We start from the raw sequence: 72089 nt of genomic DNA on the forward strand, positions 1-72089 counted from the left end.
CTCGGTGAAAGACATAGTGAGGAATGCACGAGCAGAGTAGTGAGAAACCACATGCAATTTAAATCATTATCAAGACTCAAACAGAATAAGAAGAAGGGATTAACACCTGAGTGTCAATAGCGACAATCATATCAAGTATCCCTCGAATGTCATTATAGATCATATCAAAAGAGCCTTAGGAACCATAGACATATGTCAATATAGTATGAAACAGCTTATCGAAGTCAAGGACATCCGTTATCGTAGAGTTTCTAGAGATAGGAGCTTATATATATCGACAATTATCCAACGTATAGAAAACTGAAGAGGGAGGCTCAATCACTTGAGAGTTTTAACATCAAGAAGTGAATAAGAATTATAATTCACATTCGGAACTTATGAATAGAGTTACCCCAAAGTTCATATCATTCATCACTTAGATCTAAGACATGCCAAAAGAAAGAAGGGACAGCTTCACATACCTGTTAGCGACTATTCGTGAATCATTTCGCCTCGTCGCTCTTTTAGCCTATTTATATAAGAGTAACGTTATCGTTAGTACTATATTTTCTAGTTCACAAATCTATAGCCCATTTCTTATAGAACCTATATTTCGGCTTATATATTCTCGTTTAGGGTTTTCTATTATCTAAAGACTTAAGGAAAATCGGACAGCACTTCCCCTATATATTCGCCTATCCCGAATTTCCAATTGCCCTCCTGTTGACATAGAAATACCAACAAAAACATATGGACATAATCATATCTTCAATTCAACAAGAATAACAACATGTTCATATCAACACAACTTCAATCTTAACTTTCTAATTCTTTCAATTACTTCACCATTTAATCCATGACAACAACAACAACTATAATGCAACTTAAAATTAATTTACCACGCCTAATTAGAACATCCCCCTACACGGCTCAATTTACATTTCAACACCGATATCTACAACTTCATATATTCATCACATATCTACCAATTTATACAGGTTTAAATTGTCTCCAAAATGTGTATAAAAAGAGATCAAACATTACCTTAATCAACATGGCTTCTTAACCTTGCTAATCACTTGGATTCTACAACAATTTCACACCTCAAATTCTTTTTTTCTTCAACCTCCCCCTCGGCTAGAAATCTCCCATGGCCGAGAGAGCTTTTTTTTTTTCTTTTCTTTTGCTTTGTTCTTGCTTCAACAATATGAATGATGTTTAGCAAATCATTTGATGGTGTATATATGATGCTCTCCAGCCCTACACGTGCCCCCCTTATGTGGCATGTTTTTTTCCTTTTTTTTTAATTTTTAAAAATTGAGTGGGGCTGACTTCATTAATTAATCTTAATTAATTTAATTATTTACAATTCCTACTTAATAACCTAATCACAATTAATTAATTCCTAATCACCAATAATAATATTTTTACACTAAATAAAATTTATAAACAATTAGTTCTAATTTAGAAATTAAAAATTAAGGGTTTCTATTCCGTATCCGAGAAGGGTCCCGTCTTTAACTCGCGTCGATCGTTTTGCGAATAACTCGACATATAAAAATACGGGGTATAACACAGGCGACACTGTCCAGTATGTAACTTACCATACTAAGTACATCATGGTAAAGGTGGCCTCATCTGTCCTGACACATCACTATACCGAGAACCTGAGCCTCGGGAATCCTGACAAGGTCCTGAATAAGTAGATCGATCAAATCTCTGACCTGCGGACTACGGAGGTGCACTAGCCGCTGAATAGGATCAATGCCTAGGATACAACTTCCTTTGACCATATATAAACTCATTAACAGCACCTGAAGATCTTGTTTACTTACTATGACCCCTATCATGCTCATGCTCAACCCTCCGCTGCTGCTTACGCTTCTTTAAGTTCTGAGTGTGGGCCTAAATGCTAGAAATATCCATACCTATCTGAAGTGAGCCCGTCATGCAGTCATCAATCAAGTATGGTCCCAATCCATTCACAAATTGATAAACACGATCTATCATCTCAGCTACAACAGCTGGAGCATATCTAGCCAAAGAATTAAAATGAAGATTGTATTCCCGTACACTCATGATCCCCTGTCTAAGGCTCAAGAACCTATCAACTCGGGCCTGTCGAATCTTTAGCAGCAAATAATGCTGAAGAGAAGCATCTGTGAACTTCTGCCACACAGGTGGTGTGCATTAATCCCTCTAGATGACACCCAAGTCTCATACCAGTGAACGACAACATCCTGTAACCTATAGGAAGCCAACTCTACTGACTCAGTGTCCGAAGCATGCATCACCCACAACATCCTCAACATCCCTTCTATAAAATTCTGAGGGTCCTCATCTGGTTTTGATCTAAAGAATTCTTGAGGGTCTAAATTAATAAAATCTCGAACCCTAGCATTAACAACCCTGTCTCCACAACCCGTACCCTGACGCTGGGCCTGAGCTGCTACCAACTGAGTCAATAACCAAATACCCTCCTGTATCTCCTGGCCTGAGGTATCAGATGGAGAAAATGGGGGTGCAGGAGCTGGAGCAGGGCTGGAGCTCCTCTGAAGCTGGCGGAGTATGAGAGGTCTGGGATGGAACCTTATTCTGGGACTCGCCCTCCTCAACCTCTATTGGCGGTACCGGTACCTGACCAGTTCTCCTACCAGCCACTGACTTGCCCTTCTGGACCATTGAAGCTTTCCTCGTCACAGGCATTACTGAAATCACAATACAAGGTCAGGAAAAGAAAATCCTCATAACACGGCTGATCTTAGATGAGAAAGAAAGGTAAACTTCTTACAAGTCCTGCAGCCTCCTATTTATAAGTGTGGTGCACTGCACATCCATAAACAAGAATCAACTGGACACGGCTCGTAGACAGTCCTAGGACGAACTGCTCTGATACCACTTTTCTCATGACCCAACAGGAGGGCCATGACGGGCACCCGGATCTAACCTACCGAGCACCATAAGATATACATACATCACATTATCATACCTGAGTGGGTCATAATACTAACTAATAGATATCATAAGATGTAAGGCACACAAGCCCAATAGATATATATATTCGTCATCAAGCTAAACCCAAGTATACAAGCCGACAAGGCTATCGAAATAATGATGCAACAAAGTGTAGTCCGAGATTGCCATAGAACATCTAACTGTGCATATATGTCTACGAGCCTCAACTGGAGTGCATAACATAATAAGGACGGGACAGGACCCAACCATTCCCAAATGTATACAAAAGAATCATACCAAGCTGAACTGTAACTCCGGAACAAATGGAGCGCTCCTATACAATTGCTGATGAAGCTGCCTAAGGGTCTGGTCCGTCTCCCTGTCTACCTGCGGGCATGAATGCAACATCCAAAAATAAAAGGACGTCAGTACAAATAATATACCGAGTATATAAGGCATGAAGGACAACATAATAAAAATATGAAAGTAACATGAGATAAGAGAGAACAGCCTGTACATCTTGATGCCTCTTTAGGTGGATGACATTTTTTAAGAAAAATATTTTCACACATCTTTATAAATCATAATACCATACCCGGCCATAATATGGCTCGGTGTTATCCGTACATGACTATAATAGGCTCGGTGTTATCCGTACCCAACTGTAGTGGTGTGCACAATAAGTGTCGTACCTGGCCGACTATAGCGCGGCTCGGTGTCGTAAAATAGATACATATATATAGAGCATGCATGAGAGCTCAAAGAAACATTAGAACTCTATCAGAGTGACTTAAGGTCGGTAAACCTCCAATTACCATTATGGAACTATCATCGTCGGCATTTCTCACCTTGAAGGAATCAATGACCATAAGATGAGATCAACAACAATAAACAAGATCAATAACCATAAGACAAGATCAATAATCATGAAACAAAGATCAATAATATCATAACAACATCGAGAAACAAAAGCTTCTAGTATTTCAAAGAATAGGGTCACTATGGATATCATTTGTGTAAGTTTGTATCAATGTGATCATGCCATAAGAAAGAAAAGGACAACCTTAACATGCCTCATGGCTTACTTAACCACTCAATGTCTATCTCCCTGAGCTTGAAAATCTATATTCAAGATGATTCACACTAAGGTTAAGTAGTTGAAACACTTATAAGGTCAAACTAAATTATAAGGTGAGGTAACGAAATTTGGGAAACATTTCCCTTATATTACCTACTTCCACCAAACTTCAAAACAACTCCCAAACATCAATAACAACATGAACAATACCATAGCCAAAAGATTACATTCAAATTAGGCTCAAATGGTTCCAAAACTTACTTTCGAATTCAATCCATAACCAGTACTTCAACTTAATACCATATGACTTCTCTACCATGATTCTCTTCACTTTTAAGACTTGTTAAACCTCCAAATCAACTCAACTTACGAAATAGGATGAAAAATATATCTTATACTTGAAAAAATTCAACTCACATAACTTTCTTCAGTACTAAATACACCACAGCTCCAAGTAGAAGCACGGACAGTCACCTTCTATAAACTAGTTGCAGATTTAGAGCTTGATCTTCTCTTGTAATGGTTTGGAATGATTTGGGATGATTGAGAGAGCTTAAAGGGTCAATATGGATCTGTTTTTGGTGAAAATTTGAGCTCCATGTCATGCCCCTTTTATTTATAACAAAAGGGAAAGGTTTCCACCGGCTCAATTTCATGAGTTGTGAAACTTTTCCAGTGCCTCCTCCCCACTACCACTAATTCACTGTGGTTGCTGCCCTCTTTTCACGGCCATGGAATATTCCATGGACTGTGAAACCAACCGTGGAACTACCCTCTTTCGATTTTCTAACGAAACGTATTCTTTCCGATTTGTTTACCTTCTAACCTTTCTACTCTTTTCCAAACATGTTTGTGGACTTATATAACCCCGAGATAACCCATAGTCCTCATACATAATTCCACAATTGACTCCTAATACAAGCCTACGACAACCAACCTAAGACGAAACTTTAACGTATGCGAAAGTCGAAGTGTAACAATCTTATTCTTGAAGCGATTTGATTGGCTGATTTAAAGAGACAGACGTATCTCAAGTTAAAGGCCTCAGATTTAAGTGATTCAAAAACTATGTGAAAGATGATGACTTGAACTTTGAAAATAACTATTGAATCGTTTGAAACTAGCAACTATTGAGGGTGGACGATGGAAAGAAAGATAATGTTATGGGTATGAACTAGAATGAATTTTAAATCAAGAAACGTGTTCTTGAATGATCAATAACCTATAGAGTTCCTAAGTCAGCACTTGAAATCAATAAAAGTGATAAAGAAACAAAACACACAATTGAAAACAAGATAAAGACTATCACCACCTTGCTTGGAACCAAAAACAAGGATGAAGAAGAAGAAATAAAGAAAATAACTCTATTGCAGGTTATGCTTATTCTCAAAACATGGATTGTATCTAACAAAGCATAATAACCCCAAAAATGCAAATTATGCTTATTCTAAAAAACGTGGATTGTATCTAACAAAGCATAATAACCCTTTATATAGGCCTAGGGCCTCTTCTTTGATGACTACTAATCCCTATTCTACTTTAGAAAAGAAATAGCTAAAAACAAGGAAAGTAAAATCCATATTCTACAAGGAAAAGAAGAAAGTAAACTACTAGAAAGAGGAATACAACTAATACTAATTTTAGAAGTAAATAGTTTTAACTTGGCTTCTTGGGCTTGAAATCATCTTTGGGGTTCTTGAATTTGCCGAAAAGTCCACACACCAATTCTTGGGTTCAAAAGAGCTTGTTCTTAACGGCCTAAATAATAAAAGACTAATATAACCTCTCGATTTTCATCATTCTCCCTTGGTTGAAAATGACTCGTCCTCAATTCTAAAGGCTCTATAAATGGTGTAAGATAAGCTACATTAAATATTGGGGATACCCCATACGCTTCTGGTATCTCCATCAGCTCTTGCTTGCAACTTTTGATACTTTTAGTTAGGAAACCATTCCTTCCCCATGTATACCGAAACTAAGTCTCCCACTTCAAAGAGTTGTTTCTTTCTATTCTTATCAGCTTGTTTTTTGTATGTCTTTGTTTGCCTCTCAATATCTTGTAAAACTTTCTCATCAATCATCTTTAACTCTTTAACTCTCTCATGAATATCTCCACCAAAAAAATGGTTTTGAAGAAGAGGAGATAATTCTAAGGGACCAAGATGATTCTTACCATATACCACTTCAAAGGGACTTTTCCGGGTTGTTCGATTCACGGACTTGTTGAAAGAAAATTCATCATGTGGTTGCTACGACTCCTACTCGTTTATGTTATATTTAATCAAACTTCTTAACAAAGAACCCAAACTTCGATTGACTACCTCCATTTGCCCATCCGTTTGAAGGTGATAAGACGAACTATACTTCAACTATTTACCAAGCTTAGCCCATAAAGTACGCCAAAAGTGACGTAGAAACTTAGTGTCATGATCTGAAACAATGCTTCTAAGAATACCTTGAAACTTGGCAATATTGTTAAAGAACAAAACAGCCACATATGTTGCATCACTTGTCTTTTTGCATGAGATAAAGTGTGCCATCGTAGATAACGTATTTACCACGACGAAGATAGCATCCTTACCTCCTCGAGTTCTTAGTAATCCGAGCACAAAGTCCATGCTGATATGTTCCCAAGGTGCTATAGGATTGGTAAAGGCTAATATAATCCGTCATTACTACCATGCATCTTTGCCTTTTTACAAGTTTCACAATTTTCAATCAACCTCAATGCATCTTGACTCAACTTGGGCTAATAGAAGTTTTCCTAAATCATCTTCGATGTCTTAAGTCACCAGTTAATCCACCCTCATGTGCTTCTCTAACAATGGACTCCCTTAAAGGGCTTGTGGTATGCAAAGTTGTTTGCCATAGTAATGAAAGCCATCTCTTATCAAGAACATTCTTTGTATGGACCTTCCAAGCACCACTTCCAAATGACTACAAAGTCTTGATCAGCCTCATAAAGTTCCTTGATGTGGTCGAATCCGAATATATTAGTTTGGATAATGGAAAACTGTCACGACCCAAAACACTGATCATGCTGGCACCGACCCAATTCCATATGGTAGGAGAACCCTTTCCAAAACACAACTCAATTAAACCCAAATAAGAACAATATTAAAAATATCATAGTTATTTACCAAAAAACATTTCAGAAGAAATAAATAATAAGAGTACATAATCAGTACCATATTCAAAAATTGGGTCTACTCTAGTACAGGATCTTCTAAGATTTACAACTTAGATTGTATTACTACACAACTCAAATACAACCTTTGTTCTAGAATGAAATTTAACAGAAGTCTTCGGAATGGACACCGAGAGATCTTCGGAACCTAATGGAATCTCGAACATATCCTATAACAACTCTCACCCCAAATAGGGTGTAGGAAGAGTAGAATCAGTACAACATTCGTACTGGTAAGCATCATAGTCTGACAACGATTAGGAAAACATAATAAACAATAGGGATCGAACAAGTAAGATTGATAGCAACCAACTCAGTAGCTAAGCAAGATCAGGTAAGGTTCACAAAAATAGATATATCCACAAAACATTATTATAGATCTCAGCCTAGATGTAAATTCCTAATCCTCATTCCATTAAATTCCTAATCCTCATTCCATTAGCTGTATAAATACATACTCATACACGTAAAACTTGTTTTAACTCATCAATTAGAAATAGTCTTACTATATTTGTTTCACGTTCAAAGTTGCACATCTAATCCCTACCTTTTGACTTTCTTACAAAGGAAAACTCTACTACATTACTAGACAATCTTTAAATGACCAAACCACAACTAAAGTATAGACAATAAGAAAATCACAAAGATATAAATGCAATGCTCATACATGAAAATGTATGCAATGCAATGTCCAATACCACCAATCGTACACACATGCTATGGACGGATATCCTCCACGCCTCGATAGTCATGACCCATGGGGGACCCGAGAAGTCCATGTAATAGTCACTCTGTACACAACCTAGAGATGTCTTCCATAACACTAGCCACTTCGCACACCTTCTAGAGGTGGCTTCTATATCAGTAGCCATTCCGCACACAGCCCAAAGATAGCTACTATATCAGGTCTGTCCAAGTCTCGGATGTTTCCTTCTCACTTATCATCATCAGTACTAATCACAATTCATATCATAGTATTATGAAAATGAGTATGAACAGAATGGATTATAACACTCTCAAGTGTAATCATACCAACTCTCAATCGTGCATCTATATGGACACAAATCACAAATCAATACTGAATCAAGTTCTTGCCTTTAACTATGATAATGTCAAGCTAAGTGAGAGGCACCTATATCATAACTAAAATATGGAAACTAAGTAACAAGTCCAATACACCACACATGGCATCGACAGACCCATAGAATCAACAACAATACTAACCTAAGTAATCCATTTGGCATGCCCCAAAACCGACCCTAGACATGACCGCATCCGACGTCATGAACAACATCCGAAGAACCTAAACAGTGCAATAATGACACTTGAACCCACCATGTTCAATATTCGTCTCCAATAGTTTTTATAAATTAAGTGTAACAAATCATGAATATATGAATTAAATTATCGAAAGTCTTTATTCATCCAATACTTAGTCAAACGTAATAACGTGCCCAAGAGTTAATCAATAACTCAACAACTACCCACAAGAACGTATACTATGGAGCTTCTAAGATAAAGGAATAATAGTTTGACTCATCGGGACGCAACCCGAAAAACTAATATAAACAACTAAATAGGGTGTCCCACGAATGAATGTGTCGGCTTACCAAATCAGCAGCAACAACAAGTCCTTCCTAAGCGCCTGAAGTGTTAATAACGTGCTCTTCTTTGTTACCTAACATACCATAAAAAACAACAATGGTATGCCTGAGTACTTCGTACTCAGTGAGTGCCTCGGGGACAATAGGTAATATGAAAATAAAATATAATAATACATAAAGAAATCAGTTATGAAAAGATAGTATAAAAACAGTTATTCCACTTTGTGATTCTTAATATCATTTGTTAAACAGTTTACAAAGCTATTTCAAAATCCCAGTTTTAATTATGCTTTACATCAGTCAGGCATAAATACCAGTTCCATAATAAAGATGGATATCACAATCGCCCATATAGGCCCAACTCAATATTAACAACACTGCGCAACACCAGAACATGAATTCACGGTGGCTACTCTTCCTCCCGAATAGCAAGGCAATTAATACACCCCAGGTAGTGAACCCAGAAGTGGCCACTCTTCCCCCCAAATGGCAAGGCAATTAATACACTAGGATCCATAGTGGCTCATCTTCCCCCCGAATAGCAAGGCAAACACAACAACAAAGTCTATGGCATAGAAACCGATTCACAATTTATCTCAAAGTAGTCATACCATCAATAACATTAAAGTTCATTGCTCCATATCGAAAGAATAAGTCATTCCAATCAATGTTTTGAAAACGTATAACTCCTTTACAAAAGATTTTCATGCCTCAATTCATCAATAAGAATGTCATTACCAACTCTTAACCATCATTATTAAGCATCTTCCATAGAGGAAACCATTCATGATATCTTATACATATATAGTGTGTGTTACAATCTAGGTTTAATGTGGGTCTGTCCCCTCACACACATTAACCAACATTTAGACATGAATTAGGGTTCAAGAAACATGAAAAGATTACCTTTCCTTTCAGTCATTAAAGAATCTTGAATAAAATTTATACTTCAAACAATAGTTTCAAAAAGTGATTTTCATTCAACATAAGTTTTTAAAAGAGAGACATACAACTTACCTTTATAGTCAAAAATGATTTTTAAAAGAGTCATACAAATCACAACCAAAGAGTTCATAACAACCGATCGAAAGAGTATGTTCAAAAGAGACATATAAATTATCTTTATATTCAAAAAGGATTTTATTTTTAAAGAGACATACATCCAAAATAAGGTTTTTAAAAGGGAGTCGTACAAATCACCTACATAGTCAACAATGATTTTAAAAGAGACATACCTTAATATGTTAAACAAAGTTTAACAATTCAGTTTTCTAATGAAGAACACCCAAACCCTAGCTTGAATCACTTTGTGAAGAATTATGTTGCAAACCTTAGGTTTTGGTCACAAGAATCATGTTAAGAATGATGGGTTTGATGTTAGAATGAATTGGTCATGTTAGGGATGTCCTTACCTTTGATATGGAGACTTGGAGGAATAATTTTCGTCCTTAGGGTTATTCAGAAAGTGGAGGAATAAACAAAACAAGTGTCTTATTTATACTTTTCTGGTGAAAACGGGCCAAAGGACTCCCCCGAAGGATGGACCGTTCTTTGGACCGTCCTTTAGTGGAAATTTCCAGAGAGTTCAGCTGATTTTTGAGGCGTTACAGTTCTATGTTACGGCTCGTAGCACGTGTTACCATTCGTAACGTCTCACCGTAACACAGGCCAAATTTTCAGCGAAGACAGGCTTCAGTAAAACGGGCATAACTATTTGTACGTAACATTTATTGGGCTGGGTGACCTACCGTTGGAAAGCTATTTCAAAGATCTACTACTTTTATCAAGGAAGTGTTTCCAAATTCGCGACGCGTTTTCATGAAAATCGCCCAGAAGACAGACCTACCAAAACTTTAGGCGAATTTAAGAGCCCTTAAGAACTTCAATTGTTGGTTCGACTTCAAAACGACCATCTTCCACCCGAATTAATCATGAATGGATTCATATAGATAAAATATCTGTCACACCCTAACCTTACTAGGGTGTGATGGGCACCCAACCCTTACTTAGGGCCGAGCGAACCCTCTGACCCTTAGTACACACATAATCTTGTCAAACTCTTAAATCAAATAAGGATGAAATACATAGTAAATGTTATATCCCGTATTTTCGTGTATTCGGGAAAATTCGGAATAATTATGATTTGTAAGGAATGAGGCCATATGTTGATTTGGATTAATGTATGTGTGTGTTGTTCATGAAAAATATTGGTGTGGAAACACGGAGGAAGGCCAAGGGAAAAAATTGGAATTTTGAAAATTAGTTTCGGGAATTTCAAAACGAGAATTATAAGTTATTGGGCTAAAAAAAAATGGATGAAAAATCAAGCCCAATACCAAAGGGGTGGCCGGCCATGTGCATGGCCCAACCCATGAATTTAATTAATTTTCCATGTTCTATAATTAATGTATATATTGGTCCTTATCTCATAGAAGCTTCATGAATTAAAGAAAAGAAAAACAAGCACAAAGAAGAGCAAGACTCAAGGGCACATTCGGCCCTTGCTCTTCACTTCCACCTCTCAAGAATTTTCCTCCAAAAATATTTTTCTTGTGGTATTCCTACTATATTAAGGGTCCTCTACAACATGGTGCAATTGTTTGGGAAGAAAGAGCACTTATTTCATCAAAGTGACCATATACTCAAGTGAAGAAGATTAGAGAATAAGGTAAGAATCCATCCCTTTTATTTATGTTATGAAGGTTTGTTTGAGTTGTAGTATATAGAAATGAGTTGAAAGTATGGAAAAATGGAAGATTTCAAAGTGGGTATGGAATGTAGTAGGTGGCCGTGAGTGTATATATGTGGTATACATATATGAGTTGAATTTTATGTTATATTCTAATTGTGTGGATGATGGTATTCACATTGGAAATGAAAGTTGAATGAATTTAGTTGGGGTTAGTAATGTGGTGTTTGGCCGTGTGGTATGAAGTTGGTGGAATGGAAATGAATTAATTTTGTTTAATGTGTTAGTTGTGTTGTTGTGATGCTTGCAATGTATATGGAGATAAAATGATATAAGTTTGTATTGAAATGGAATGTAGAAGCTTATGTCGTTTTAGTACGATTTTATGACATTATGAAAAATGAAGTTGTTAGGTTGCAAATTATGATGATCATTGATAGATTTGGAAGATGGAAACATGTTATGAATATGTATGCCAAAGATTAAAAGCTTTGGATGAATTATGACTTTGGTGGAAAGTTGTATATTTTGTATATCGTATGAATATTTGGTGGAAATGATATGAAATGCTTCTAAATTGTATTGTAATGATCTTGAGTAGTGATGAATATGAAAATGTTGAGCTTAGTTTGGAAGTGTGAAGTCGGAATGAAAGTTATCGTAGTATGTCGGAAAGAAGAATAGTGGTGTCATATTGTGTTTTGTGGTTATTATGGTTGTTCCTAGTATTGCTCTTGGGTTGTTGTTGATTATTTTGGCCGAGTTGAATTCTCGGGGATGCTATATGTATAGGGGAAATGCTGCCCAAATTTCTGTAGAAAAGTGTTGACTTTAGATTTAAGCCTAAAGCTTTATGGTTAACATTTGGTAAATGTGACCATTTGCAGATTTTGGACGAAACGGAAAGTGAACTTGGAAAGGCGTAAAGTGCGTAAAAGGTATGTAAAGCTACCCCGATTCTTCTTTTGGCATGTCCTAGATGTACTAGGATCGGATTCACGCCTCGGAGAATATTCTGCTCATCGGAATCCGCGTCTGAAATTGTCACATTTTCGTTCAATAGAATTGAACCCCTTTAGTATGCTTTATTGAAAAATTATGCAAAACTTCTCCAAACTGCCTAGAAAGTTATGGAACATCCCTAAGACCTCTGTAGGTGACCCCATAAGTTTGAAATACGCAAATTGAGCCCGCCGCCTTGTTTGTCCCGAGGCGGGCCCACTATTTCCGATTTTACCCTTATGACGATTTGTAACTTGATTTCAAGCGATTTTTAAGAAAACGTCTTAACTACTTTTCCAACTACTAATGATACTTATTCTGGATACTATATTGAGTCTCCGTAAAGGTACGATATTTTGTATTACGTTTAGCTCCACTATTCCCGCTTTGCTCTCTTATCATACTATTGCCTTATTTTCGAACAATATAAAATAAAATGTTTTAACTATCCTTTCAACTACTAAGGAAAATCATTTACTGACTCCCTCGAGTTTGGTAAGCCATTTTGGAATATGAAAAAGATTTCAGGAGGACTATTCTTCCGTAACTCATTATGACATATGACATACACTTGCTATGATTCCGTCCGACTTCATTGATTTGATTCGTCATTCGATATGCCTCATTGAGTCTCTGGAAATCTATGATATGTTTATTGCATTTAGTCTCTCACTACTCCATTCGTGGATGCCTCAATGTTTCCCACACTGAGCCCGGGCCAGGATATGTTGTCAAGCGTAGTCCATTGCATTGTTCGCCGTGCCTCGAAGTGAGGGGGCAGGTATATATGTACATGGGTTTTGGAGTATGCTGTGCCATGTACACACATTTTGATATAATATGATCTGATATGGTCATCTGATATGATATGATATGTTATGTTACGGGGTTATCCCCTACTCTGTTCCTTATGTATGGTGGCACCAGCGTCGGGGGGGTGGCCACGTTCTGTTTCGCCGAACCCTTGGCAGGGGCCGGACATGATATGGTATATGTTTCTGCACACACTCCTCATGTTGTGAAAATATGCATTTGCTACTTCGGAGGTCACACTCACTTCTCTGTAAGTCCTGTTTCGGTTATGATCTTGTTCCGTATTGGGACCAGGTACGACATGTGTTTTCAACAAATACTATTTATGCTTTATGATCAATATTTTGCTAATCTGGATATTCTGTCCATTTTCTGTACCTTCTGTTCTGATTATGACTTTGTTTACTACGTTCTGTGCTTTACATACTCAGTACATATTTCGTACTGACCCCCTTTCTTCGGGGGCTGCATTTTCATGCCGCGCAGGTACAGAAGACAGATTTGCTGACCGCCTGCCTAGGACATCTATTCTGCTATGATGGGAACGCTCTTTTGTCCAGAGCCTATATGTTGGTATAGTCCGTCGCTATTATATATATGTATGCTATTCAGGGGTATGACGGGGCCCTGTCCCGTCTTATGATCTTGTTATGATCTGTAGAGGTCTGTAGACATACTTGTGTGGGTTCTGTATATGTTTGGGTATGATATGATCTGTGACAGCCTCATCGGCTTCCATGTACGGTGTCGGTTCATTTATGGTTATTATTAACGCTAAGACACTTCTATATTTGAAAATATTCTGTCGTTTGCTAATTTGGGTTATTGGGTACGTTTGAGTGTCCAGCACGGACACTAGTCGCGGCCTACGGAGTTGGGTCGTGACAAAAGTGGTATCAGAGCGGTTCGTCCTCGGAGTTTCTACAGACCGTGTCTCGTAGAGTCCTGTTTATCGGTGTGTTGTGCACCACATCTATAAAGAGGAGGCTACAGGACATTTAGGTGTTACCTTTCTTTGATTCTTAGATCGTGCGATAGAGCCAGCTGTAGGAAATGAGTTTCTTTCTTTACTAACCCTTGATTGCAGCTGGAGAACGGTATCGACGTAAGACAGCGACTGCTGATATTGGAAGCTACACAGTACTCCGGTAAGCAATGGTAGGAAAGACGTATGCTGGGTAAGGTATTTAAAGTACGATTGAAACATAAGGTTGAAGATTGAAAAGAAAAATAAACAGGAAAGTGTAACAGGTGCAGTTTGAGTTGGGCATGTGAGATAAGCCTCGGCATTTTTATACTTTTATTTGAAATTGTTAGCCCCGTGTGGCTATGATGCGATATGATATGATATGTATATACGTATATGTGTTGGCCCTGTGAGGCATGGTGGGTATTTCCTGTGTACAGGTTTTGGGATAGTAAGAAATATAGAGGAACCTTTGCCCAAATTTTTCCAGAAATATAAACAGGAAAATAAGATTGTAAATTCTTAATATGTCTTGAAAGTCGATACCGATAGGGTAAATCTCTTATGTGGGTCAAAAGTTTAAGACATACCCTCCATGTCATTCGTAAGAAGCGTTGTCCTCATATGGAAAATTTTATCTCGAGAAAGCATATATGAGTAGCGAATTCACAATTTATTTGGAGGGACTAGAAATATGTTCTAACCCCATTTTGTTTTAGCATAGCCCATGTGAAGGGCAAAATATGCGGAAGGGCAAAAATGTCCGACGAGCAAGTTTCCTCTAATTGGAAGAATACAAAACGTATGACAAGCAGTCGGGAATTGAGTGGTTCGCTCACGACTCAAATATATATATAAAAATATGGAGGTAATTATGTGAATTAAGTACTAAAAGATTCCGCGAAGTTCGTCGGATTCTAGCTTTCTTTTGCTGGTGGTCGGAAGATACCCTACTACACATTTTATCAGTTTTCCTCGACTGGTGGGAGGTGGAATTTGTGGAATAAAAACTCACTCTCGTGGGCTGTGTAGGAACATATATATACATGAAGGTAAATATTGAGGGTTACAGGGGGCGACACGGTAACCATATAGTCAGAAAAGTAAAAGAATTCTCGCTAGGTCAGGGCGGGACGCGCTACGAGAACGCTTTGAAAAAGCTGTTAAGACCCCGATTTGTCTTAAATTACGTGACAAAGGTTGTGCGGGGCAATCAGTGTGATTATACCGGTCTTAACATGCCTAAATTCATTAAAGTTGTAAGGTTAAGCGTGCTAGGGCCAGAGCAATTCTGGGATGGGTGACCCCCTGGGAAATGTACAAAATTTTCGCAAAACTAGATATAAGTGACGAATAGGAAATTCGGGGTAACCTAAAGGGAATTAGGACATGTGGAATGGTTAGAAACTGTATAGGAGTCACACGAGCTGAGACGGATTAGATTGCCAAGAAGGAAGAAAAAAAAAAGCAGCGTAGCTCAGGAATTAGAGTAAAGTTTGAACAAGTGATTGAAGATGTATTGTAAAAGAAATGGCAGTAATATATACATGTATGTGTAGGGCCCCCATTCCCGACTATGTCGATCGATTGGTGAACCCTAATAGCCAGCGATGTAATATATGGAGAACATTGACTGGACAGAATTTACGAGGAAAAGGGGAAGGTATGGTACAGCTGTTACGAAATAAACTGATATTAATTTGGCTACCGGTTGAGATTGGAAGATTCTGCTACAACGATGTTTGGAAAGAAAAGGGAATAATTAAGTGGAAGGTAAGGAGATCAAAATGTCAGGAAAAAAAAATGATGATCCGTAAGAAACGTAATTAAGTAGAGCCTCCAAAAGAGTCGACGGGCAAAACACGAAGTTAATTGCGAAAGCAAACAAAAAATGGAATAGTACAGGGCAAAGAAAAACTTACGGCATGAAATGATGAATTATGTGAATATCAAATAATTCGACTGTCGAGAAAATAGAATGACAGATAAGGAACGGGTATGAATAAAGTATGTGGTTACTATGGGATAAGCAACTACCTTAATTATATTACTTGAGTGCCAGTTATCGGATAAGATTTTGTACTATACAATTATGATTCTGTTAAGGTTTCGTACGAAGATAATCAAGTTGTAGGTTGGAAAGAAAATATTCGAATATGGTGTAAGTATAACCCCAAGGAGAGGGAGCGAATGAAAGTAAAATAAATAAAGCATGAACAAAAACAACTGACATACAGAAGATTGAAGCGATAAAGGACTGGCCTAGGCCTTCGACGTCGACTGAAATACGTAGTTCTCTGAGAATGGTCGGATTATAGCCTATGTTCCCCGGCAGCTCAGACCGCACGAGAGAAAATTAATTCGCTCATGATCTGGGACTAGCTACGGTGATTCGTGATTTTAAGATATGGCGGCATTACTTATATGGGGCCTGCGTTGAGATTTATACGAATCCTAAGGGCTGCCAGTATACGTTTTAAGAAAAAGGGAGCCGAATTCGCGGTAGAGAAGATGGTTCAATTATTGAAAGATTATGATGTTAATATTTTGTGCCACCCTAGAAAAGCTAAAGCCGTGACAGACGCACTTAGTCGTGAGTCTACGGACGGCTTGACCGGCGTACATTCAGAAATAAAGAATTGATCTGAAAAACTCATTAGTCGGCTAGCCTTGGAATCCGTTTGGTCGGTTCTGAAGATATTGGAATTTTGTCCGAAGAAGTTACTGAATCATTGATCATGGGAAAGGTAAAACAGCGTCAGTTTGAGGATCCTATTCTGGTATCGTACAAAGATACGACCTTTGACGAGGAAAAGATCCAGCTCGAAGTTTTACCGGATGAGTATTGTTATACCGAGGCAGATTATGTGTGCCCGACATCGTAAGGCCCGTTGACCAGTGCCCAAATTGTCAGCAAGTAAAAATTAAGTATTAGAAACCGGGTGGACTGTTTCTGGAAATGGAAATTCTGACCTAGAAATCGGAGATAATTCATAGGGACTTCATTACAGGTTTGCCTCGCACGCCACGGAAGTATGATTTCCATATGGGTTACTGTGGATAGGCTGACAAAAAAAAAATCAGTCCATTTTCTTCCCGTCAGAACCACTTATTTAGCTGAGGATTATGCCAGGCTAGGTATTAAAGACATAGTGAGGCTCCGCAGAGTTCCTATATCTATCTTCACTAACAGAGGTAGTCAATTTACGACTAATTTCTGGAGATTTGTTTTTAGGAAGGATTAGGGGCTCAGGTAAGTCTGAGCACAGTATTCCATCTTCAGAGCGACGGACAGGCCGAACACACTATACAGACGCTAGAAGATATGTTGCAGGCCTGTATTATTGAACTCAGAGGTTGCCGGGACGATCATCTGTCGTTGATCGAGTTTGCTTATAATGACAGCTACGATTCTAGCTTAATACGAGGCTTTGTATGGCAGAAAATGCAGGTCACCGATCGGCTGGTTCGATTTCGGCGAAACAGAGTTAATCGGTCCCGATATGATCCAGCAGGTCGTTGATAAGGTGAAACTCATCTGAGAAAGACAATTAGCAGCCCAGAGTCGACAGAGATCGTATGCTGACAAACGGCGTCGACCCTTAGAGTTCCAGGTCGGCGATTGGGTATTTTTGAAACTATCGCCTATGAGAGGCGTAATGCGATTCGGCAAAAAGAGTAAGCTCAGTCCGCGATATATCGGATTTTATCAGATTGTTCGAAAAAAAATGGGGAATTTCGCCTATGAGCCTTATAAGATATTTTGGAGTATGGAGAAGCAATGACCTTGGAAGTGGAGGACGGAATGAAAACGAAGTGTCCTCACTTGTTCCCTATGCCCACAGGTAATCTAAATCCCTTACTTGGTTGTATTTAATAGTGAACGTGTATCAATTGTGCTGGCAATAAAAAGAAACTCCACCGAAGTACTTACAGACCCTATAAGACTAATCTAACATTCGAGGATGAATGTTCTAAAGGGGGGGAGGATGTTATATCCCGTAGTTTTGCGTATTCGGGAAAATTCGGAATAATTATGATTTGTAAGGAATGAGGCCATATGTTGATTTGGATTAATGTATGTGTGTGTTGTTCATGAAAAATATTGGTGTGGAAACACGGAGGAAGGCCAAGGGCAAAAATTGGAATTTTGAAAATTAGTTTCGGGAATTTCAAAACGAGAATTATAAGTTATTGGGCTAAAACAAATGGATGAAAAATTAAGCCCAATACCAAAGGGGTGGCCGGCCATGTGCATGGCCCAACCCATGAATTTAATTAATTTTCCATGTGCTATAATTAATGTATATATTGGTCCTTATCTCATAGAAGCTTCATGAATTAAAGAAAAGAAAAACAAGCACAAAGAAGAGCAAGACTCAAGGGCACATTCGGCCCTTGCTCTTCACTTCCACCTCTCAAGAATTTTCCTCCAAAAATATTTTTCTTGTGGTATTCCTACTATATTAAGGGTCCTCTACAACATGGTGCAATTGTTTGGGAAGAAAGAGCACTTATTTCATCAAAGTGACCATATACTCAAGTGAAGAAGATTAGAGAATAAGGTAACAATCCATCCCTTTTATTTATGTTATGAAGGTTTGTTTGAGTTGTAGTATATAGAAATGAGTTGAAAGTATGGAAAAATGGAAGATTTCAAAGTGGGTATGGAATGTAGTAGGTGGCCGTAAGTGTATATATGTGGTATACATATATGAGTTGAATTTTATGTTATATTCTAATTGTGTGGATGATGGTATTCACATTGGAAATGAAAGTTGAATGAATTTAGTTGGGGTTAGTAATGTGGTGTTTGGCCGTGTGGTATGAAGTTGGTGGAATGGAAATGAATTAATTTTGTTTAATGTGTTAGTTGTGTTGTTGTGATGCTTGCAATGTATATGGAGATAAAATGATATAAGTTTGTATTGAAATGGAATGTAGAAGCTTATGTCGTTTTAGTACCATTTTATGACATTATGAAAAATGAAGTTGTTAGGTTGCAAATTATGATGATGATTGATAGATTTGGAAGATGGAAACATGTTATGAATATGTATGCCAAAGATTAGAAGCTTTGGATGAATTATGACTTTGGTGGAAAGTTGTATATTTTGTATATCGTATGAATATTTGGTGGAAATGATATGAAATGCTTCTAAATTGTATTGTAATGATCTTGAGTAGTGATGAATATGAAAATGTTGAGCTTAGTTTGGAAGTGTGAAGTCGGAATGAAAGTTATCGTAGTATGTCGGAAAGAAGAATAGTGGTGTCATATTGTGTTTTGTGGTTATTATGGTTGTTCCTAGTATTGCTCTTGGGTTGTTGTTGATTATTTTGGCCGAGTTGAATTCTCGCGGATGCTATATGTATAGGGGAAATGCTGCCCAAATTTCTGTAGAAAAGTGTTGACTTTAGATTTAAGCCTAAAGCTTTATGGTTAACATTTGGTAAATGTGACCATTTGCAGATTTTGGACGAAACGGAAAGTGAACTTGGAAAGGCGTAAAGTGCGTAAAAGGTATGTAAAGCTACCCCGATTCTTCTTTTGGCATGTCCTAGATGTACTAGGATCGGATTCACGCCTCGGAGAATATTCTGCTCATCGGAATCCGCGTCTGAAATTGTCACATTTTCGTTCAATAGAATTGAACCCCTTTAGTATGCTTTATTGAAAAATTATGCAAAACTTCTCCAAACTGCCTAGAAAGTTATGGAACATCCCTAAGACCTCTGTAGGTGACCCCATAAGTTTGAAATACGCAAATTGAGCCCGCCGCCTTGTTTGTCCCGAGGCGGGCCCACTATTTCCGATTTTACCCTTATGACGATTTGTAACTTGATTTCAAGCGATTTTTAAGAAAACGTCTTAACTACTTTTCCAACTACTAATGATACTTATTCTGGATACTATATTGAGTCTCCGTAAAGGTACGATATTTTGTATTACGTTTAGCTCCACTATTCCCGCTTTGCACTCTTATCGTACTATTGCCTTATTTTCGAACAATATAAAATAAAATGTTTTAACTATCCTTTCAACTACTAAGGAAAATCGTTTACTGACTCCCTCGAGTTTGGTAAGCCATTTTGGAATATGAAAAAGATTTCAGGAGGACTATTCTTCCGTAACTCATTATGACATATGACATACACTTGCTATGATTCCGTCCGACTTCATTGATTTGATTTGTCATTCGATATGCCTCATTGAGTCTCTGGAAATCTATGATATGTTTATTGCATTTAGTCCCTCACTACTCCATTCGTGGATGCCTCAATGTTTCTCACACTAAGCCCGGGCCAGGATATGTTGTCAAGCGTAGTCCATTGCATTGTTCGCCGTGCCTCGATGTGAGGGGGCAGGTGTATATGTACATGGGTTTTGGAGTATGCTGTGCCATGTACACACATTTTGATATGATATGATCTGATATGGCCATCTGATATGATATGATATGTTATGTTACGGGGTTATCCCCTACTCTGTTCCTTATGTATGGTGGCACCAGCGTCGGGGGGGTGGCCACGTTCTGTTTCGCCGAGCCCTTGGCAGGGGCCGGACATGATATGGTATATGTTTCTGAACACACTCCTCATGTTTTGAAAATATGCATTTGATACTTCGGAGGTCACACTCACTTCTCTGTAAGTCCTGTTTCGGTTATGATCTTGTTCCGTATTGGGACCAGGTACGACATGTGTTTTCAACAAATACTATTTATGCTTTATGATCAATATTTTGCTAATCTGGATATTATGTCCATTTTCTGTACCTTCTGTTCTGATTATGACTTTGTTTACTACGTTCTGTGCTTTACATACTCAGTACATATTTCGTACTGACCCCCTTTCTTCGGGGGCTGCATTTTCATGCCGCGCAGGTACAGAAGACAGATTTGCTGACCGCCTGCCTAGGACATCTATTCTGCTATGATGGGAGCGCTCTTTTGTCCAGAGCCTATATGTTGGTATAGTCCGTCGCTATTTTATATATGTATGCTATTCAGGGGTATGACGGGGCCCTGTCCCGTCTTATGATCTTGTTATGATCTGTAGAGGTCTGTAGACATACTTGTGTGGGTTCTGTATATGTTTTGGTATGATATGATCTGTGACAGCCTCATCGGCTTCCATGTACGGTGTCGGTTCATTTATGGTTATTATTAACGCTAAGACACTTCTATATTTGAAAATATTCTGTCGTTTGCTAATTTGGGTTATTGGGTACGTTTGAGTGTCCAGCACGGACACTAGTCGCGGCCTACGGAGTTGGGTCGTGACAAAAGTGGTATCAGAGCGGTTCATCCTCGGAGTTTCTACAGACCGTGTCTCGTAGAGTCCTGTTTATCGGTGTGTTGTGCACCACATCTATAAAAAGGAGGCTACAGGACATTTAGGTGTTACCTTTCTTTGATTCTTAGATCGTGCGATAGAGCCAGCTGTAGGAAATGAGTTTCTTTCTTTACTAACCCTTGATTGCAGCTGGTGAACGGTATCGACGTAAGACAGCGACTGCTGATATTGGAAGCTACACAGTACTCCGGTAAGCAATGGTAGGAAAGACGTATGCTGGGTAAGGTATTTAAAGTACGATTGAAACATAAGGTTGAAGATTGAAAAGAAATATAAACAGGAAAGTGTAACAGGTGCAGTTTGAGTTGGGCATGTGAGATAAGCCTCGGCATTTTTATACTTTTATTTGAAATTGTTAGCCCCGTGTGGCTATGATGCGATATGATATGATATGTATATACGTATTTGTGTTGGCCCTGTGAGGCATGGTGGGTATTTCCTGTGTACAGGTTTTGGGATAGTAAGAAATACAGAGGAACCTCTGCCCAAATTTTTCCAGAAATATAAACAGGAAAATAAGATTATAAATTCTTAATATGTCTTGAAAGTCGATACCGATAGGGTAAATCTCTTATGTGGGTCAAAATTTTAAGACATACCCTCCATGTCATTCGTAAGACGCGTTATCCTCATATGGAAAATTTTATCTCGAGAAAGCATATACGAGTAGCGAATTCACAATTTATTTGGAGGGACTAGAAATATGTTCTAACCCCATTTTGTTTTAGCATAGCCCATGTGAAGGGCAAAATATGCGGAAGGGCAAAAATGTCCGACGAGCAAGTTTCCTCTAATTGGAAGAATACAAAACGTATGACAAGCAGTCGGGAATTGAGTGGTTCGCTCACGACTCAAATATATATATAAAAATATGGAGGTAATTATGTGAATTAAGTACTAAAAGATTCCGCGAAGTTCGTCGGATTCTAGCTTTCTTTTGCTGGTGGTCGGAAGATACCCTACTACACATTTTATCAGTTTTCCTCGATTGGTGGGAGGTGGAATTTGTGGAATAAAAACTCAAACTCGTGGGCTGTGTAGGAACATATATATACATGAAGGTAAATATTGAGAGTTACAGGGGGCGACACGGTAACCATATAGTCAGAAAAGTAAAAGAATTCTCGCTAGGTCAGGGCGGGACGCGCTACGAGAACGCTTTGAAAAGACTGTTAAGACCCCGATTTGTCTTAAATTACGTGACAAAGGCTGTGCGGGGCAATCAGTGTGATTATGCCGGTCTTAACATGCCTAAATTCATTAAAGTTGTAAGGTTAAGCGTGCTAGGGCCAGAGCAATTCTGGGATGGGTGACCCCCTGGGAAATGTACAAAATTTTCGCAAAACTAGATATAAGAGACGAATAGGAAATTCGGGGTAACCTAAAGGGAATTAGGACATGTGGAATGGTTAGAAACTGTATAGGAGTCACACGAGCTGAGACAGATTAGATTGCCAAGAAGGAAGAAAAAAAAAAGCAGCGTAGCTCTGGAATTAGAGTAAAGTTTGAACAAGTGATTGAAGATGTATTGTAAAAGAAATGACAGTAATATATACATGTATGTGTAGGGCCCCCATTCCCGACTATGTCGATCGATTGGTGAACCCTAATAGCCAGCGATGTAATATATGGAGAACATTGACTGGACAGAATTTACGAGGAAAAGGGGAAGGTATGGTACAACTGTTACGAAATAAACTGATATTAATTTGGCTACCGGTTGAGATTGGAAGATTCTGCTACAACGATGTTTGGAAAGAAAAGGGAATAATTAAGTGGAAGGTAAGGAGATCAAAATGTCAGGAAAAAAAAATGATGATCCGTAAGAAACGTAATTAAGTAGAGCCTCCAAAAGAGTCGACGGGCAAAGCACGAAGTTAATTGCGAAAGCAAACAAAAAATGGAATAGTACAGGGCAAAGAAAGACTTACGGCATGAAATGATGAATTATGTGAATATCAAATAATTCGACTGTCGAGAAAATAGAATGACAGATAAGGAACGGGTATGAATAAAGTATGTGGTTACTATGGGAAAAGCAACTACCTTAATTATATTACTTGAGTGCCAGTTATCGGATAAGATTTTGTACTATACAATTATGATTCTGTTAAGGTTTCGTACGAAGATAATCAAGTTGTAGGTTGGAAAGAATATATTCGAATATGGTGTAAGTATAACCCCAAGGATAGGGAGCGAATGAAAGTAAAATAAATAAAGCATGAACAAAAACAACTGACATACAGAAGATTGAAGCGATAAAGGACTGGCCTAGGCCTTCGACGTCGACTGAAATACGTAGTTCTCTGAGAATGGTCGGATTATAGCCTATGTTCCCCGGCAGCTCAGATCGCACGAGAGAAAATTAATTCGCTCATGATCTGGGACTAGCTACGGTGATTCGTGCTTTTAAGATATGGCGGCATTACTTATATGGGGCCTGCGTTGAGATTTATACGAATCCTAAGGGCTGCCAGTATACGTTTTAAGAAAAAGGGAGCCGAATTCGCGGTAGAGAAGATGGTTCAATTATTGAAAGATTATGATGTTAATATTTTGTGCCACCCTAGAAAAGCTAAAGCCGTGACAGACGCACTTAGTCGTGAGTCTACGGACGACTTGACCGGCGTACATTCAGAAATAAAGAATTGGTCTGAAAAACTCATTAGTCGGCTAGCCTTGGAATCCGTTTGGTCGGTTCTGAAGATATTGGAATTTTGTCCGAAGAAGTTACTGAATCATTGATCATGGGAAAGGTAAAACAGCGTCAGTTTGAGGATCCTATTCTGGTATCGTACAGAGATACGACCTTTGACGAGGAAAAGATCCAGCTCGAAGTTTTACCGGATGAGTATTGTTATACCGAGGCAGATTATGTGTGCCCGACATCGTAAGGCCCGTTGACCAGTGCCCAAATTGTCAGCAAGTTAAAATTAAGTATCAGAAACCGGGTGGACTGTTTCAGGAAATGGAAATTCTGACCTAGAAATCGGAGATAATTCATAGGGACTTCATTACAGGTTTGCCTCGCACGCCACGGAAGTATGATTTCCATATGGGTTACTGTGGATAGGCTGACAAAAAAAAATCAGTCAATTTTCTTCCCGTCAGAACCACTTATTTAGCTAAGGATTATGCCAGGCTAGGTATTAAAGACATAGTGAGGCTCCGCAGAGTTCCTATATCTATCATCACTGACAGAGGTGGTCAATTTACGACTAATTTCTGGAGATTTGTTTTCAGGAAGGATTAGGGGCTCAGGTAATTCTGAGCACAGTATTCCATCTTCAGAGCGACGGACAGGCCGAGCACACTATACAGACGCTAGAAGATATGTTGCAGGCCTGTATTATTGAACTCAGAGGTAGCCAGGACGATCATCTGTCGTTGATCGAGTTTGCTTATAATGACAGCTACGATTCTAGCTTAATACGAGGCTTTGTATGGCAGAAAATGCAGGTCACCGATCGGCTGGTTCGATTTCGGCGAAACAGAGTTAATCGGTCCCGATATGATCCAGCAGGTCGTTGATAAGGTGAAACTCATCTGAGAAAGACAATTAGCAGCCCAGAGTCGACAGAGATCGTATGCTGACAAACGGCGTCGACCCTTAGAGTTCCAGGTCGGCGATTGGGTATTTTTGAAACTATCGCCTATGAGAGGCGTAATGCGATTCGGCAAAAAGAGTAAGCTCAGTCCGCGATATATCGGATTTTATCAGATTGTTCGAAAAAAAATGGGGAATTTCGCCTATGAGCCTTATAAGATATTTTGGAGTATGAAGAAGCAATGACCTTGGAAGTGGAGGACGGAATGAAAACGAAGTGTCCTCACTTGTTCCCTATGCCCACAGGTAATCTAAATCCCTTACTTGGTTGTATTTAATAGTGAACGTGTATCAATTGTGCTGGCCATAAAAAGAAACTCCCCCGAAGTACTTACAGACCCTATAAGACTAATCTAACATTCAAGGACGAATGTTCTAAAGGGGGGGAGGATGTTATATCCCGTATTTTCGCGTATTCGGGAAAATTCGGAATAATTATGATTTGTAAGGAATGAGGCCATATGTTGATTTGGATTAATGTATGTGTGTGTTGTTCATGAAAAATATTGGTGTGGAAACACGGAGGAAGGCCAAGGGCAAAAATTGGAATTTTGAAAATTAGTTTCGGGAATTTCAAAACGAGAATTATAAGTTATTGGGCTAAAAAAAATGGATGAAAAATTAAACCCAATACCAAAGGGGTGGCCGGCCATGTGCATGGCCCAACCCATGAATTTAATTAATTTTCCATGTGCTATAATTAATGTATATATTGGTCCTTATCTCATAGAAGCTTCATGAATTAAAGAAAAGAAAAACAAGCACAAAGAAGAGCAAGACTCAAGGGCACATTCGGCCCTTGCTCTTCACTTCCACCTCTCAAGAATTTTCCTCCAAAAATATTTTTCTTGTGGTATTCCTACTATATTAAGGGTCCTCTACAACATGGTGCAATTGTTTGGGAAGAAAGAGCACTTATTTCATCAAAGTGACCATATACTCAAGTGAAGAAGATTAGAGAATAAGGTAAGAATTCATCCCTTTTATTTATGTTATGAAGGTTTGTTTGTGTTGTAGTATATAGAAATGAGTTGAAAGTATGGAAAAATGGAAGATTTCAAAGTGGGTATGGAATGTAGTAGGTGGCCGTGAGTGTATATATGTGGTATACATATATGAGTTGAATTTTATGTTATATTCTAATTGTGTGGATGATGGTATTCACATTGGAAATGAAAGTTGAATGAATTTAGTTGGGGTTAGTAATGTGGTGTTTGGCCGTGTGGTATGAAGTTGGTGGAATGGAAATGAATTAATTTTGTTTAATGTGTTAGTTGTGTTGTTGTGATGCTTGCAATGTATATGGAGATAAAATGATATAAGTTTGTATTGAAATGGAATGTAGAAGCTTATGTCGTTTTAGTACGATTTTATGACATTATGAAAAATGAAGTTGTTAGGTTGCAAATTATGATGATCATTGATAGATTTGGAAGATGGAAACATGTTATGAATATGTATGCCAAAGATTAGAAGCTTTGGATGAATTATGACTTTGGTGGAAAGTTGTATATTTTGTATATCGTATGAATATTTGGTGGAAATGATATGAAATGCTTCTAAATTGTATTGTAATGATCTTGAGTAGTGATGAATATGAAAATGTTGAGCTTAGTTTGGAAGTGTGAAGTCGGAATGAATGTTATCGTAGTATGTCGGAAAGAAGAATAGTGGTGCCATATTGTGTTTTGTGGTTATTATGGTTGTTCCTAGTATTGCTCTTGGGTTGTTATTGATTATTTTGGCCGAGTTGAATTCTCGGGGATGCTATATGTATAGGGGAAATTCTGCCCAAATTTCTGTAGAAAAGTGTTGACTTTAGATTTAAGCCTAAAGCTTTATGGTTAACATTTGGTAAATGTGACCATTTGCAGATTTTGGACGAAACGGGAAGTGAACTTGGAAAGGCGTAAAGTGCGTAAAAGGTATGTAAAGTTACCCCGATTCTTCTTTTGGCATGTCCTAGATGTACTAGGATCGGATTCACGCCTCGGAGAATATTCTGCTCATCGGAATCCGCGTCTGAAATTGTCACATTTTCGTTCAATAGAATTGAACCCCTTTAGTATGCTTTATTGAAAAATTATGCAAAACTTCTCCAAACTTCCTAGAAAGTTATGGAACATCCCTAAGACCTCTATAGGTGACCCCATAAGTTTGAAATACGCAAATTGAGCCCGCCGCCTTGTTTGTCCCGAGGCGGGCCCACTATTTCTGATTTTACCCTTATGACGATTTGTAACTTGATTTCAAGTGATTTTTAAGAAAACGTCTTAACTACTTTTCCAACTACTAATGATACTTATTCTGGATACTATATTGAGTCTCCGTAAAGGTACGATATTTTGTATTACGTTTAGCTCCACTATTCCCGCTTTACTCTCTTATCGTACTATTGCCTTATTTTCGAACAATATAAAATAAAATATTTTAACTATCCTTTCAACTACTAAGGAAAATCGTTTACTGACTCCCTCGAGTTTGGTAAGCCATTTTGGAATATGAAAAAGATTTCAGGAGGACTATTCTTCCGTAACTCATTATGACATATGACATACACTTGCTATGATTCCGTCCGACTTCATTGATTTGATTTGTCATTCGATATGCCTCATTGAGTCTCTGGAAATCTATGATATTTTTATTGCATTTAGTCTCTCACTACTCCATTCGTGGATGCCTCAATGTGTCCCACACTGAGCCCGGGCCAGGATATGTTGTCAAGCGTAGTCCATTGCATTGTTCGCCGTGCCTCGATGTTGTTAGGCCCCGTGTTCTCGTACGATTGGAAATCGAGAAATAACTATGACTCGGGTATTAGAAGGACCTAATTTAATTTTTGTGAATATGACTATGTTGGTTGTGAAATCTTTAATGCTAAGACCTCGGGGAAGGCCGAGGATAAATTTGGAATTTCGGAAATTAGTTTCGGGAATTACAAAACGGGACTTTTCTCGAATTGGGCCAAGAAAATGCAATGCAAAATCAAGGCCCAAGATCAAATGGGGGCCGGCCATAGTGAGGCCCAAATCCATTATTAAAGGGGCATGTGCTATGCACATGACCCCATAAGTGGATATATACTAATAACACTTAGTATTATTCAAGAGAAAAATCATAAAAATCAAGAACACCAAGAAAAGGGGGCATTCGGCCGAATTGAGAGGAGAAGAGAAAGAAAAATCCCAATCTTCCTTGTGATCCAAAAATCTTGTTCTTCTCATATTTGTGAAGTACTCAAGACGCTCTCCGACGTGGTATAATTGGTTTGGCACAAGGATTCCGTTTACGACAAGTCGGAAAGTTAGTAAAAGGTAAGAATCTTGCCCCTCTAATGTTATAGAATTGCTATGAATGTGTTAAGGATTGGAAGTAGACGAGAATCCCGTAATTTGGACATAAATGGAAACGTGTGGGTGTGTGTGTGTAGTGTGTATGGCCGTGAGCCATAGAGAGGGAAATTGGTTTGAATTGATCTTGTTTAAGTTGGTAGAATGTGTTGTTGTGGCCCTTATATCGTAAACGATTAATTGGTGAATGAAATTGGCGTTGAAAAAAATGATTTTGAATATTATCGGAAAGTGTATACCTTCGGTATCTTTATGTATATCAATGTATATCTTGGGTGTTATAGACTTTAGATATGAATCTATATCGATGTTGATGAATTCGGAATGAAACGACGGGAGTTAGAATGTTCGTAGTGCATTTTAGATGTTTTGAAGAATTTGGGAAAATAATGGATTTTTATGCAATTTCGTGTATGGCATGGTTTGTAATTAGAATGGGATTATATAAGTTTGAATGTGGGAATGCATACAATTTTGTAGATATAGAATTGGAATTTTGAAAGTTTGAATGGAAGTTGCCAACTTTAGAAATCATGTAGAACTTTAAAGCTAGAATGGTTTGATTGTTGTTTGGTTTGGTTGTTGATGTGTGGGCTGTTGTGATTGGTTAATTTGAGCCGAGTTATGTCTCGGGGATGTTAGATTTATAGGGGAAATGCTGCCGAAATTGCGGTAGGCAATTATGGAGTTAAAGGCATTTTTGAGCCTAAGGATCTCATTTGGTAACTTTGACCATTTGCAGATTTTTGACGAAACGGGACGGGACTTTTGGAGGAGCTTACGACATCTGTGAGGTATGTGAAGCTTCCCAATTCTTTATTTGGCATATCTTAGGGTGTTAGTTGAATATGAGACCTTCCGGAGCATTTCTGCTCCTCGAAACCCGATCCACAGAAAAGTTACTATTCATTCAATTCGATTGAAGCCTAAAGGCTCCCTTTTGGCTAGAATGCCACTATTCGTCCGAAACCTATCGAAATGTGGTCGGGTAACCTAGAAATGATTATGTATGACCCTTGGCATATAACTGCTCGTAAAAATATGTTCGTCACCTCACTTCGACTCGAGGTGGGTCCGCTACCCCAAAAATGCCCGATTTGCCCTTCGGGCCACCTTTGAGAATAAAGTCGAAAGTACCACTTCCGATCTTTGGAACATCCTCCTACGGGGTATGTTTGGACTATTCGATGCGCTAATCTATGTTCCGAATTATATGGACCGTTTTGGAAACGTTTTGCAAAATGAAACTTTATGTCGGCTAAGTATTCGACTACTTTGTATTCTAAAATGACTTATGAGTTCACTTTGCTTTGAAAGACTATTTTGAAATACGATTTGCATTTGTTTGCTCACGACTCCGCTCGTGCCTTATTATGACTTCGTTCACCGGTTCCCGGGCCGGTTTTGATTCGTGCGCTGTATGATAAATTCGGCCGTATGCTGTGTTACGGTTCCCGAGGCTTCGCCATAGGGCCCGGTACCGTTTGGAGTTATGCTGTGATATGGCTCGGGATGCGATACGCTCACCGATGATTATGATTATGTTCGGGGATGTACGGAGATTTGAAACCTTTTGGTGTTATGCTGTGTGTGGCGCCAGCGTCGGAGTGGCGACCACGTTCTTAAGCGTTTGCATGATTTTGTTGCATAAAATATATGTATATGATTTCGATACAGATTTTGACATACCAGTTTGTACCCCCTTTGACATTTGATCTGCTTTCGGTTTTGATCCATAATTCTGTACTCCGTGCTTTACATACTCAGTACATATTTCGTACTGACCCCCTCTCTCCGGGGGCTGCGTTTTATGCCCGCAGGTGCAGACATCGGTGATCCTCCGCAGTAGGCTTCACTTCTTGCTTTCCGGAGTACTCTTACTTGGTCCGGAGTCCACTTTTGGTACAGACTCCTCTACTCTGTATATATTTTGTATATTTGACAGTTTGGGTACGGCGGGGCCCTGTCTCGCCATATGTTATGTTTTGAATTAGTAGAGGCCTGTAGTCATCTTTGTGGGGCGAGGGTCCTATGTGTATGTTGTCTGATTTTGCTTTCGGGTCCTAAAGCGGTCCGTTTGATATGATGGCCCCAAATGGCCCTTTTGTATATATTTGTATTTTGACCGGCGATGTCTATTCCGCCGCTTTGTTTGAGTTTGATTTGATATGACCGCTTAAGACAGATTTTCGATATAAATTATGTTTGATATAACTTTTGAAAAATTCTGAAATAAGTTTAGACTCGGAAATGAATATGCGATTTGGTCTGGGTACCCAGGTAGGGTGCCAGTCGCGGCCCACGGGGCTGGGTCGTGACAAAAGTGGTATCAGAGCGGTTTGTCCTCGGAATGTCTACAGGCCGTGTCTCGTAGAGTCTTGTTTATCGATGTGTTGTGCACCACGTCTATAAGCGGGAAGCTACAGGGCATTTAGGATGTTACTTTCCTTGAAATCTTAGATCGTGCGATAGAGCTGTGCTATTAGGATGATTTTGATCTGACTCGCCTTCGTGTTTGCAGTGATGCCTCCGAAGAAGGCAACGGCAGCCCAGAAGGGCAAGGCGAGGATTGGGGAGACTAGCCAGGCACAGCGAGCTACCCGGGCTCGTGTTTTTGATTTGCCTGAGGATGTGCCACAGTCTGAGGGGTCTGCTACACCCCCACTAGTACAGCCTGGAGCAGGACCATCGGCAGCTCCAGAGGTCCGTGTACCCGCACCTGAGACTCCAGCTCCTCAGCCAGGGGCGGAGGATCGGACCCTGAGAGAGGCTGTGCAGTTGCTGACTACGCTGGTAGCAGGGCAGGCTCGCAGACGCGGGCGGAGGGATGATGATGACGATGACAGGCGGGACAGCCTGCGAGTTCGGGAGTTTCTGCTATGTGGCCCTCCAGAGTTTTTCGGGTCCAAGCCCGATGAGGACCCCCATGACTTTATTCGGGGGATGCGACGCTCACTGGACCTAGTCAGGGCTTCGGAGACCGAGTCGGTGGAGCTGGCGTCGCACAGGCTTCGAGATGTGGCTACCCACTGGTATGAGACTTGGGAGCTGTCTAGGGGAGAGGGTGCCCCTCCAGCCACTTGGGATCAGTTTGTGACAGCATTCACCCGCCACTTTTTGCCACCAGAGTTACGGCGGGCACGAGCTGATCGGTTTTTACGTCTGCAGCAGAGGGGTCGGAGTGTTCGCGAGTATAGCCTTGAGTTTGATTCTCTGGCCCGATATGCACCGGCCGTGGTAGCAGATATGTCCGATCGGATGCACCGCTATGTTATGGGATTGGACCGGTATTTGGTAGACAGCTGTATGGCCGTGTCACTGCAGACAGATATGGATATTTCCCGGCTTCAGGCCTATGCGATAGGTATGGAGGACCGTCGCAGATCTGATCCTGCTGGCAGAGATAGAGACAGGAGGCCGCCTAAGAGGGCTAGATCCGTGGGTTATTCAGGGGATTCTCGAGGAGGACAGCCTCAGCAGCAGCAGCAGTCTGATAGATATTTTCCTCCTTCCGGCCGGGGTACTCAGTCAGGTAGCCGGAGATTCGACAGTACGGGACCGTCTGGGGCCGGTCAGAGCTCCAGAGCGGCAGGATCGCAGGTATCCAGGGGTCCCAGTCAGGCCAGACCACCTAGACCCCGTTGTCCACATTGCGGGAAGTCTCATCCCGGGGAGTGTTACCGAGCGACGGGAGCTTGCTTCTCTTGCGGTGGTCAGGGCCACTTTATGAGAGACTGCCCATTGGCCAGTGGTTCGGGTAATGCGGCTCAGCAGACAGGGTCAGCCGCCGGTTCTTCCTCTGTTCCATCTGTTGCACGCCCTGGAGGGCGGGGTATTCCAGCACCGGCAGGGCGCGGTCGAGGCCGCGGTGGCGCTTCAGGTTCTAGCGGTCCCTCGAACCGCATATATGCTTTGGCCAGCCGCCAGGATCAGGAGGCTTCGCCAAACGTTGTCACAGGTACATTACTGGTTTTCTCCAGATCTGTATATGCTTTGATTGACCCTGGCTCTACTTTATCATATATTTCCCCGCTCGTTGCTAGTAAGATTGGGATCGTGTCTGAGCCTATAGAGCCATTCGAGGTAGCTACGCCAGTTGGGGATTTTATTGTAGCGAGGCAGGTCTATAGGGATTGTTCTGTGACCATTTATGATCGTAGCACTAAGGCTGATTTGGTAGAGTTAGACATGCTCGAGTTTGACGTCATTATGGGTATGGACTGGTTGTCTTCCTGCTATGCTAATGTCGACTGCCAGAAAAAGGTAGTCCGTTTTCAGTTTCCAGGGGAACCAGTCATAGAGTGGTTCGGATCTACTGCATCGCCGAGGGGTAAGTTTATTTCATACCTCAAGGCTAAGAAGATGATTCAGAAGGGTTATATCTATCATTTGGTTCGTGTGCATGATACTGCCGCGGAGGTACCTACCCTTCAGTCTGTCCCAGTCGTCAGTGAGTTTCCAGATGTTTTTCCTGACGAGCTTCCTGGCCTTCCACCGGAGCGGGAGATTGATTTTTCTATTGAGTTGATGCCGGATACGCAGCCTATATCTATTCCTCCCTACAGGATGGCACCAGCTGAGTTGAAGGAGTTGAAGGAGCAGCTGAAAGATTTGCTGGATAAGGGTTTTATCAGGCCCAGCACATCACCCTGGGGAGCGCCGGTATTGTTTGTCAGAAAGAAGGATGGGTCGTTGCGGATGTGTATTGACTACCGGCAGCTGAATAGGGTGACTATTAAGAATAAATATCCCCTTCCCCGGATTGATGACTTGTTTGATCAGCTGCAGGGTGCTAGACACTTCTCCAAGATAGATCTGCGCTCAGGCTATCACCAGGTGCGAGTACGGGAGTCTGATATCCCGAAGACTGCTTTCAGGACCCGGTACGGGCATTATGAGTTCAGAGTTATGTCTTTCGGGTTGACTAATGCTCCAGCGGTGTTTATGGATCTGATGAACCGGGTATTTCGGCCTTTCCTGGACATGTTTGTTATTGTATTTATTGATGATATCCTGATTTACTGGCGATCAGCCGAGGAGCATTCAGATCACTTGCGGACGGTACTTGGCATTCTCCGTCAGCAGAAGTTATATGCTAAATTCTCTAAATGCGAGTTCTGGTTGACTTCTGTGGCATTTTTGGGTCATATTGTCGGCGCAGACGGTATTCGGGTCGATACGCAGAAGATTGAGGCTGTGCAGAATTGGCCCAGGCCTACTACACCGACTGAGGTGCGCAGTTTTCTGGGATTGGCTGGGTATTATCGCAGGTTTGTGGAGGACTTCTCTTCCATTGCAGCACCACTGACGAGGCTTACCCAGAAAGCAGCAAAATTCCAGTGGTCAGATGCCTGCGAGCGCAGCTTTCAGATGCTGAAGGAGAGATTGATTACAGCGCCAGTTCTGGCTCTTCCAGAGGGGTCTGATGGGTATGTTGTATATTGTGACGCCTCTGGTATTGGGATAGGATGTGTATTGATGCAGCACGGTCGAGTTATAGCCTATGCTTCCCGGCAGCTCAGACCGCACGAGAAGAACTATCCCACTCATGATCTTGAGTTGGCCGCGGTGATTCATGCTTTGAAGATTTGGCGGCATTATTTATATGGGGTCCACGTTGATATCTATACGGACCATAAGAGTCTCCAGTATATTTTTAAGCAGAAGGAGCTAAATTTGCGGCAGCGGAGATGGCTTGAGCTACTAAAGGATTATGACGTTGATATTCTGTACCATCCAGGGAAAGCCAACGTGGTAGCTGATGCGCTTAGCCGCAAGTCCGTAGGCAGTCTGGCTGATGTTCCATCTGATAAGAGAGATCTGGTTCGTGATATTCATCAGTTGGCCAGCCTCGGAGTTCGTTTGATAGATTCTGGGGATTCTGGGATTTCTGTTCGCCCGATTGCTGAATCATCTATTATTCAGGAGGTAAAGCAGCGCCAGTTTGAGGATCCTACTTTGATTCAGTACAGGGATGTGGCCCTTAATAAAGCAACGACTCAGTTCGAAATCTCGCCTGAAGGAGTATTATTGTACGACGGCAGGTTCTGTGTACCGGATGTTGCGGGCTTACGGCGGCAGATTATGGGCGAGGCACATTGTGCCCGGTATTCTGTCCATCCTGGTTCCACCAAGATGTATCGGGATCTCAGGTGTTTGTATTGGTGGGACGGCATGAAGAAAGACGTTGCCGAGTTTGTCAGTCAATGCCCGAACTGTCAGCAAGTCAAGGTCGAGCACCAGAAGCCCGGTGGCTTGTTACAGGAGATGGAGATTCCAGCCTGGAAATGGGAGATGATTAATATGGACTTCATTGTTGGGTTGCCGCGTACGCTACGCAGGTACGACTCTATTTGGGTTATTGTGGACAGGCTGACGAAATCAGCCCATTTCCTTCCGGTCCGGACTACATATTCGGCTGAGGACTATGCCAGATTATATATCAGAGAGATAGTCAGACTTCACGGGGTCCCTGTATCTATTATTACTGACCGAGGTGCTCAGTTTACAGCTAATTTCTGGAGGTCATTTCAGGAGGGATTAGGGACCCAGGTGACCCTCAGTACAGCTTTCCATCCTCAGACCGACGGGCAGGCCGAGCGCACTATCCAGACGCTCGAGGATATGTTACGGGCTTGCGTTATTGATTTCAGGGGCAGCTGGGATGATCATTTGCCGCTTATAGAGTTTGCCTACAATAACAGTTATCACTCCAGCATCCAGATGGCCCCGTATGAGGCCCTTTATGGCAGGAGATGCAGATCTCCTATTGGCTGGTTTGACGTGTGCGAGACTAAGCTGATTGGGCCGGATGTGATCCAGGAGGCTGTAGATAAGGTGAAGCTTATTCGGGAGCGCCTGTTAGCTGCTCAGAGTCGACAAAAAGCGTATGCAGATAGACGACGCCGACCGTTAGAGTTCCAGACTGGTGACTGGGTATTCCTGAAGGTGTCGCCTATGAAGGGCGTTATGAGGTTCGGCAAGAAGGGTAAGCTGAGTCCGCGGTACATCGGGCCTTACCAGATTGTTCGGAGGATAGGCGCAGTCGCCTACGAGCTAGACTTGCCATCCGATTTGGAGTCCGTGCACCCGGTGTTTCATGTGTCTATGCTGCGGAAATGTATTGGTGACCCTTCCAGGATATTCCCAGTAGATGATCTTCAGGTGACGGAGCAGCTATCTTATGACGAGCAGCCGGTATCTATTCTGGATCGTCAGGTGAGGAGATTGCGCACTAAGAAAGTTCCTTCTGTTAAGGTTCTGTGGCGCAATAACAACCGGGAAGAGATGACTTGGGAGGCGGAGGATGAGATGAAGAAGAGATTCCCCCATTTATTCCCTACGCCTCCTGTAATCTAGACTTTTGTATTTGTTGTACCAATGAACGGATGGACCATGTGTGCTATTTATATAAAATGGTTTTCCCGTTATGTTTGTGAGCCTTTATAAGATTTATTTAACATTCGGGGACGAATGTTCCTAAGGGGGGGAGAATGTTAGGCCCCGTGTTCTCGTACGATTGGAAATCGAGAAATAACTATGACTCGGGTATTAGAAGGACCTAATTTAATTTTTGTGAATATGACTATGTTGGTTGTGAAATCTTTAATGCTAAGACCTCGGGGAAGGCCGAGGATAAATTTGGAATTTCGGAAATTAGTTTCGGGAATTACAAAACGGGACTTTTCTCGAATTGGGCCAAGAAAATGCAATGCAAAATCAAGGCCCAAGATCAAATGGGGGCCGGCCATAGTGAGGCCCAAATCCATTATTAAAGGGGCATGTGCTATGCACATGACCCCATAAGTGGATATATACTAATAACACTTAGTATTATTCAAGAGAAAAATCATAAAAATCAAGAACACCAAGAAAAGGGGGCATTCGGCCGAATTGAGAGGAGAAGAGAAAGAAAAATCCCAATCTTCCTTGTGATCCAAAAATCTTGTTCTTCTCATATTTGTGAAGTACTCAAGACGCTCTCCGACGTGGTATAATTGGTTTGGCACAAGGATTCCGTTTACGACAAGTCGGAAAGTTAGTAAAAGGTAAGAATCTTGCCCCTCTAATGTTATAGAATTGCTATGAATGTGTTAAGGATTGGAAGTAGACGAGAATCCCGTAATTTGGACATAAATGGAAACGTGTGGGTGTGTGTGTGTAGTGTGTATGGCCGTGAGCCATAGAGAGGGAAATTGGTTTGAATTGATCTTGTTTAAGTTGGTAGAATGTGTTGTTGTGGCCCTTATATCGTAAACGATTAATTGGTGAATGAAATTGGCGTTGAAAAAAATGATTTTGAATATTATCGGAAAGTGTATACCTTCGGTATCTTTATGTATATCAATGTATATCTTGGGTGTTATAGACTTTAGATATGAATCTATATCGATGTTGATGAATTCGGAATGAAACGACGGGAGTTAGAATGTTCGTAGTGCATTTTAGATGTTTTGAAGAATTTGGGAAACTAATGGATTTTTATGCAATTTCGTGTATGGCATGGTTTGTAATTAGAATGGGATTATATAAGTTTGAATGTGGGAATGCATACAATTTTGTAGATATAGAATTGGAATTTTGAAAGTTTGAATGGAAGTTGCCAACTTTAGAAATCATGTAGAACTTTAAAGCTAGAATGGTTTGATTGTTGTTTGGTTTGGTTGTTGATGTGTGGGCTGTTGTGATTGGTTAATTTGAGCCGAGTTATGCCTCGGGGATGTTAGATTTATAGGGGAAATGCTGCCGAAATTTCGGTAGGCAATTATGGAGTTAAAGGCATTTTTGAGCCTAAGGATCTCATTTGGTAACTTTGACCATTTGCAGATTTTTGACGAAACGGGACGGGACTTTTGGAGGAGCTTACGACATCTGTGAGGTATGTGAAGCTTCCCAATTCTTTATTTGGCATATCTTAGGGTGTTAGTTGAATATGAGACCTTCCGGAGCATTTCTGCTCCTCGAAACCCGATCCACAGAAAAGTTACTATTCATTCAATTCGATTGAAGCCTAAAGGCTCCCTTTTGGCTAGAATGCCACTATTCGTCCGAAACCTATCGAAATGTGGTCGGGTAACCTAGAAATGATTATGTATGACCCTTGGCATATAACTGCTCGTATATGGCTCGGGATGCGATACGCTCACCGATGATTATGATTATGTTCGGGGATGTACGGAGATTTGAAACCTTCTGGTGTTATGCTGTGTGTGGCGCCAGCGTCGGAGTGGCGACCACGTTCTTAAGCGTTTGCATGATTTTGTTGCATAAAATATATGTATATGATTTCGATACAGATTTTGACATACCAGTTTGTACCCCCTATGACATTTGATCTGCTTTCGGTTTTGATCCATAATTCTGTACTCCGTGCTTTACATACTCAGTACATATTTCGTACTGACCCCCTCTCTCCGGGGGATGCTTTTTATGCCCGCAGGTGCAGACATCGGTGATCCTCCGCAGTAGGCTTCACTTCTTGCTTTCCGGAGTACTCTTACTTGGTCTGGAGTCCACTTTTGGTACAGACTCCTCTACTCTGTATATATTTTGTATATTTGACAGTTTGGGTACGGCGGGGCCCTGTCTCGCCATATGTTATGTTTTGAATTAGTAGTGGCCTGTAGTCATCTTTGTGGGGCGAGGGTCCTATGTGTATGTTGTCTGATTTTGCTTTCGGGTCCTAAAGCGGTCCGTTTGATATGATGGCCCTTTTGTATATATTTGTATTTTGACCGGCGATGTCTATTCCGCCGCTTTGTTTGAGTTTGATTTGATATGACCGCTTAAGACAGATTTTCGATATAAATTATGTTTGATATAACTTTTGAAAAATTCTGAAATAAGTTTAGACTCGGAAATGAATATGCGATTTGGTCTGGGTACCCAGGTAGGGTGCCAGTCGCGGCCCACGGGGCTGGGTCGTGACAGATGTGAGGGGGCAGGTATATATGTACATGGGTTTTGGAGTATGCTGTGCCATGTACACACATTTTGATATGATATGATCTAATATGGCCATCTGATATGATATGATATGTTATGTTACGGGGTTATCCCCTACTCTGTTCCTTATATATGGTGGCACCAGCGTCGGGGGGGGGGGGGGTGGCCACGTCCTGTTTCGCCGAGCCCTTGGCAGGGGCCGGACATGATATGGTATATGTTTCTGAACACACTCCTCGTGTTTTGAAAATATGCATTTGATACTTCGGAGGTCACACTCACTTCTCTGTAAGTCCTGTTTCGGTTATGATCTTGTTCCGTATTGGGACCAGGTACGACATGTGTTTTCAACAAATACTATTTATGCTTTATGATCAATATTTTGCTAATCTGGATATTCTGTCCATTTTCTGTACCTTCTGTTCTGATTATGACTTTGTTTACTACGTTCTGTGCTTTACATACTCAGTACATATTTCGTACTGACCCCCTTTCTTCGGGGGCTGCATTTTCATGCCGCGCAGGTACAGAAGACAGATTTGCTGACCGCCTGCCTAGGACATCTATTCTGCTATGATGGGAGCGCTCTTTTGTCCAGAGCCTATATGTTGGTATAGTCCGTCGCTATTATATATATGTATGCTATTCAGGGGTATGACGGGGCCCTGTCCCGTCTTATGATCTTGTTATGATCTGTAGAGGTCTGTAGACATACTTGTGTGGGTTCTGTATGTGTTTGGGTATGATATGATCTGTGACAGCCTCATCGGCTTCCATGTACGGTGTCGGTTCATTTATGGTTATTATTAACGCTAAGCGACTTCTATATTTGAAAATACTCTGTCGTTTGCTAATTTGGGTTATTGGGTACGTTTGAGTGTCCAGCACGGACACTAGTCGCGGCCTACGGAGTTGGGTCGTGACAGTAAAGCTTTCAGAAATATTCTTTCTCGTTGTTCTGAAATTAAACAAAATCTGTAATCATGTAGAACTTATATCATAACACAAAATGACACATCGGCTGATGGAGCCGCTTACAGAACTGACAACCAATACCCACGACTCTGTCTGCAAAGTCTCTAACATAAATCCAGAAATCATAACATACAAATTCGGACTCGGCAACACTCCGGAGGGAAGTGGAGCTCGCCAATCCAGCTGAAACATCTTCTAGCAATGTCCTTTATGTTACGTCCCGTATTTTATACATTGGGACAATCCGGATTAACTATGATAAGTTAGGGCCAAGACCATTCTGAGAATTGAAGTCGAGACTTTTGACATTCGATTTTATTTTGAGACATAAGTTGTTCATGAAATTGTTGGCATGGAACACTTAGGAAACGTTGGGACCAAAAATCATATATTTGGAAGTTGAAAATCTTGCAAAAGAGGCCCTTTGGTCATGTGGCTTTGAAAGTGATCCCACACACTTTGTGGCCAATTTTAAATGGTCCAACACATGTGTGGACCATGGACAGTTGGAGGGATCATCTTGGGGCTTAAAAGATGACTTCTAAGTCATCTTCTAGCACTTCCACACTTAGAAAAATAAATCAAGAAGTTGAAGAACAACAACCAACACCATTCGGCCAAGAACCATGAAAACCAAGTCCAATTTTAGCCACCCCAAAAATATTTCTTTGGTGCAAATCCAATAGTTGGAGGTCCCTTAGTAACGTGGAAGTGTTGTTGGAGCGATCAAGTCATCCATTTAGTAGATCGCAAACCCTAGGCATAGTGTGGAGTTGAAGAAGAAAGGTAAGATTTGGTCTTGTTTTGTGTGTTATAAATGTTGTATGCATGTTGTAGTATGCTAAAATGGACGAAAATCATGAGATAGGGTATGTTAGAAGTGGGTCGTGCGCTTGGTGTTGTAGCCGTGTGAGGTGTGTGTATGTTGTGTGGTTGAGGTGATGAATTGTTCTTATGTAGCATGTTTAATTGTTGCAGTGTGTAGGATGGCTAAGAATCACTAATATATGCATTTGTGGTATTAGCCGAATGTGGGTCATACTATATGCCAAAGAACGCATTAATGTCGCTCAGTGTTTTAGTGGTTGTTGTGATGACTTTTATGTTGGAAATGAGAGTTTAATGTCGCAAGTTGATATGGTAAGTGTTGCGGACTGATTTGGAGAATTATGTGCAAGTAATGAAATTTTTATTTTTATGAGAATAGCATTGTTAGAATGTGGATTATTGGTGCAAATCATGATTCGAAAGTCGGAAGTGTGTATAGCGAGGTTCTCGGGTTTGGGACTGTTTTCGGGAAAATTGGAGCAATTTTTGGATTGTAGGAAATGTTGTGTAAGTTGTTTAAAATGTCCTTGACTATTGTTGGTATGGGTTCGGGTTGGAAATTGAATGTATCAGCGGTGATGTGGCTTGAATGTAAGCCGTCGCATTGAATATTATCAATGTTGTTAAATGTTGTAAAAGAGAGTTATTATTGTTATATTGCCTTTCGGATTGGTCAGTGGGGTAGTTAGGTTGGTTATTGTTGTTGTGATTGTTGATTTGGCCGAGTTAAATTCTCGGGGTTGGCCTTTTTACAGGGAAATTGCTGCCCAAATTTCTGTAGACTTGAGTATTAGTTTGGAGTAAATCGCCAAAGTGCCTATGTCTAATGTTTGATATTCGTTGGCGTATTTGTAGACCTTGGGGAGCCCGAGGCGTAGGTTGGGATTAGCTTGGGTTGGGCTAGCTTGGAGTGCGTACGAGGTATGTAAAACTCAAACCTTCCTTCTTTTGGCATGCCTTACTTATACATAGGTTATATCACGAGCCTCGAGGAAATTTTAAATTTGCAATCCGAGTACGTTATGACTCTTATATATTTCTTGGCACTCGTATGTTTGATGTGATGAAATATGAATCCTTATGTCTTCGAAATAACTGATTTCCAAATGTTTCACAAAAAGTTTTGTTTTAAAGAATTCCGTAATTATGGACGCCGTATCTTTCACATAAAAGCTCGGATTGCTTCGATATTTTCGTAGGAGTTTGTATGGCGTATAATCAGTATGTTCTCCATAGGCGGGCCCGGCTCGGGTCTATACCCGTCCGTAGGTCCCGCGACTTTCCTTTATGTAATTCGGATGACTTTTGAAAGAATTTGGTATGACTATTATTCTGATTCTCAAGTATGGTCATTTTACTTATATTTGATTCCATGATAATGATTTTATGCATATGGTTACTCACGACTCTGCTCGTGCGTTTTGTTATATCATTCGCCGAGTCCCGGGCCGGTTCTGTTGTCGTGCGCACTTTGATATATTCCGGTGTTATGCTGTGTTGATGGTTCACCGAGCCACTCGCTAGAGGGCCGGGTTCCACTTATATTTGGTGTTATGCTGTGTATGGCGTTATGCTGTGTTATGATGTGTGATGGGGATACAGAGATTTGAACCTTCTGGTGTTATGCTGTGTTATGGCGCCATCGACGGGCGGGCGACCATATTCTCTGTGCCCTATGCATGACTTATATTTTGAGAGTAAACATTTTGATATTTTGGGTTTGCACTTATGTTCTGTACTTCTATTTCGTTTATGCCTCAGATTTGTTTTCTGTATCTTCTGTTTTGCATACTCAGTACATATTTCGTACTGACCCCCTTTCTTCAGGGGGCTGCGTTTCATGCCCACAGGTGCAGACGCACAGTTTAGTGATCCAGCCGTTTAGGACACCCTCTTCTGCTGTTTGGAGTGCTCCTCTTATTCCGGAGCCTACATTTTGGTATATATCTTTGTTCGTTGCATATGTATGTATTTGTTCAGGGGTACGGCGGGGCCCTGTCCCGCCATATGATTCGGTCTGTCTGTTTAGAGGTCTGTAGACGTATATGTGGGTTTTGTGCCTACTTCTGTACGGGTGTGTTTGTATGATCCCACTTGCCATGGCAGCCTTGTCGGTGTGCGTTTGTATATGTTTTGGGCCGTTGCGCCATTTGATAGCCTTGTCGGCTTCTGATATATATGTACATATATGGTTGTGTTTGAAATGTGTCTGAGACAATTTGATATAATTTGAGGCAGCGTGATATTTGTGCCCGTATACGCTATCTGTATGTGATTCGGATTTGATGAGTGTGTTCGGGAGCCCAGCTCGGGCACTAGTCACGGCCTACGGGGTTGGGTCGTGACAGAAGTGGTATCAGAGCGGTTTGTCCTCGGAATGTCTACAGGCCGTGTCTCATAGTGTCTTGTTTATCGGTGTGTTGTGCACCACATCTATAAACAGGAAACTACAGGACAATTAGGGTGTTACCTTTCTTTGAATCTTAGATCGTGCGATAGAGCTGTGCTATTAGGATGACTCTTTTCTGATCGATTGTTGTGTTTTTCAGTGATGCCTCCGAAGAAGGCGGCGGTTGCCCAGAAGGGCAAGGCGGTGGTAGGATAGACTAGTCAGGCGCAGAGAGTTACCCGGGCTCGTGCTCAGGATTTGCCCGACGTTGTGCCCCAGTCAGAGGGTTCTGCTACACCCCCACCTGAGGAGCATGGAGCCGCTCCACTATTAGCTTTAGCGCCCGAGCCTCCAGCTCCTCAGCCAGGGGTGGAGGATAGGACGTTGCGTGAGGCAGTACAGTTGTTGACGACTTTGGCGGCAGGACAGGCTCGCAGACGCGGGCTGAGAGGTGATGATGATGATGACAGGCGTGATAGCCTGAGGGTCCGCGATTTTCTGACATGCGGTCCCCCAGAGTTTTTTGGGTCTAAGCCCGAGGAGGACCCCCATGACTTCATTCGGGGGATGAGGCGCTCATTGGGATTGGTCAGGGCTTCAGAGACCGAGTCCGTTGAGTTAGCCTCGCACAGATTACGAGATGTTGAGGAAAATTGGTATGAGTCCTGGGAGCTGTCCAGAGGTGAGGATGCTCCCCCAGCTACTTGGGATGAGTTTGTGGCCACTTTTCTCCGCCACGTTTTTCCCCCGGAGTTACGACGGGCGCGGGTCGATAGATTTTTACAGCTGCAACAGAGGGGTCGGAGTGTTCGTGAGTATAATTTGGAGTTTGATTCTTTGGCTCGATATGCGCCTGCTATAGTGGCTGACATGGCTGACCGGATGCACCGGTACGTGATAGGGCTGGACCGTTATTTAGTTGATGGCTGCATGGCGGTGGCATCGCAGACTGATATGGACATCGCCCGGTTACAGGCCTACGGGCAGGGTATGGAGGACCGGCACAGAGAGGATCAGTCGGGCAGAGATCGTGATAGGAAACCGCCCAAGCGGGCCAGGTCAGCTAGGTATTCTGGGGAGTCCCAAGGCGGGCAGCCTCAACAGTATGTTAGACAGTCTTCTCAGCCGGCGCAGAGTGCACTCCCGCAGTCTATCGGGGAAGGATTTGATAGTGTAAGATACTCAGGAGCAGGCTAGAGTTCCAGAGCATCAGGTTCGCAGATGACCAGGGGTTCCAGCCAGTCCTGACCACCCAGGCCCCGTTGTTCTTATTGTGGGAGATCGCACCCAGGGGAGTGGCACCGAGCCACAGGAGCTTGTTTTTCCTGCGGCCGTCAGGGCCATGTTATGCGAGATTGTCCGATGGCGAGTGGTTCTGGTAGTACAGTTCAGCCGACGGGATCAGCCGCTGGTTCATCTTCTACTCCCTCAGCTATGCTCCCTGCAGGGCGGGGTATGCCGGCACCGGCGGGCCGCGGTCGAGGCCGTACCGGTGTTTCAGATTCTAGCGGTCCTTCGAACCGCATATATGCGTTGGCCAGCCGACAGGACCAGGAGGTGCCACCAGGTGTGGTTACAGGTGATTTCAATTTCTAAATTCGTTACATTATTTGGTAAGAAATTGATATATGCTATTCAAAAAGAAACGCCCCCGAAATGTTTGTGAGACCCTATAAGGCTAATTTAACATTCGAGGACGAATGTTTTAAAGGGGGGGAGGATGTTACGTCCCGTATTTTATACATTGGGACAATCCGGATTAACTATGATAAGTTAGGGCCAAGACCATTCCGGGACTTGAAGTCGAGACTTTTGACATTCGATTTTATTTTGAGACATAAGTTGTTCACGAAATTGTTGGCATGGAACACTTAGGAAAAGTTGGGACCAAAAATCATATATTTGGAAGTTGAAAATCTTGCAAAAGAGGCCCTTTGGTCATGTGGCTTTGAAAGTGATCCCACACACTTTGTGGCCAATTTTAAATGGTCCAACACATGTGTGGACCATGGACACTTGGAGGGATCATCTTGGGGCTTAAAAGATGACTTCTAAGTCATCTTCTAGCACTTTCACACTTAGAAAAATAAATCAAGAAGTTGAAGAACAACAACCAACACCATTCGACCAAGAACCAAGAAAACCAAGTCCAATTTTAGCCACCCCAAAAATATTTCTTTGGTGCAAATCCACTAGTTGGAGGTCCCTTAGTAACGTGGAAATGTTGTTGGAGCGATCAAGCCATCCGTTTAGTAGATCGCAAACCCTAGGCATAGTGTGGAGTTGAAGAAGAAAGGTAAGATTTGATCTTGTTTTATGTGTTATAAATGTTGTATGCATGTTGTAGTATGCTAAAATGGACGAAAATCATGAGAGAGGGTATGTTGGAAGTGGGTCATGTGCTTGGTGTGTTAGCCGTGTGAGGTGTGTTTATGTTGTGCGGTTGAGGTGATGAATTGTTCTTATGTAGCATGTTTAATTGTTGTAGTGTGTAGGATGGCTAAGAATCACTAATATATGCATGTGTGGTAATAGCCGAATGTGGGTCATACTATATGCCAAAGAACGCATTAATGTCGCTTAGTGTTTTAGTGGTTGTTGTGATGACTTTTATGTTGGAAATGAGAGTTTAATGTCGCAAGTTGACATGGTAAGTGTTGCGGACTGATTTGGAGAATTATGTGCAAGTAATGCAATTTTTATTTTTATGAGAATAGCATTGTTAGAATGTGGATTATTGGTGCAAATCACGATTCGATAGTCGGAAGTGTGTATTGCGAGGTTCTCGGGTTTGGGACTGTTTTCGGGAAAATTGGAGCAATTGTTGGATTGTAGGAAATGTTGTGTAAGTTGTTTAAAATGTCCTTGACTATTGTTGGTATGGGTTCGGGTTGGAAATTGAATGTATCAGCAGTGATGTGGCTTGAATGTAACCTGTCGAATTGAATATTATGAATGTTGTTGAATGTTGTAAAAGAGAGTTATTATTGTTATATTTCCTTTCGGATTGGTCATTGGGGTTGTTAGGTTGGTTATTGTTGTTGTGATTGTTGATTTGGCCGAGTTAAATTCTCGGGGTTGGCCTTTTTACAGGGAAATTGCTGCCCAAATTTCTGTAGACGTGAGTATTAGTTTGGAGTAAATCGCCTAAGTGCCTATGTCTAATGTTTGATATTCGTTGGCGTATTTGTAGACCTTGGGGAGCCCGAGGTGTAGGTTGGGATTAGCTTGAGTTGGGATAGCTTGGAGTGCGTACGAGGTATGTAAAGCTCAAACCTTCCTTCTTTTTGCATGCCTTACTTATACATAGGTTATATCACGAGCCTCGAGGAAATTCTAAATTCGCAATCCGAGTACGTTATGACTCTTATATATTTCTTGGCACTCGTATGTTTGATGTGATGAAATACGAATCCTTATGTCTTCGAAATAACTGATTTCCAAATGTTTCACAAAAAGTTTTGTTTTAAAGAATTCCGTAATTATGGACGCCGTATCTTTCACATAAAAGCTCGGATTGCTTCGATATTTTCGTAGGAGTTTGTATGGCGTATAATGAGTATGTTCTCCATAGGCGGGCCCGGCTCGGGTCTATACCCGTCCGTAGGTCCCGTGACTTTCCTTTATGTAATTCAGATGACTTTTGAAAGAATTTGGTATGACTATTATTTCGATTCTCAAGTATGGTCATTTTACTTATATTTGATTCCATGATAATGATTTTATGCATATGGTTACTCACGACTCTGCTCGTGCGTTCTGTTATATCTTTCGCCGAGTCCCGGGATGGTTCTGTTGTCGTGCGTACTTTGTTATATTCCGGTGTTATGCTGTGTTGATGGTTCACCGAGCCACTCGCTAGAGGGCCGGGTTCCACTTATATTTGGCGTTATGCTGTGTATGGCGTTATGCTGTGTTATGATGTGTGACGGGGATACGGAGATTTGAACCTTCTGGTGTTATGCTGTGTTATGGCGCCATCGACGGGCGGGCGACCATATTCTCTGTGACCTATGCATGACTTATATTTTTAGAGTAAACATTTTGATATTTTGGGTTTGCACTTATGTTCTGTACTTCTATTTCGTTTATGCCTCAGATTTGTTTTCTGTATCTTCTGTTTTGCATACTCAGTACATATTTCGTACTGACCCCCTTTCTTCGGGGGGCTGCGTTTCATGCCCGCAGGTGCAAACGCACAGTTTGGTGATCCAGCCGTTTAGGACACCCTCTTCTGCTGTTTGGAGTGCTCCTCTTATTCCGGAGCCTACATTTTGGTATATATCTTCGTTCGTTGCATATGTATGTATTTGTTCAGGGGTACGGCGGGGCCCTGTCCCGCCATATGATTCGGTTTGTCTGTTTAGAGGTCTGTAGACGTATATGTGGGTTTTGTGCCTACTTCTGTACGGGTGTGTTTGTATGATCCCACTTGCCATGGCAGCCTTATCGGCGTGCGTTTGTATATGTTTTGGGCCGTTGCGCCATTTGATAGCCTTGTCGGCTTCTGATATATATGTACATATATGGTTGTGTTTGAAATGTGTCTGAGACAGTTTGATATAATTTGAGGCAGTGCGATATTTGTGCCCGTATATGCTATCTGTATGTGATTTGGAATGATTAGTGTGTTCGGGTGCCCAGTTCGGGCACTAGTCACGGCCTACGGGGTTGGGTCGTGACACTTTACTCATCTGGGTGTACCTGCGTGGCATGAAACGCAGCCCCCGAATAAGGGAGTTAGTACGGAATATGTACTGAGTATGTAAGGCATGGAATACATAAAAGAGGATTATAACTGAAACAGAGCTTTACCAGAATCACGTATGACCTTTTAAAACATCAAAGCACTTGCCCTTTTAAATGAAAATCATGTATGTCATCATAAATCATAAATGGAAATCATGTATACCATCAGCGTATATCATGTATCATAGAACGTGCCCCGTCCCTCTAGTGAGGGACGCGGTGAGTAAATTCATGCATGTCATCACCATGTATCATATATGCATATAACGTGCCCCGGCCCTCCATTGAGGGATGCGGTGAATGGAATCATGTATGTCATCATTATATATCATATTTGCATATAACGTGCCCCGGCCCTCCATTGAGGGACACGGTGAATGAAATCATGTATGCCAATGTCATGTATCATATATGCATGTAACGTGCCCCGGCCCTCTATTGCGGAACGCGGTGAACAAAGTCATCATATGCCATCCTGGCCACCACCCCGTCATCATATCATATGTAACATGCCCCAATCCGCAGGTGAGAGGGACGCGGTTGTCACCACCCGACCTTACTAGGGTGTGATGGGCACCCGACCCCATATCCGGAGCCGAGCGAACCCGCTGACTCTTGTTACATATATAAACTCCGGAATCAGTAAAGAAAGAAATACATAGTAAGCTCTTTAATATTTTTTTTCCATAAGTAAACTCCGACATCATGTAAGACTCGTGACATGAAGCGTAATAACATATCGGCTGCTTACAGACTGACCACCCAGTACCCATGAGTCTGTCTGCAAAGTCTCTAACGTAGAACAAAACAACATAGTATATACTTGGAGTTGGCAATTCTCCGGGACAAAGGGAGTTCGCCATCTCCGCTGGAACATCTTCAGTAAAATCTTCTAATCATCTGGGAGTACCTGTGCGGCATGAACGCAGCCCCCGAAGAAGAGGGGTCAGTACGAGCAATGTACTGAGTATGTAAAGCATGGATAGTAACATAATAAAGGAATATGCAGAATGAATAATGACAGAATAGACATATGGAGCTTATCCTGGGACAGATGTAACCTGTACATATGATTGCCTTTCTGCAGATGTCATGCATGCTTAGTTTCGTTTTTAGAAAAACGGTGTTTCTTATTTACATATACAGAAAACAGAATATTTCAGAAAACGGTGTCCTTCATTTACATTCACATACGCCGAGTACATCGGCTCTCCCACCCCCCTCCCCAACAGTGTCCCAACATATTATATATATATCACAAATACAGACGCCGTATCCGGCTCTCCCTTATCCCGCGTCCGGGCATCCCGCGTCCGGGACGAAATCCAGCTGAATCAGGTGGTGATATAACAGTGGCCCTTCCCCTTCCCCATATACATATACATATACACATTCACATTCATATTCATATGTCATACAATTGGCATGCATGAGAGCCCAAAGAAAGTCATGTGTCCATCGGAGTGACGTAAGGTCGAAACCCTCCGATTACATTATGGAATAATCAGGTCACTTGTCTCACCTTGAAGGAACGATAATTATAAGGCGAGACTATCAACGGAAAATAGCTTTAAGAGGAGACACAGAATAAGATCATTGGCATTATAACCGTCAATTCATGTGCTTTGAAGTCTTTTAGAAACTAGTACAACACTTTCATATTCACATTGGATTCTTAGCTCAAGACTCTTATTCGTGGAATCATTCTTGTCGTACTTATCATAGGCATATTCTCTTTTCTGACGTCATCGTTATCATTATCGTCATGCAAGTATTCTCGTTGGGATAGGTACAGTACATGTCATTTGGTAATGGAATAAGGATCGAAAGTTTCTTTTGGATTCAGCTTCAACGTAAGCCAAGCGGAATAATAAGGTAAATCCGGGAAACAGTGGGCTCACCTCGGATCAAATGAGGCGGCGCACCAAATTTACATATGTTACATGTCATGGCGTTACTTGTGAGGGTTTTAGGGTCATCGGGTCCTATTTATGCAAGTTCTAGAGGTTTAGGAAATGCTTCCAACATTTTGCACACTTTTTAATTCAATTCTACTGATTGAAAAAGGAAAAACCTTTAGATGAGGATTCTGGAGGGTAGAAGGGTCCCCGAGGTTCTTAACCAACATATTACGTCTAAGACATGCCATAGAAAGAAGGGTGAAGCCTTACATACCTTTTTCCGCTCCTTTTGATACTCCAAATTCACGTTCCAAATCTGCCAAAATCTACAAATTGGTCATGTTTACCAAAACTTAATTAGGGCCTTTAGAAGTTGATTCCTTAAAGTAACACTTTGCCTGCCGAAATTTCGGCAGCTTTTCCCCGGTAAATATACCATCCCCAAGGTTCTAACTCGGCCAAATTTGAATCAACAATAATCCGGGAATTCAACCCGGCCAAACTATCGACAATATTACCAACAATCATGCCAACAATGTCAACAATTTAATCCAAGATACATTGTAACCTTGGCAACCTTTGTCACACAATCTAATGACATTTCATTCATATTCAATTCACATTGCATAACATTCAAATGATTCTACCGACATACTACTTCACCCGATGCCTTCCAATTCCAATAAGAACAATAACAACACACTCCCTTTCCCCTTCAAATTAATGAACTACATACTAAAACATCATACTAATAACATCACACTACCTTCCATGATCCACAAATAATCACAACTTCATTTCCAACTATTAAATCCTCATTTAACATCATGGAATTCATAACACAACAATTAAAATACTTAGTAAAATTGATTCATCATTTCTCCACAAATGCAACTATTTTCGGCTAACACAACTACATATATATTTTCATGAATTCTTCATCCATGTCCATACATTTCAACAACTAATATACTACATAAAATTTGCTCACCATCCCATCACAATAAAACAAATATACACGGCCATACACACAATATACACTCACGGCCACACCTACAACACACATTATTTCTATGGTTTTCATTCATTCTTACACATAACAATATTCACACACCATCCATAACACATAGAAGAGCATGAATCCTTACCTTCTTCCTTAACTTTCCACTTGACTAGAATCTTGGACTTGCCACAAAGGATAGTTTTCTTGCCTCAACAATTGCACCACGTTGAAGAGGACCCTTGAATTAGTAGGAATACATGAAGAGACTAATTTTTGGAACAAGATATCAAGGGCCTAGTTTTCCAAGGTCTTGGCCGAAATGGCCTTCCCTTTCCTCCTCCTCTCTTTCTTTCTTAATCTTTCTTGATTTTTCTAGACGTGGCAATTGATGAATTAGTCTTCCTTTCAAGACTTAGTTATATATATATATAAGCTTCCAAGCATGTGAGGGGCACATGCCCCTCTCTAGAGGTTTCTTTCTTTTTCTTTCTTTTTTTTTTTTTTTTTGAAATTTCTAAAAATGGTCAAAGAAGACTAAAAGTCTTCTTAAGCAAGCTTGGTCCATACACTCTTTCATTATTTATAATTAGCCCCCTTTCACTTATGAAATGGCCACATGCTCCTTTCTTTATTTTCCTAGAGAATTCTTCCATTTTCTTGAATTTCTCTTTTTACCCTTAACCTTTCCCAATATTTCCATACAACCGATGTTCATAAATAATATTTATAACCAACTTTTACATTAAATTGCATTTGGAAGATGATCGTTCCCTTAACTCACCGCGACCACCATGAAATATCCAAACGTATAAATTACGGGATATAACATCCTCCCCCCTTTAGAACATTCTTCCTCGAATGTTCAACTAACCTTGTGGGGTCTTGTAACACTTCGGGAGGGGTTTCCTTTATAGTTGCCCTTTCTTCTCCATGTCCATTCCATATTTCTTATCCTACTTTCCTTACTATCAAACTCCTGGAACCTTACATGAGTCCTCATTTCATGTCATGGGTTTCTTTTATAGTTGCTCTTTCCGTCATGCCCGTTCCTTGTCCTTTACCTTATTTTCCTTATAATCGAACCCCTTGACTTTTCATGAGTCACTGCTCCATGTCATAGATTTTTCTAACTCACTGCGTCACCTCATTATCCTTGTTCTTTCCGGGTCCTTCCTTTTCTATTATTGTCTCGTCACCGCACCTTAACGGAAACCATGTATTAGTACACAATCCTTACTTAACGATTCAATGTAGTCGTAGGCTATTTCTTTTTCCTCAGGTCTATCTCTTAGTATATTCATTGATATTTCGCTTCTATTCTTCTCCCATGTATTCTTGCGACACGCTGACATATTTTGAACTCTGATTCCAAGCTAATAGATTCCCTTTTCTGACACTTAATAGTGTTGCAATCCCTTTTTAGGTCCACTATAATATGGTCTCCCCCCCCCCCCCCCCCCTTTAGAGGGCTCCTTATATGCTAACCGTCTTCGAGTACCTTCCTTCTCTTGCTATTTCTTCATAAGGGTTCTAAAGCTCGTGAACTATTCCTTTGTCCCTACTTATTGGAATCGGTCCTCAGACTCCACATTTTTCTTACCTTTCTATCCTTTATTCGTTCTTTCACTTGCTTATCTCTCTGCTCGTAATTCTTTCTAACCACGTGTTCGTGTTGTAGTTGTGTGCCCATATTTCTTAAACGTTCCGTTACTCTCTTGAACCTCTAAGCATATTACTATGGCTACATACTTGTCCTTTTACAGATCTGTCAACTCAACACCATCACCATCCTAAGCATTCTTTCTCTTACTTCACATTCCTCTACCCTGGTCACCATTCTCTTAGACCTACTTGTTGAAATCAACTCTCAACCTCTCCACATTGCTCCTTGTTTCCTTTTACCTCACTCTATCTCGTCTCACATGCCTACTTGAATTCTCATCCTAGTGGTCTCGTACTTTTACCATTAATTTCTCGCGGGGGTTTCACTTACTAAGGTTTCCTTAACTTTCCTCTTTTCCGACATTTAAGCTTTCTATCTTCCCTTTACTCACACTCTCTTTATTTTCCGAGTATTGTTATACTGGAATTTCCGACCTCAACCTACAGTAAAATAATAACAGTTCACTCGCCGCACTTGTACCATTTATTCTTGCGGTCACTCGTACTTTTGCACCTTTGCGTGATCAATACCTTTCTTCCCGTAGTTTCGGTTGCTGGGCTCGCACGCCACCGATACAATCATATACGGGATATCTTACACATTCATATATACATACACATTCACTATTAACTAGTTCACAAAATACTCCCAAGCGCTGTTCAAGCCTATCCTAATTCTAGGGCTATGATGCATTTTCTGTCTCTTTACCGGGCTAGTCTGCCTTGTTTCACGCGTCTTCTTATGATCTCTAATCATCCCATACACTCTAATTTTTCCTTAGACTACTCCAGCTTTTCATTTGTCTCTTATGTCTCAATTCATAAAATTTCTCATCAACTTCTTAGGGGGTCACCCATCATGGAATTGCTCCCACCTGAGCACGCTTAACCCAAAAGCTTCACTGAAATTCGGTGCCTTAATGCCGATATTTTCACGTCAGCTTCCTCACATGACCTTTATTGCATGCTCTGGAGCAAGTCGAAGTCTTACAGGCTCCGAAACATTTTCGTAACATGTCCTTTCTTTTATAATTACCGTTTTGCCCTCTTTGATTTCCAATGTTCACCTTCCGCCTGTGTATATGGCTACCCCCTATTCTAGACTTCCGAATTCTCGATAGTAACGTTCACACCTCCGTTGCCATACCAAATCCATGACCTTTCTGGAACAACGCATCTTACCTATTGCCGGTTTGCAATATTTCCTTTCCACGCGCCTTCCTGTTAGGCGTATCCATTCTTACAGAATCTCCTTTACCATTCCCACTCTTCACAGTCTGTACGTAACAATTATCGACGATACTTTACAGAACATACAGCTGTATGACATATTCCAGCCATTCAGAACTTCTTGTCCCAAGTAACAGAACAAATATCCCAACTTACCTCTGTGTCTTACCGTGTCGTCATTCGCCTTTCTCCGTCGCTATTGGACGTCTGCAAAAATTAACGATTAGTACCAGGAATCTCATTTCCTATGGCTTAGCTCTATCGCACGATCTAAGACTGAATGAAGGTCAACATTTCCTAAATGCCCCGCAGCCTCCTGTTTATAAATGTGGCCGGCTTCACACTCATAAACAGGACTCTGCTGGACACGACTTTGCAGACAACCCTTAGACCGACCTGCTCTAATACCACTTTGTCACACCCCGACTTTACTAGGGTGTGATGGGCACCCGACCCCATATCCGGAGCCGAGCGAACCCGCTGACTCTTGTTACATATATAAACTCCGGAATCAGTAAAGAAAGAAATACATAGTAAGCTCTCCAATATTTTTTTTCCATAAGTAAACTCCGACATCATGTAAGACTCGTGACATGAAGCGCAATAACATATCGGCTGCTTACAGAGTGACCACCCAGTACCCATGACTCTGTCTGCAAAGTCTCTAACGTAGAACAAAACATCATAGTATATACTTGGACTTGGCAATTCTCCGGGACAAAGGGAGTTCGCCATCTCCGCTGGAACATCTTCAGTAAAATCGTCTAATCATCTGGGAGTACCTGCGCGGCATGAACGCAACCCCCGAAGAAGAGGGGTCAGTACGAGCAATGTACTGAGTATGTAAATCATGGATAGTAACATAATAAAGGAATATGCAGAATGAATAATGAAAGAATAGACATATGGAGCTTATCATGGGACAAATGTAACCTGTACATATGATTGCCTTTCTGCAGATGTCATGCATGCTTAGTTTCTTTTTCAGAGAAACGGTGTTTCTTATTTACATATACAGAAAACAGAATATTTCAAAAAACGGTGTCCTTCATTTACATTCACAGACGCCGAGTACATCGGCTCTCCCACCCCCCTCCCCAACAGTGTCCCAACATATTATATATATATCACAAATACAGACGCCGTATCCGGCTCTCCCTTATCCCGCGTCCGGGCATCCCGCGTCCGGGACGAAATCCAGCTGAATCAGGTGGTGATATAACAGTGGCCCTTCCCCTTCCCCATATACATATACATATACACATTCACATTCATATTCATATGTCATACAATTGGCATGCATGAGAGCCCAAAGAAAGTCATGTGTCCATCGGAGTAACGTAAGGTCGAAACCCTCCGATTACATTATGGAATAATCGGGTCACTTGTCTCACCTTGAAGGAACGATAATTATAAGACGAGACTATCAACGGAAAATAGCTTTAAGAGGAGACACAGAATAAGATCATTGGCATTATAACCGTCAATTCATATGCTTTGAAGTCTTTTAGAAACTAGAACAACACTTTCATATTCACATTGGATTCTTAGCTCAAGACACTTATTCGTGGAATCATTCTTGTCGTACTTATCATAGGCATATTCTCTTTTCTGACGTCATCGTTATCATTATCGTCATGGAAGTATTCTCGTTGGGATAGGTACAGTACTTGTCATTTGGTAATGGAATAAGGATCGAAAGTTTCTTTTGGATTCAGCTTCAACGTAAGCCAAGCGGAATAATAAGGTAAATCCGAGAAACAGTGGGCCCACCTCGGATCAAATGAGGCGGCGCGCCAAATTTACATATGTTACATGTCATGGCATTACTTGTGAGGGTTTTAGGGTCATCGGGTCCTATTTATGCAAGTTCTAGAGGTTTAGGAAATGCTTCCAACATTTTGCACACTTTTTAATTCAATTCTACTGATTGAAAAAGGAGAAACTTTAGATGCGGATTCTGGAGGGTAGAAGGGTCCCCGAGGTTCTTAACCAACATATTACGTCTAAGACATGCCATAGAAAGAAGGGTGAAGCCTTACATACCTTTTTCCGCTCCTTTTGATACTCCAAATTCACGTTCCAAATCCGCCAAAATCTACAAATTGGTCATGTTTACCAAAACTTAATTAGGGCCTTTAGAAGTTGATTCCTTAAAGTAACACTTTGCCTGCCGAAATTTCGGCAGCATTTCCCCTGTAAATATACCATCCCCGAGGTTCTAACTCGGCCAAATTTGAATCAACAATAATCCGGGAATTCAACCCGGCCAAACTATCGACAATATTACCAACAATCATGCCAACAATGTCAACAATTTAATCCAAGATACATTGTAACCTTGGCAACCTTTGTCACATAATCTAATGACATTTCATTCATATTCAATTCACATTGCATAACATTCAAATGATTCTACCGACATACTACTTCACCCGATGCCTTCCAATTCCAATAAGAACAATAACAACACACTCCCTTTCCCCTTCAAATTAATGAACTACATACTACAACATCATACTAATAACATCACACTACCTTCCATGATCCACAAATAATCACAACTTCATTTCCAACTATTAAATCCTCATTTAACATCATGGAATTCATAACACAACAATTAAAATACTTAGTAAAATTGATTCATCATTTCTCCACAAATGCAACTATTTTCGGCTAACACAACTACATATATATTTTCATGAATTCTTCATCCATGTCCATACATTTCAACAACTAATATACTACATAAAATTTGCTCACCATCCCATCACAATAAAACAAATATACACGGCCATACACACAATATACACTCACGGCCACACCTACAACACACATTATTTCTATGGTTTTCATTCATTCTTACACATAACAATATTCACACACCATCCATAACACATAGAAGAGCATGAATCCTTACCTTCTTCCTTAACTTTCCACTTGACTAGAATCTTGGACTTGCCACAAAGGATAGTTTTCTTGCCTCAACAATTGCACCACGTTGAAGAGGACCCTTGAATTAGTAGGAATACATGAAGAGACTAATTTTTGGAACAAGATATCAAGGGCCTAGTTTTCCAAGGTCTTGGCCGAAATGGCCTTCCCTTTTCTCCTCCTCTCTTTCTTTCTTAATCTTTCTTGATTTTTCTAGACTTGGCAATTGATGAATTAGTCTTCCTTTCAAGACTTAGTCATATATATATATAAGCTTCCAAGCATGTGAGGGGCACATGCCCCTCTCTAGAGGTTTCTTTCTTTTTCTTTCTTTTTTTTTTATTTTTTTATTTTTTTTTGAAATTTCTAAAAATGGTCAAAGAAGACTAAAAGTCTTCTTAAGCAAGCTTGGTCCATACACTCTTTCATTATTTATAATTAGCCCCCTTTCACTTATGAAATGGCCACATGCTCCTTTTTTATTTTCCTAGAGAATTCTTCCATTTTCTTGAATTTCTCTTTTTACCCTTAACCTTTCCCAATATTTCCATACAACCGATGTTCATAAATAATATTTATAACCAACTTGTACATTAAATTGCATTTGGAAGATGATCGTTCCCTTAACTCACCACGACCACCATGAAATATCCAAACATATAAATTACGGGATATAATAGCGGTGAACAATGCAGAGAAGTACGCACGAGAACATACCCTGGCCCGGGACGCAGTGAAGGACATACTAAGACTTGCACGAACAGAGTAGTGCGAAACCATATGCACATAAATCAAGACTCGATAGAGACGTACTATTACCCACATTTGAAGAATCATAAACACGTTTCAAGTCAATCCGGTTTAGTATGGGAATGTTACGGACATTTTTACCACAGAACTTTTACGAATGTTTCAAAGCAAATCCAAGATCTTTTATGAAAGTTAGGGACATTAAAACTTACAAAACTCATTTAGAAACAAAATTCTTTATGCTCATCTCGTTATTCAATCATATAATAAGCTCAACTATATCGAGCGTATTCATATCAAAAGTGAATAAGAATCATAGACAAACTCGGAAACATATCAAACGGAGCTTCGGAATCATGGATATGTATCAAAACCATATGAAGTAGCTTATTCATTTATTAATCATACAATAGACTCAACCATGTGAAACATGCTCATGACAAAAGAAAATAAGCATCATAACCAAGCTCGGAATCAAAGAGTAGAGTTACCCCAAGGTGCGTGTCATGTCATACCTTACTGAGCTCTAGGACATGCCAAAAGAAAGAAAGGGTAAGCCTTACATACCTGCTCCACGTCCTATTAGCTACGCTTAATTGTCCAAGCTTGCTAGTCTACATACAAAAGAATTCACATAATCATTAGATTCATTGTCATTCACTTGCCTTAGTCTTTCAAATGAATTCACTTATATTCTACCGAAATTTCGGCAGCATTTCCCCTGTAAATACACCATCCCCGAGATTCTAACTCGGCCAATTTTATCAACAACAATCCGAGAATTTAACTCGGCCAAAATATCAACAACAATACCAACAATTATTCTAACAATATCCACAATCGATTCAAAACGCATACTAACATTAGCAACTTCTTTCTACAAACTTCAATGGCGTTTCACTTATATTCAATTCATAATTGCTCACATATTCAAGTACTAACCCGAAACCATTCAAACAATATTCAAGAACACTTCAACAATCCGCATGACATTGCAAACGGCCCAACCACCATACTACCCGCAACCTTCCAAATTCCACAAGAACACTAACAACACATTTCCTTTCTTCCAAATTCATAAAATACACCAACAATCTATACTTTAGCAATATCATTCATTCTTATAATCATAAGAAACCATACTAATATCACATTAACTTCTTCCATAATCCACAAACTATTACAGCTTCATTTCAACCCATTAAATCCTTGTTTTACATCATGGAATTCACAACCACAACAATCAAATTACTAAATAAAATCAATTCATTTGTTCTACACAATACAATTACATTCGGCCATACCACACACATGCACATTTCATGAACTTCATCCATTTCCACATATTGCAACACTCACAAATCATCCATAACACATGAAAGAAGGGGTTAAACCTTACCTTTATTCTTTGACTGCTCTATTCGGCTAGAGCTTCCATCTTGCACCATGAATACTTTGGTTGTTCCAACAACCACTCCATGTTAAAGAGGACCTCCCAATTAGTTGATTAGCTAAAACAAAATATTTTTTTGATCAAGATTTTCCAAGGTTCTTCTTTAGTTAGCTATGGCCGAATGGCCCTCTTGGTTTTGTCTCTCCATGCTTCTTGAAATTCTAAGGAAGAGAATGAGAAATGTGATGAATTAATCATCTATATTCACATATATAATTTATTCATGTGGGCCAAGGCCCATACTGTTAGACCCCGTATTTTATACGTCGAGTTATTCGCGAAGGAATCGATGTGAGATAGAAACCTCGGATTTTTAATTTCTAAACTAGAACTAATCGGTTATAAATTTCACTTAGTATAAAAAATGTTATTGGAGATTAGGAATTACTTAATTGTGGTGTTAAGTAAAAATTTGTGACAATAAGGAGCCAACAAGAGCAACAACGTCCAAGGTAAAAAGGATGACTCAAAGTCATCTAAAATAAGGAAAATGGAAGACAAACAAATGTGCAATTAAATGTTGATTCATCCACTACATTTTCAATATATTGTGGACAACAAAATACACTTATAATCAAGTGTTAAATTCGGCCAAGGGCTGAAAAAATTGAGGAGGAAAAAGTTGAAGCCTACAATTGAATATTTGGGCATCCACTACTTTATGAAAGTATACATTATTTTAGGAGGACATAACATGGTGGATGGATCACTTCACATTAAATATTGCTCATCCATCTTGGCATGATTACAATAGACAAAGGGTGGTGTATGAATCATTCAACACACATGAGATTGTCTTTTAAACAATTGAAAAGAAAGAAGAAAGGAAACAAAGATGAAAAATCAGCCAACACACTTAGCCGAAAGTTGAAGAGAAAAATTAGAAACTTTTAAGTGTAAAGTTAATGGAATGAATCATGCCATAAGTGGAGAATGTGACCAACTTGTAGGAATCAAAGTTGAACCAAATAATGACCAAGAAATCATCCATCACAATTCATTTCAACTACACAACACAAAGAAAGAAAACCTAAGCCTAGAGAGAGAGAGCATTTGGCCAAGGGGCTGATTTTTGAGCTCTTTGAGTCTTGATCCAAAAATTATTTTCCAAGGTGTTTCAACCCTTTAGAAGGTCCCTAAAACGTGAATATAGTCTTTGGAGCAACAAGAACCATTTTCATCTCAAGTCACCAACTCTAGCCAAGTAGAGAAGTCAAGTTGTCAAGGTAAGATCTAACTTTCTTTTCCATGCATTATGGGTGATGTAGATGAGTAGATATAAGTTGTATGTATGAAATAAGGAGTGATGATGTTGGAACATGATAGTAACCATGAGGTTATATGTGTTGATGTTGAAGTATGGTTGTAACTTGAAGAACATGAATCGCATGCATAAAATCATGAATGTTGGTGTTGGAATGTTGTTGTGACCGAGGGGACTATTTTCGTGGAATTAATGAACTAATTTTCTTTAATAAATATGGATGTTACTATCATATATCTCATGGTAAAAAGAATGAAAAGAGTTGGAAGGTTAAAGGTGAAGTTGTGTTAGTATGAAAATAAAGTGAATCTATGATTTTATGTGAAGTGATGTTGAAGCATGTTGAAATCGTGTGTGGAATGTTTTGTGAGAAAGTTAGTGAACTGTTTTTACTCTATATTTTGATTGTTATTATCATGAAATTTATGATGGAAATGAAGGTGTTTAATGATTGGAGTTGAAACTAATGTCGTTTGAGAATTGTTGTAAGGATTATAGAAATGACGATATAGCGTAGTTGCGTATGAATTGATGTTGTACTTGTCGTGTGGATAGCTGGTCATAACTTACTGAAATTATATGAAAAGAAGACATGAAATGATGTGTAAAAATCGTATGTGGTTGGCTTAGTATGTTCATAAACGTTTGCAAGAATTCCGAACATTGTTATGTTGTCGGTTAGGGACTGTTTTGGATGTGTTGTTGGTTAGGGACTGTTTTGGACTTGTGTTTTCATTAAGTTAGAAATACTAATTATAAGTTAAGAGTATACATCATATTGTATGTTGGATGGGCTGTTATAAGTTGTTACATGCAAACGTCAAGGCTACAAACTATTAGAAGTAACTTGAGAATGTAGTAGCCGTATGTGAATCGTTATTGCATGTTGTGAATGTGGGCTGTTTGGAATATTGTGTGGGCTGTCCGGATTGATATTGAATATATAATTATTGATGTTGGGCTGGTTGTATGTACTTGGTTTGGATACAAGAGCAAACGTCGCCTAAACATCTAGAAAGGAGTTACTAACGTTAGAATACGTTTTGAATCTCCCCGTAACTTAAACGTAGTTGTTGGCATCTTAATATAGGTTGATGTATTATTGGGCAGCGTATACATATTGTGTGACGAATAAGCGCTAAAGGTATGTGAAGCTAACCCTTCTTTCTTTTTGGCATGATCGTTGTGAAATGAATATACGATATATATATATATATATATATATATATATATATATATATATATATATATATATATATATATATATATATATATATATATACGATTCCAAAGGAAATTCCTATTCTTAGAGCCACTAGAATGGCTATTGATCTTGATTCCCATAACTTATGTTTTGATATATATATATATTGATATGTACATATGATTCAAGTTCCATTTTGATATAATCCACAGGGACATCCGAAAGGTATATGATATGACTATTATTTGAAATTGCGAACGATGGTTCGTGTTGACTATTCTATTGAGTCCTTAAAAATGTTTTGAATTGCATATAGTTTCTCACTACTCTGCTCGTGCATATTTCAATATATCTTTCATCGAGTCCCGGGCCGGGTATGTTATCGTGCACACTTTCACTGTATTGTTCGCCGAGTCCCTCATTAAAGGGCCGGTTACAATATATATATATATATATATGTATATTCTGAAGTTATGCTGTGTTATGAAGTTATGCTGTGATATGAAGTTATGCTGTGTTATGGAGTTATGCTGTGTTACGGAGATATATATTATGTTCTGAAGTTATGCTATGTTATGGCACCAGAGACGGGGTGGCGACCATGTTCACCGAGTCCCATAATGGGGCCGAATATGATATATGATATTGACATGCATGATTTATGTTTCGAAAGCAAGTACTTGGTATTCTGGTTATTGTACTCATTTTCTGTACTTCTTATTTCAATTATGATCCCGTTTTCTGGATTTCATGCTTTACATGCTCGGTACATATTCCGTACTGACCCCCTTTCTTCGGGTGGCTGCGTTTCATGTCCGCAGGTGTAGACATTCGCTTTGGTGATCCGACAGCTTAAGATTTCCCCTCTGCTATTTGGAGAACTCCATTGTTCCGGAGTCCAAAATTTGGTACAAATCCTTCTCGGATATATATTTATATGCCTATGTGGACTAAGGGTACGACGGGGCCCTGTCCCGTCATATGTTACGTTACTGTTGATACTCTTAGAGGTCTGTGGACATATGTGTGGGTTGTGTATGGGTTCTGTTCAGCTGTTTCTATACGATGTGCTGTGGTATGGTGTTCGTATATGATGGCGGCCTTGTCGGCTTGCATATGATGTTATTATATGATGGCAGCCTTGTCGGCTTGCATTTATATGAATATTTATGTGACAGTTCTGAGACCATGGTTTGGTCGTTATAAGATCCATATTCAGTTTGATGTGAAATGAATATATAGCTAAAGAGTATGTATACGAGTGTCCATGTCGGGCACCAATCACGGCTTACGAGGTTGGGTCGTGACAAAAGTGGTATCAGAGCGGTTTATCCTTGGAGTGTCTATAGACCGTGTCTAGTAGAGTCTTGTTTATCGGTGTGTTGTGCACCACATCTATAAACAGGAAGCTACAGAACAATTAGGATGTTACCTTTCTTTCATATCTGAGATCGTGCGATAGAGCCCAATCCATAGGAAATGAAATTCCTTATACTAACCCATGATTTCAGCTGATGAACGACATCGACAGAAGAAAGTGATTGATGATATTAGAAGTTACAAAGTACGCAGGTTAGCAAAGGTACGAAAGATATCTGTCGAGTAAGGTATGGAAGTACGATTGAAATGTAAAATTGAAAATTTAAAGAGAAAGTAAACAGGAAAGTATAACAGGTGCAGTTTGAGTTAGGCATACGAAGTATGTTCATCATTTTCATATTGTTGTTGATATTGGGAGCCCTGTGTGGCTATGATACGATATGATATATATATATATATATATATATATATATATATATATATATATATATATATATATATATATATGTTGGCCCTGTGAGGCATTGTTGGTATTTCCTGCGTGCAGGTTTGAGATAATAAGAAATACAGAGGAAACTCTGCCAAAATTTCCTAGAAATAAAAAGAGAATGAGATGTAGGTTTGTAATACGTCCTGAAAGGTTCTGTCAGTAGTAATGACGGGATTTGACTAAGCTGCGAGTACAGTTGACCTCGAGAAATAAGTTAATTGCTGAATAGATGGTAATAGTAATTATGAGGTCAAGATCAATATGGTAAAAAGGAAATGTTAAGATAATTTAGAAAAGGCTGGAGAATCTTAATAGAGTGTTATGTTGAGATATCAACTGAATTTATCAGTAGGGATAAATTACGATGAGTCTATAGTTAAAAGGAGTAATAGTATGTTTGAGACAAGAGTACGGAGGAGGAAGAATTGTGACGAATACGAATGTATTGATAAGACAGCTTGTGAGGTATTAAGGGTAAGGTTGACCAGAAAGGGTAAAAGGTTAAGAAGTGTTACACTATAGGATTGGTTACGAATAGGATATTATGCGAGATTGTTATGAAAATGAGTAAAGCCTAGCGAGGAAGTAACTAAAAGATATGACGTGATCTATGTGACTAAAGTATAAAGGCGAGCTATAAAACGAATAAGAAAGACTTATAAAGTATTATAGGGAAAGTTCAGAGTAGAGATTATGTGATAACAAAAGTGAAAGTGAGCACAAGGAAAGAAGGAGTTAATTAAAAGAAGGAAATAAGAATAAAGGGAGATAACAGTGCAATAATAAGTTATGACATCTGTAGCCGAGAATACGAGTAATATAAGTGACGGAACTGTGAAAGACCAAACTATAGAAAGGAGAGCAACAAGGTAGAATGAGTGCTAGAAAATGTCCAGGATGATAAGAACACATAGGGATGAACGTAATACGTTTTGAAAAAGAGAAAGAGATTATGCAGAGAATACAGAGGTAGCATGAGATTCCTCGTTCACAAAATAAAAGATGGACATGGACTTGAGAAATGGTAAGGGAATACTAAAGGAAACACCCAAGATAGACGTAATTAATTGAGTACGAGCATAAAATAAAGGGGAAATATATAGATACGAACTTAAAGGTGTAGTACGACGACAAGGTGATAAGATAAACCATTATTAAGACGAACTTGGTGTGATTCTGAGTAAGTCAGAAGTCAATGCTGGGTACGCAACAAGGGTAAAAGAGCATAAGGCATAAAAGGAGTACTGCGTGTATATGACTTCACCTCATAAATAGTGTAATCCTTAACGGACAAGAACTGAAGGAACTAAAGAGAAACTAAAAGATTTATTAGAAAAGGGCTTCATAAGGCCCAGTACATCACCTTGGGGAGCACCGGTATTATCTGTAAGGAAGAAGGATGGGTCGCTGCGGATGTGTATTGATTATATGCAGCTGAATAAAGTAATAATAAAGAACAGGTTTCCCCTCCCCAGGATCGATGGTTTATTCGACCAGTTGCAGGGTGCTAAGTGCTTCTCGAAGATTGACTTGCGGCCAGGTTATCACCAGGTGCGGGTAAAGGAGGCAGACATTCCAAAGACTACATTCAGGACCCGATATAGGCATTACGAATTTAGAGTGATGTCCTTTGGATTGACCAATGCTCCAGCGGTATTTATGGATCTGATGAACAGAGTGTTCAAGCCATTTCTTGACCTGTTCGTAATTGTATTCATTGATGATATTCTGGTCTATTCACGATCAGAAGAGGAGCATGCAGATCATTTGAGAACGGTACTTGGGGTGCTTCAGCACCAGAAATTGTATGCTAAGTTCTCTAAATGTGAATTCTGGTTGACTTCAGTAGCATTCTTGGGGCATATTATTAGAGCTGACGGCGTTCGGGTAAATACGCAGAATATTGAGGCGGTGAAGACTTGGCCTAGACCTACGACACCTACTGAAGTACACAGCTTTCTAGGGCTAGCAGGGTATTACAGAAGGTTCGTAGAGAGGTTTTCCTCAATATCAACGCCTTTAACGAGGCTAACCCAGAAGGCAGCTAAGTTCCAATGGACCGACGCTTGTGAGCGGAGTTTCCAATTGTTGAAAGATAAATTGACTACGGCCCCAGTTCTAACTCTTCCTGAGGGACCGGATGGCTATGTCATTTATTGTGATGCTTCCGGTGTTGGAATAGGTTGTGTGCTGATGCAGCATGGCAAAGTTATAGCCTATGCTTCCCGACAGCTCAGAAAGCACGAAAGAAATTATCCCACCCATGATCTGGAGTTAGCAACGGTGATTCATGCTCTAAAAATATGGAGACATTATTTATATGGTGTGCATGTTGACCTTTATACAGATCATAAGAGTCTCCAGTACATCTTTAAGCAGAAGGAAGCTCAATTTGCGGCAGAGGCGGTGGCTAGAGTTGCTGAAGGACTATGATGTTGACATTCTATACCACCGAGGGAAAGCAGATATTGTAGCAGATGCACTCAGCCGTAGATCTATGGGTAGTTTGGCAGACATGTAACCAGAGCAGAAAGAGATAGTCTGTGAGATTCGCCAGTTAGCTAATGTGGGAGTCCGTTTGGCCGATTCTGATAATGACAGGGTTTCTGTTCGGGGAGTTGCTGAGTCCTCTATCGTAGAAGAGATAAAGAAACACCAGTACAAGGACCCTATCCTTGTACATCATAGGGATACAACCCTTCAAAAGGAAGAGACCCCATTTAAGGTTGCACCTGACGGGATACTACGATACAAAGATAGATTATGTGTACCTGAGGTTGCAGGATTACGACAACAAGTGATGGGAGAGGCACACTGTGCCCGCTATTCTATTCATCCAGGGTCAACGAAGATGTATCATTACCTCAGATGCTTGTATTGGTGGGATGGCATGAAGAAGGATATAGGAGAGTTTGTTGCCCAGTGTCCGAATTGTCAGCAGGTTAAGGTCGAGCACTAGAAGCCTGGAGGACTATTACAGTAGATGGAGATTCCGACCTGGAAGTGGGAGGTGATTAATATGGAATTCGTCACAGGTTTACCTCGCAATCTGCGAAAATATGACTCTGTTTGGGTCATCGCTGATAGGTTGACAAAGTCAGCCCATTTCCTTCCAGTCAGGACTACATATTCAGCTAAGGATTATGCCAGGTTGTACCTTAAGGAGATAGTGAGACTTCACGGGGTTCCCACAACTATTATCTCTGATAGAGGAGCCCAGTTCACAGCTAACTTCTGGAGATCCTTCCAGGAGGGATTGGGGATACAAGTGAGTCTCAGTACGGCGTTTCACCTTCAGACTGACGGACAGGCCGAGCGTACCATTCAAACACTACAAGATATGTTACGGGCCTGTGCTATGGATTTCCGGGGTAGCTGGGATGATCATTTTCCACTTATTGAGTTCGCCTATAATAACAGCTACCATTCGAGTATTCAGATGGCACCGTGTGAGGCCTTGTATCGGAGGAAGTGTAGATCACCTATTGGCTGGTTTGATGTTGGTGAGACCAAGCTGATAGGCCCAGATATGATTCAGCAGGCTGTTGATAAGGTGAATCTCATTCAGGAGAAATTACTGGCGGCCCAGAGTTGGCAGAAATCATATGCAGATAATCGACGCCGACACTTGGAGTTTCAGGTTGGTCACTGGGTGTACCTGAAGGTGTCGCCCATGAAAGGTGTCATGAGATTTGGTAGGAAAGGGAAGCTAAGCCCGAGATATATTAGACCTTATCAGATTGTCCGTAGAGTAGGCCAGGTTGCCTACGAGTTAGACCTACCGGCTGATTTGGAAGCAGTGCATTCAATCTTTCACGTGTCAATGCTTCGCAAATGTATAGGCGATCCTTCCAGGGTATTTCCCGTAGATAATGTCCAAGTGACAGAGGAATTGTCCTATGAGGAGCAGCCTATAGCCATACTTGATCGGCAGGTTAGGAGGTTACGGAGTAAGGACGTGGCTTCTGTCAAAATATTATGGCGAAACAACAACAAGGAAGAGAAGACTTGGGAAGCCGAGGAGGAGATGAAAGACAAGTATCCTTACTTGTTCTCTACGCCTACAGGTAACTTCAACTCCTCACTTGATTATATTAATTGCCTGAAGAACTGTATGTTATAACGATAAGGGAGACTTCCCCAAAATTCCTATAGGACCTTACTGAACCAATTCAACATTCGAGGACGAATGTTCTAAAGGGGGGGGGGGGGGGGGGAGAATGTAAGACCCTGAATTTTATACGTCGAGTTATTCGCGAAGGAATCGATGTGAGATAGAAACCTCGGATTTTTAATTTCTAAACTAGAACTAATCGGTTGTAAATTTCACTTAGTATAAAAAATGTTATTGGAGATTAGGAATTATTTAATTGTGGTGTTAAGTAAAAATTTGTGACAATAAGGAGCGAACAAGAGCAACAACGTCCAAAGTAAAAAGGATGACTCAAAGTCATTTAAAATAAGGCAAATGGAAGACATACAAATGTGCAATTAAATGTGGATTCATCCACTACATTTTCAATATATTGTGGACAACAAAATACACTTATAATCAAGTGTGAAATTCGGCCAAGGGCTGAAAATTTTGAGGAGGAAAAAGTTGAAGCCTACAATTGAATATTTGGGCATCCACTACTTTATGAAAGTATACATTATTTTAGGAGGACATAACATGGTGGAGGGATCACTTCACATTAAATATTGCTCATCCATCTTGGCATGATTACAATAGACAAAGGGTGGTGTATGAATCGTTCAACACACATGAGATTGTCTTGTAAACAATTGAAAAGAAAGAAGAAAGGAAACAAAGATGAAAAATCAGCCAACACACTTAGCCGAAAGTTGAAGAGAAAAATTAGAAAATTTTAAATGTAAAGTTAATGGAATGAATCATGCCATAAGTGGAGCATGTGACCAACTTGTAGTCATCAAATTTGAACCAAATAATGACCAAGAAATCAGCCATCACAATTCATTTCAACTACACAACACAAAGAAAGAAAACCTAAGCCTAGAGAGAGAGAGCATTCGGCCAAGGGGCTGATTTTTGAGCTCTTTGAGTCTTGATCCGAAAATTATTTTCCAAGGTGTTTCAACCCTTTATAAGGTCCCTAAAACGTGAAGATTGTATTTGGAGCAACAAGAACCATTTTCATCTCAAGTCACCAACTCTGGCCAAGTAGAGAAGTCAAGTCCTCAAGGTAAGATCTAACTTTCTTTTCCATGCATTAAGGGTGATGTAGATGAGTAGATATAAGTTGTATGTATGAAATAAGGTGTGATGATGTTGGAACATGATAGTAACCATGAGGTTATATGTGTTGATGTTGAAGTATGGTTGTAACTTGAAGAACATGAATCGCATGCATAAAATCATGAATGTTGGTGTTGGAATGTTGTTGTGACCGAGGGGACTGTTTTGGTGGAATTAATGAACGAATTTTATTTAATGATTATGGATGTTACTATCATATATCTCATGGTAAAAAGAATGAAAAGAATTGGAAGGTTAAAGGTGAAGTTGTGTTAGTATGAAAATAAAGTGAATCTATGATTTTATGTGAAGTGATGTTGAAGCATGTTGAAACCGTGTGTGGAATGTTTTGTGAGGAAGTTAGTGAACTGTTTTACTCGATATTTTGATTGTTATTATCATGAAATTTATGAGGGAAATGAAGGTGTTTAATGATTGGAGTTGAAACTAAAGTCGTTTGAGAATTGTTGTATGGATTATAGAAATGACGATATAGCGTAGTTGCGTATGAATTGATGTTGTACTTCTCGTGTGGATAGCTGGTCATAACTTACTGAAATTATATGAAAAGAAGACATGAAATGATGTGTAAAAATCGTATGTGGTTGGCTTAGTATGTTCGTAAACGTTTGCAAGAATTCCGAACCTTGTTATGTTGTCGGTTAGGGACTGTTTTGGATGTGTTGTTGGTTAGGGACTGTTTTGGAATTGTGTTTTCATTAAGTTGGAAAGACTAATTATAAGTTAAGAGTATACATAGTATTGTATGTTGGATGGGCTGTTATAAGTTGTTACATGCAAACGTCAAGGCTACAAACTATTAGAAGTAACTTGAGAATGTAGTAGCCGTATGTGAATCGTTATTGCATGTTGTGAATGTGGGCAGTTTGGAATATTGTGTGGGCTGTACGGATTTATATTGAACATATAATTATTGATGTTGGGCTGGTTGTATGTACTTGGTTTTGGTACAAGAGAAAACGTCGCATACACATCTAGAAAGGAGTTACTAACGTTAGAATACGTTTTGAATCTCCCCGTAACTTAAACGTAGTTGTTGGCATCTTAATATAGGTTGAAGTATTATTGGGCAGCGTATACATATTGTGTGACGAATAAGCGTTAAAGGTATGTGAAGCTAACCCTTCTTTCTTTTTGGCATGATCGTTGTGAAATGAATATACGATATATATATATATATACGATTCCAAAGGAAATTCCTATTCTTAGAGCCACTAGGATGGCTATTGATCTTGATTCCCATAACTTATGTTTTGATATATATATATTGATATGTACATATAATTCAAGTTCCATTTTGATATAATCCACAGGGACATCCGAAAGGTATATGATATGACTATTATTTGAAATTGCGAACGATGGTTCGTGTTGACTATTCTATTGAGTCCTTAAAAATGTTTTGAAATGTATATAGTTTCTCACTACTCTGCTCGTGCATATCTCAATATATCTTTCACCGAGTCCCGGGCCGGGTATGTTATCGTGCACACTTTCACTGTATTGTTCGCCGAGTCCCTCATTAAAGGGTCGGGTACAGTATATATATATATATATATATATATATATATATATATATATATATATGTATATTATGAAGTTATGCTGTGTTATGAAGTTATGCTGTGTTACGGAGATATGCTGTGTTACGGAGATATATATTATATTCTGAAGTTATGCTGTGTTATGGCACCAGAGTCGGGGTGGCGACCATGTTCACCGAGTCCCATGATGGGGCCGGATACGATATATGATATTGACATGCATGATTTATGTTTCGAAAGCAAGTACTTGGTATTCTGGTTATTGTACTCATTTTTTGTACTTCTTATTTCAATTATGATCCCGTTTTCTGTATTTCATGCTTTACATGCTCGGTACATATTCCGTACTGACCCCCTTTCTTCGGGGGGCTGCGTTTCATGCCCGCAGGTGTAGACATTCGCTTTGGTGATCCGACAGCTTAAGATTTCCCCTCTGCTATTTGGAGAACTCCATTGTTCCGTAGTCCAGAATTTAGTACAAATCCTTCTCGGATATATATTTATATGCCTATGTAGATTAAGGGTATGACGGGGCCCTGTCCCGTCATATGTTACGTTACTGTTGATACTCTTAGAGGTCTGTGGACATATGTGTGGGTTATGTATGGGTTCTGTTCAACTGTGTCTATACGATGTGTTGTGGTATGATGTTCGTATATGATGGCGGCCTTGTCGGCTTGCATATGATGTTATTATATGATGGCAGCCTTGTCGGCTTGCATTTATATGAATATTTATGTGACAGTTCTGAGACCATAGTTTGGTCGTTATAAGATCAATATTGAGTTTTATGTGAAATGAACATATAGCTAAAGAGTATGTATACGGGTGTCCATGTCGGGCACCAGTCACGGCTTACGGGGTTGGGTTGTGACACATACCTTCATGGACGGCCTCATGGCCTTATTTTCAAGAATTTTACGTTTTCCAAAATCAACTTTTAACCCCAAATTTTCCTTAATATTTCCATGGGCCACCTTGTGAATTTCCCTTTTTACCCCTAGCCTTTCTTAATATTTCCACACCAATAATTTTCATAAGCAACTTGTACATTAAAATAATTTTGGAAAATGGTCTTGCCCTTAACATCTCGCAATTATCTCGAATTATCCGAACGTACAAAATACAGGCTATAACAATATCATCTTTACACTAGAGTTTTACACATTCACACCTAGTTCAAGTTTACGGTGTGTTACACTATCCCAACTTCATACCCAAAGGGATAACATGCTTGCTTCCTGAATAACTAATTCTACATAAGCTTGGTTAATTGGGTTCTTACCAAAAGGTAAATAGGACAACAAGCACAATATACGTCACAAGTCGTTAGCCCAATCATATTAACAAACTACTAGTCCACAACGTCAATTGAATGAATCAAGTTCAACAACACAATGGCGACAAGCCACAAATAACAGTACCAACCTAGAAGTATCCATCCCAACACCATGTCCGTAGACCTAAGCATGCTTTCTTCGTCAATCTCTACTATTTACATATGAAATCCTAATCAGAGTCTAACTCAAGTAAGTCGTGACCTACCTCGAGGCCGAGCAGGTGTCGCGAACGTCCACTTGGAATTCACCATCCTTTTCCCTGAAATGAAAGTTAAGATCGGAAGGTCTAGGAAAGTTAAGTAATCCGAGTAAGTAAAATGTTTTGAGTAAGATACGCACACCCAATTAGAAATCTAGAGTATCTAAGGTATGACTCCGAGCCCACAAGGGTAAAATCTAAATTTCTTCTCAAACTAAGTTTTCTAAATCTCCATTGGTTAATAATCCTAAACTTCATAGTCGTCTAGACCCAAGCAAGCCACCAATTTCTTTCGTCCTTAAAACCCCTAATTTTAAGATAACTCAAGAATTTACCCATTTGCAATTTTATTGATGAGAATAGAAGTTTAGAGTTGGGTAAGTAGCTCAAACTAGAAGTCAATAAATTCTTTCAACTCATCTGTCATTTTTAATTAAGAAAGCCATTTTCCCACCTAGGGTTTTACAAGTCAAGAAACCTCCAAAATTTATTTAACCCTAACATCAATTCCTTAATAAGTAGAAGAGGGAATTAAAGTGAAATGGAGTAAATAAGGTTTAGAACTCACCCTTTCAAGGTCACGAGGAATTTCCCCTGAAAATGCTCTTCAAATCGGCTTGGAATAAATGTTTGGTGGAAAATGGGGTCAAATTTCGAAATGGGGCATTGAATACTAGGTCTGTCGAGTGATTCTTGCTAGGGTGGTTTTGGGTCTACTAGGATGATCACGTTCCGGCGAAGATTCATCCGTGGGGGCGGAGAGAATTAATTAAGATTCTTCCGCTGCAGCGAAAGAGATTGTGCTGGGGCAGACTCGCAGGCTCGGTCAACCACACGCTTGGGTTAAGGAACTGAACTTGGAGCTTCGAGATTTAATTAAATTTCCTTCCAAATCGACTATCAAGTGTATGCATTGATTAATCCAGGTTCGAAATTGTTATATGTTGCTCCTTGTATTGATGGTCGGATTGGGGCGAAACTTGAGTCGATTAAACCTTTAAAAGTGTTTCATTAATGAAACGTCAGTATGAGTTGGTGGGA

Source organism: Lycium barbarum, chromosome 5 (genome assembly GCF_019175385.1).
Source record: "Lycium barbarum isolate Lr01 chromosome 5, ASM1917538v2, whole genome shotgun sequence".
NCBI lineage: Eukaryota > Viridiplantae > Streptophyta > Magnoliopsida > Solanales > Solanaceae > Lycium > Lycium barbarum.